The following is a 72,089-nucleotide window of genomic DNA, read 5'->3' as shown; positions in this document are numbered from 1 at the left end:
GGCCAGTCAACTCAACTTCACATTTGTCTGCTGTGGGGTGAATTGAGTCCCCCAAAAAGATATGCTGAGGTTCAAGCCCCCGTACCTGTGAATGTGACCTGATTCGGAAATAGGGTCTTTGCAGATATAATTCAGGTGGAAGTTAACATGAGGTCCTGCTGGCATAGGACAGGCTGTTAATCCGATATGACCGGTGTCCTTTTAAGAGGAGACACAGAGACCCACACAGAGGGGACAATGCCACGTGAGGAGAGGCACAGAGAGGGGGCCACGAGCGAGGACAGAGGCAGAGGTGGAGCGACGCAGCTGCCGGCTGAGGAACATCCGGGATGCTTCACCATCAGAAGCCCGGATGTGGCTCTGTGACACTCCGATTCCGACGGCTCACCTCCAGAACTGTGAGATGAGGCATTTCTGCTGTTTGAAGCCATCCCGTTTCTGGCAACAATCTGTTACAGCAGCCCTAGGAAATCAATACCACGTCCAGAACAACTCTGGTGCAAACGTACAGCTCACTGAGTGTCTGGCTTAGTTCAAGGAGAGAATTTATAGAGAACCTGTAAGGATGGACAGGCTTCCCTACCTCCAGGTAATTCAAATCCAGAATCACCTCGCCTTGCAAAAGGGCCAGAGTTTAATGCTCACCCTTTCCCGGCTCCAGTGGCCGTGGACTGGCTTTGCTTCCCCAGCTGTTCCCATCCAGAGTGGGATAAATGTCAGTGAAGCACTCTCCAAAAGGGTAAAATTGGGCCAGTCCCAGGCTCATATAATTTGTAAGAGCATTTGAAACCAGACAGAGAAATGCTTGACTCAAACATTTGAAAAGAGACTAAAAAGTTCACCCTCCTCTGCCCCTCTCCCTCCTCCAGTGAAACAGAGAATCAGTGATTTCAACTGCCTGCTGTTTACACATAAACTTTATCCCAGAAACACATTTTGGAGTTAGTAAAGCTATGAAGATGCCAGGACAGAAATTTAGAACGCAGAAAGTCAAAAAAAAAAAAAGAAGAAGAAGAAGAAGGCTGACTTTCTAAAAAATACAGAAACCAAAAACAAATAACAAGGTTTGTTCTAGAATTCAAAACAGCTTGGGAGAAAGCGTCTTTGCCAACAGTGGAAAACTCACTAAAGAGACGGAACAGAAGAAAACTCTAACCAGATGAAGAAAAGAAGGACAAACGGGAGAGAGGAAGCACACATGGATTAAGTATGTGCTACACCCAGCAACCCAAGACGCTCCCAATTGGTCACTTATTTCACTCTCAGGAGATCAATATTATAGACTTCACTTTACAGGTGAGAAAACAGAGACAGAGTTGGACTTCTCCATCCCAGTCACAGAGCTAATGAATGGAAGAGGTGCATTTCAAACTCCTGACTGAAAATCTAGTGTTTTCGTTTGTTTTCTGTTCTTCATTTTTAGGGTTTTTTTTTTTTTTTTCCCCTCAGAATTACCCAGGCAAGGCAAGAAGAGTGGAATTTGGCATCCTGGTTGAAACACATCAGTACATGAGATGAAAACTCAGAGGAATTAAACTGAAGACTGTATACATTGGTTTTGTTTTTCTTAAATATGGATGATGAGAAATGAGAGCTTCCAGTAAAAAACAGAAAACTTAGTTGTGTTCAGATATCATTGTTCTAAGGCAAGCATGCATAAGCCAGGCAGTAACGCAAAAGGGGAAAATCTGCTGAAGAAAACAAGTTTCTTGCCTGCCTTTGAATCTTAAACTATTTGGCACAAACCTTGAGAATAGTTCAAAGATATTTCCTACCAGCTGTAAGTTAAATATTAGAAGTGAATGTCCTCATTGTGAATACAAACATAAAGGAAGAACATAAAACTGTCAGTTTGAAGGAAGATTGTATTTCTCGTGCAGCTGGTACCTTATGAAAGAGGCATGAACCCCGTCCTTTTCTTCGTTCTCATATGTGACCCTTGTGTCGGGGTGCCCATGGCTAAAGCAAGATGATACTTTCTAGGTTTGAAACAGTTTGCCTAACTCAGAGCCTGGGGAGAGGGCAGGACATGAGCCGGCAGGTCATAAACACCGATATTGGAATCCTTGTGCTGCCACTCTCTGGGGTAAGGTAGCCACAACCTCTTTTTCTAAGCACCCTCATCCACGAAATGAACATACTGTAGTGCTGCTATAAAGACTAAACTGGATACTTTGTGTAAAATACTTGCTGTCCTCGCTTGGATGGTGCCCTCCCAAAAAGCTATGTTCACTTCTGACCCCCAGAACCTGTGAGTGTGACCTTATTTGAAAAAGGGGTCTTGACAGATGTAATTAAGTTAGGAATCTTGAGATGAGATGACCCTGTTTTACCTGGGCAGGCCTTAAATCCGATGACAAGTGTCCACCTAGAGGCAGAAGATGAGAAGTCACGGATGCGGGGGAGAAGCCCAAGGGAAGACGGGGGCAGAGACGAGTGATGCAGCCAAGGAATGCCTGGGGACCACCAGAAGCTGGAGAAAGCAAGGCACGATGGTCCCCTGGAGCCTCCAGAGGGAATGCTGCCCTGCTGCCGCCTTGATTTCAGACTTCTAGCCTCCAGAAGTAGGAGAGAATACATTTCTGTTATTTTAAGTCACCCAGTTTCTGTTGGTTTGTTAAGGCAGCCCTAGGAAACTAATACACCTGGAAACTTCTCAGGAAAATGTTTACTCTGTCCTCCCTTCCTTCCCTTCCAGCTTGAGTGGGGCCCACCCGTGCAACTAGGACACAGTCCCCTAGTGGACAGCCTGCCATGCTCCCCACTTGCATGAGAGAGGAGAAATCAATAGCGCCCGTTGTACCGGGCATCACCACGACGAGCAGAAGCCCCATCATGCCTTCAGGAGTACTTCCCACCGTGATGTGTGGTCCTGTGGGGCGGGGGGCGGGGGGGAGGGAGTGCGCAGCCCGTGACACACACTGCAGACAACCCGTAGGAGAGCGTTCTGCCCGGCATCCAGCACTATCTACACACAGGCAACACCTGCGTCAACACTTTTTAATCTTTCTAAGAAGTTTACGAGGCACATCCAGCCCCATCTTACAGAGGAGAAAACTGAGGCCCAGAGAAGGTGAGTAACTCGCTCGCAGAGACAAAGCCAGCGAATGCCAAAGCTAGGCAGTTTGTGGCCAGCCATTCTGATTCTGGAATTCATGCTTTTAACCACTATATTCGTTTCCCGTGGCTGCCCTAACACACTGGGTGGCTTACGCAACAGAGATTTACTGTCTCACAGCTCTGGAGGCCAGAAGTCCGAAATGAAGATGTCAGCAGAGCCGGTCCCTTCTGAGGGCCGTCTTTTCCCCATCTCTTCATGCTGTCTTCCTGCTGAGCATGTCTTTGGGTCCAGATTTCCCCTTTTAATAAGGACACCAGTCATCTTGGATTAGAGCCTGCTCTAATGACCTCACTCTACCCTGACTACCTCTGTAAATGTATAGGATCACGCTCTGACGTATTAGGGGTTAAGATTTCAACATAGGAATTTTGGGAGAACGTAATCCAGCGCATCACAGCCTTGACACCGTACTGGCTCTCATAACTGAAAAATGAATGAATGAGAAGGGGAACCGCCATCTTTCCTGGCAGAAGTCACCAGCTCTGAAGCACACCTCCCTGCTCATTCTGCGCTTACTGCACTGCAGTCCAAGCAGTTGCTAAACCAGCAGATGAGGCAAGAGCGTTCGGTGGATGTGAGTACAGACCGTTGGAATCAAATCCTCCTGGCTCTGACATTTCTTTAGTGTGGGACTTTGGGGGAAGTTTTCAATTTCTGAGTTGAGCCTCTGTTTCCTCGTCTGATGAGAAAAAAATATAGTCCCCACCTCATAGGGCAGCGAGAGGATGAAATAAGAGAGCCCAAGGAAAGCAGAGCGCCTGCGGGGCTCCGTGATGCTGGTCCTGTCCCTAGCCGCCACCACCTCCCACTTTCTTCTGTAGTACACTCTGCTCGTGTCCTTTGCTGTCCTCTTCCCTGGGTGGGTCTTAGAATTCGCCACGGGATGAGGATGCCCAGCCTGGATTTCGCACAACATGTCTTCCTCATCCTTTTCCTCCCTTTTTACATCAGTGGGAATTAAGACTTTCCCAGGAACCGGTCTTGATGGATCAGAGTAATGGCAGGTCTGGGCATGAGCAGGGCTGAGCAAACAAAGGCCAGCTGTCAAATTACAGGGTCGAGAAAAGCTGAGAGAACTCAGACTTGACTCGAGCCAGTGTCTCTATCCAAAGGGACACAATTCAGCTGTCCTTTCTGGGCTCCTCATTTGATATTTACAAATCCTGTGAGATTCACAAACCAGATACTGTGATCTTCAGCTTAGAGAGAGTTTTAAGTGACTCATCCAGGGCTGGTCCAAAGGCAGTGGCCAAAGTCAACAATAGGACGAATGCCACGGGAATGGGGAGACAGAGGGAAACACTCACCTTGGTTCAGTTGGTTTCACACACATTCACTGAGAATCAAGGAATCATTAGACCCGGTGCCAGAAAACAAAGGCCCGGAATAGCAACAGAGGGGTGTCTCTCCCTGCTCCCAGGAAGAGGGAGCAGATGTGCGGGAATTTCGGGAGGGAAGTGAGCACAGGGTTCAGTGGGTGACCTGGAGTGGGAGTGACCGACCCAATCCAGGGGGTCAAGGGAAACTGCACGGAACCACTGGCAACGTGGTAGAAATGTGAGGAATGCAAGAATTTCCAAGCAGAAAGTGGAAGAGGGAAATGGAGACAATAGTGTGGTCAGTCTTTGAAAAGAAAGGAAAGAGCCACAGACCCTGAAAAACCATTCGTTTCTGCTAACTGGGGAGCAAGGCAGTAGAACCCAAGCTGTCATGGGAGCGGGGGGCCAGACGACAGAGGTTGCCTGCCTAGCGCCTGCCCCAAGTGAGTGTTATCTGGGGGTCACAGGAGCCAAAGGTGAGTGATGGGCAAGGAGGTCCTGGGAGGCCAAACAGGGGAAACCAGGAGAGGCTTCAAACATCTTGCATCGGACAGCGTTTCCTAGAAATGGGCAGAGCTCTCTAATTTGGAGCTCAAGGAAGGATCCTGCACTGGAGAGTAGCTTGGTTTTATAGCCATCTTAGTGACTCATTTCTGTAGCCTTTATTTCATCAGTCAGGCAATCAATTAGAAAATTTCGATCTGTGTTATTTGCTTTAGAATAATATGGTAGATTATCAATACCTCTTAGCATGTGTTTTAAACATCAACTATCCGTAGTCCAGAAAAGTGCAAAATAAGTACTCTAAATTTTGCATTAATTTGCAAATCACCTTCTGAAAATATTATTTACCAATGATTTTGAAATACCTACAATGTGGTCTGTTTTATGCATGCGGGCTTTATCTTAGGGAATAATCTAGGTCATCTACTTTAAGCACCACAGTAGGAAATGTATAATTTGTATTTTATTGTTTTATTAATAAGTCTATTCTCCATAAATTGTTTTATTAGATCTTACAGTAAAGGGAAGTTGCGACAAGCATCATTTCTCACTGTTCTCTACCGACAACATTTTAAGTCTTATTTCTCTCTACTATGATTAAAAATATACAAATGATTTCATTTATTGAAAAACAACTAAACTATGAAATCTAAATAAGTAAAAAACTTTCAATTATTATGATGCTAAGTTTGGCAAATATCAATCCCAATGTGACATCTATTACTCAGATTAATACGTTGTGTCTATTTCTGAAATTGTCTGTTGTATCAGATTATAATCGAGCAAATCTTTGAGAGAAAGGTTTGTGTGTGCTGTGTCTTCTCGATGAGAAAGGCCATTTCCCATGCTCCAGAGACTCACTTTGGGATGTTTTAGCAACGCAGTTTTTGCCATCCCATAAAAGGCTCTGTTCAGATGACCCCAGAGGCGCCCCTTTCTCCTGGGTGGCCTGGTGGCGTGCGGCTCAGTGCTCCTCCAGGAAAGACTTCCGGGTGGACTGTGGAGAGTGTGGACAGCAGCCTGGAGACCTGCAGGACCCACTGCTGCTTCGACTGTGGCCCCGCTCCTGCAGTAGCCCTCAGCCAGTGGGCAAGCCCCCCATAGGGATACCAAGCCCCACTAGTAAGAAATCTTTGCTCCAGGGTTCCATACGTGTTAATATGTTTTCACTTCTTTCTTACCGTGAGTTTGTAAACTCCACGAAAACAGGAACCACACCAATTTTATTCACCCGTTTTCACAGCAGGAGCACAGCTCTGGGCACCTAGCGAGTGTTATGGACTGAATGTTTGTGTCCCCGCCAACACATAAAAATTCATATGTTGAAGCCCTAACCCCCGCTCCTGCCACAATGTGGTAGTATTTGGAGGTGAGGCCATTGGGAGGTGATTAGGTTCTGATGAGATCATGAGGGTGGGGCCTCCACAGTGGGATTAGTGCCCTTATAAAGCCTTTCCCTGTCCCTCTCCCTTTCTGCGCGCTTGCACCAGGGCAAGGCCTTGTGGGACATAAAGAGGAAGAGGGATGGCACCAGAACCAAACCTTGTCTGCACTCTGATCTCGGACCTCTAGGCTCCAGGACCGTGAGAAATAAATTTTTGCTGTTTAAGCCGCCCCATCTATGTCGTTCCAACAGCAGCCAGAGTGGACAGCTCCGCACTGGATCATCTGACGACTGTCACAGCTCCGTTGTGGTCTGCAGCTCTTCCTGCCCCACCCTGCTTGCCCCCTCTTACGTAAGTAACAGAGCTCACTGCAGTGCAGAGGCCTGCCTGTCCAACCCTGCACAAGTGGTGTCCCTCCCCCAATAAACCTAACGGCACTTCTCACACCACCCTTGAAAATATTTAAGCAGCTTTCGGTCAGGATGACGATCAAAGTCAAAGCACGGCGGGGTCTGGCATCCCTGCCCTCCAGCCTCACCCCTCTCACCCCGTCTCTGTCTCTCTGTGCTGCTGTATGCACCACCCGGTGTTGGCACACGTGACTCCTTCTCCTGCAGTCCTCTGCTTCTCGTCACTCCCTCTTTCTGCAGTTAAACTTTCACTCTCCCTTCAGAGCTCAGCTCAAATTATCCCCCCTCAAGAAAGCTCACCCTGACTTTGCTGATGAAGCAAATTCTCCTATTATTCATTCTCTTTCTTTAAAGTTTTTTTTTAACCTGTGTTAACTAATTTTGTTTAACTTTTTATTTTCTTTTGGAATATACCTGATTAACAGTGTTGTGATAGTTTCAGGTGTACAGCACAGTGATTCAGTTATACATTTTCCCACTTAGGTAGGTTGTTACAGAATACTGAGCAGAGTTCCCTGTGCTGTACACTAGGTCCTTGTTGGTTATGCATCTTAAATATAGCAGGGTGTACGTGTCGATCCCAGATGCCCTAACTACCCCTTCCCCCACACCCCCAACCATAAGTTTGTTCTCTAAGTCTGTGAGTCTGTTTCTGCTTTGTATCATTTCTTTTTAGATTCCGCATATAAAGGAACCAGTATCTCCTCTTAGAAACACTCCAGTTGTTACTCTGATGTTCATCATTACAATCGGTTCCCTTAGCGTTTGTTTCTCCCACTAAGTTGTAAGCTCCCAGAGGGCCAAGGGCAGGGCTCCTTGGTCCTGCCGTTGCTGGTTTGCTCACCATGTCGTCTCCAGTATGAGGAGCGATAGCTGACCCTAATTAAATGCTCAAACAGCATTTGCTGAATAAGTGAACGAATAAAATTGTATAATAATCATGAAAAGGCTGAGGTTCCTCCATGCCAAGTTCCATGATTAAAAGATGAGAAAATGTTGTTTGGTTTCCTTTCCGTGCTTTTGCAAGTCTTTTTCCCAGTTTCTCTTCCTGGAATCAGTTAATAAAATGAACAAGTATGAGAGCTGAACTCTGAGATCCAGCCCTAAACAAAGTGCAGTATTTGTAAACATTTAACCCAGGACACCATCCCAAAGAGCCAACGTTGGCGTGAATCGCAGCCATGTGGTATGGACCTGTGGGGAGCTTCTTTGTGGGTTTTAATTGAATTGGGAGTTGGCGGTCCCTCCCTACCACAAATAGAAATGTTTTTAAACCTCCAGAAAACTTCCACGTTTGAACCAACTCTGAACTTTCACCCCTTCCTACTGCCAAGTTCAGAAGTGAGAAAGTGCCTCATGCTTGACTCCCAAAACTCAATTCTGTCCTAAGCTGGGCTTTTCTATCCAGTATGGTGGCTAAATAGGTCAGCCATTGACTTAAATTTCCCATCCCCAGGTCAGCAGTATTGAACTCATAAATCTGCAAGGAAGTATTAGCAATTCAGAAAGAATGAACCATTTCAATAGGAACGCATTTCAATGAGGAATCAGAAATGCCTAACATCAGCAAGGCTAGTGAGGCCTACAAGCCCATAACCTGCACATCTTTTCAACATATGAGGAGCATGTGATGTGAAGAAAAGGATGAAACTGTAAAGATCTTTATGGCTTCATGTCCCTAATAATAAGCTCCATGCAGGCAAATATTTTCACCTGGGTTATCCATAGCCTAAAACAGTTCCTGGCACATAACTCAATAAATATTTCTGGAATGATGAATGAGTGAATGGGCAAATGAATCAAACACTTAGTAAGTTCCAGACATTTTTTCTAAGTACCTGACATGTAGCAACTCACTTCATCCCGACGACCACTTTATAAGGTGGCCACTATTGCTCTGTCCGTTTTCGGATGAAGAAACCAGAGAGAGGGGGAAATACCTTGTGCAAGGCCATCAAGCTTGAAGGTCGCTTTAAAGGGTGGGCCTGGTCCCCGCTATGGCCAGACCACAAAACCAATGCTCTCCCAGGCAATGGGCCCAATTCACACCATCAATGACACCCTATGGCTCCAAGTCTATGTTTCCACGCAGTTCTGACACCCAGTCCCATACGTCTTCCCGGATTTCTAGGCGTGGAGAACACTAGCCTGGCACATCCTACTACCACCCAGTGAAAGGAAAGGTTGTCTACTAATGTATTTTCTCTGCTGAGCTGAGTTACCCACCTGCGAAGAGTTCTATTATGCAGAGCAGGTAGGGGCGACAGGTCCTCGAGGCTGAAGGAGGAGCAGCTGCCTTTGCTGAGGTCTGTTTTACATGTTTGTTGGCTTCACTAGGTTGTGCCTGTGAAATGGGATCACGCTTCTTTTTAAGACCTGAGTAGTTATGGCAAAGCCCCGGGGCCTTCATCCTGATCTTGCATCCATGCCATTGTCTCCGCTCTTCGGGATAAAGCATCTCCCAAAGACAAATGCCCTGTGTTACCCCACCGCTTCCTGTAAAAGGACTTCTGCCCTCCTAATCTCCCCAGCACAGATGACAGCAATGGTGACCTTTAACAAGAACGTACAGAAGGTTCACGGTCAGCAGAGAGACGGAACCATGTGTCACAGTCACTCCTGGAACTGGGCACTCAGACCTGCAGGCCCCACCGGACCTCAGCATTCCTGCCCAACCCGGGGTGCCCAGCTGAGGGCAGTCACTTCTACCTCCATCAGTGGAAACTTTGGTGGCTCCAAACCTCCGAGTCCCAGAGAGGTTTCGCTCTCCCAGTCTCAGGCTCTCCTCAGTGAGAGCAGCCACAGCTATTTCCTCCATGGTGGACCCCGTGGCCCCCCCGCTAGTGTCTAACTCAGAAGGTCTGTACCAAACAATGACAATAATTCACAGAGCAATACCTAAAGTCTGTCTGATTCAGTTTTAAATAACACCACGTGTGGGAACCCTCCAGCCCAATTCCAGAAACTGTGCTGAGCCCAGTTCCATGGTTTCCATGCCATACAAGGGGAGAAAACACCAGGCCCGCTGGTCTCTCACACCAGGGTCCAGTTTTCCAACGTACCACCTAAGCGCTTAGGGAAGAACTCTCTCTCTCTCTCTCTCTCTCTCTCTCTCTCTCTCTCTCTCTCTCTCACACACACACACACACACACACACCCTCTAAGAACAAGCAAGGATTTTCAGATATAGAGCACTTTAAATCATGGTTCAAGAGGCAGGAAGAACATTATATATGACTCTGTAACAACACAGTCTTGGTAAAGCCTACAACTGACATTACGCAGCAGAACAGTGATCCACCCGCACAACACACCTGCCTTCACCTTGTGCCGGGCGCTCAGCGCTGTCCAGATATCGCACCCCCTCCCCCTCCCAGCTCACTGGGCTCTCTGCTCTCTGACCTGTTTGGGGTACAGTGGCCTCTGAATTCCAGTTTGGCTTGGCCAGTGAGGAGTCCAGAGGGAGACTGGGAAGAAAGTTAAGATTTTTATCCCTCCAGCCCCCTCCCCATGGGGTCCCCTGGAGCTGGCTGTATCCCTCCATCCTCCAAAGGCTATTCTCTCTTCATGATTCTCCCAGGTCCCCATAACTACCCCTCCCCTTGTCCCTCTGGGTCCAGGGGTGGTGACAGATCTGTTTTATCAGCACTCCCAAACAACCCACCCACACCTTTGTAAATGGTCCCTTTAGTCGACCCTTCCTGAATCACCCTAACTTGAGATGCCAGCCATCTCCTGGCAGGACCACTGACTGACACAAGGGCTTTTCCGGAATAGAGCTGTATGACTGAAAGAGCTGGACATATTCAAGCAAACGACGAGTCTTCTAGTAGTTTCTGAAACTACCAAATGCTTTAAGTTCCTGGAGGGTAGCATTCCTACACCCTATCCTTTCTCCCCTTCTATCTCCACCCAACACTCTCTTCCTTGTGCTATAGCTCGGCTTTTGTTCCCAAACACAAGAAAGAAAAGTGTCTGAAAGTGAACAAGTCTTGGCACCTATAGGCAAAATATAGTATTATACTTGTTTTCCTATGAGCTGGAAAAGAAACAACATGAAAAGAAGAGGAATGTTATTATGAGCCGGACAACCTCCATCCTGGCCTTTCTAGGCTGATGTTTAGGACTTATTGCTTTAGAGTTTCTGTTTCATAGAGAACATTGGCTACAGGCGTATTTCTTTCCTTTCTAACCACTTTCTTTTTATATATTATTAAACACTTACCCCTAGACCAAGGTTCTATTGCATTTTTAAATTTTAATATTTCTCAAGTGATTTGAAAATGTCCACTTAGAGCAATGTTAAAAGGGCCCATAGATATTATAATTATGGTACTCTTAACAAAGGAATGGTAATTGGCTGTCTTATGAAATACCCTTTTGGGATTAGGGAGCTACATGCTGTATTGAGGAAATAGTCAAGAGAATCAGGAGTAAACAGTCAGATGGATGCAAAGCAGAAGTTTGGGACAGGGTTCGGGAAGGAGGGTTCTAGGCTCTCTGTGGGTCTGGTGATCTGGAAGCAGACTTGGGCTCGGTGTCTGGGATAACTGTCTGCTCTGAATGAACGTGGTCTGCAAGTATACATCTCCCCGTTTGTCTCTCGGTGGGAAGGGCAAGCTGGTGGTGGACACAGCGGGGAGGAGCCTTCTGCTTCCCTCTGGGGGTCTTCCGTTCTCCGGAGAAGGTTTATGCAGGTGAGTGTCCAGAGCGCCCAGGGCATTGATTTCCCACTGCCTGGAAACCATGTCTACCCTACTGTTTTCTGTGCTGATTGATTGGGTTCAATCATCAGAATGGCCTCAGAAGTCACTAACATGATCTTTGCCTCCTTAGTTTTCAAGAGACTGATATCACCTCACTCAGTGATAGGGTCCCTCAAATCTCCCGGTTCTACTGGGCCCTGTATGGGGCGGAGGTGGCATCAAAGCCTTCACCACCACCACTGCCACTTTCCCTTCCCACTAAGTCAGAGGAGCAGGGTGGGAGGCAGCAAGGAGGAGATGGAAATACTAGGAGGGCAGGATGAAAAGAGATCTGGAGTGTTCATCCCACCGGATGGACTTGGAGAAGGGCCCTGGTTCCTAGTAAGAGGACCTAAGTTCAAGTCTGGAATACTTAAATTCTCCAGACTGTCTCTCAGTAGGAAAGTAAGAGACACTGTCGACATCCCCGGGCTGATGTGAAGAGTAAAAGCAAGAGGAGAAATATGCAGCAGCTGGCACAAGGACCAACAGGTAAGGAACATGCTGAAATTTAATAGAATAATATTAGGGAGTGTGAATTTGAGTCTCACAATTCTTTCTTTTTCTTATTCCATGAAATGCCTATCATTTCCTCAACAGGAATTTTCTGGACGTTTGGTCTCGGAAGGAAAGGACTAGAATAGAGCACCCTCTGTGGACACCAATGCAGTTTCAGTGGCCAGTGATGTGGCTCCCAGGAAATGCTCCAGCTCTGCTCTCTGGCAACCGCCATGCATAAAAAAGGACGGAAATGCACTGGGCAAGACGAGAACGACTGGGAAGACGGAGAGGTCCCAAACCACAAAATATGAAAAACTGATGAAACATAGAGGCTAATTAGCCTGAAGAAAAGGAAACTCTAGAGGCAATTACTAGGCACCTTCGATAGTAACAATAATGATAATCCGTTACTGAGTCACCTCTGTATGTCTTATACACATTTCCTCGAATATTCACAACCACCCTGTAAGTCAGGTTTTATAATCAGCATTTCACGAAGAGGAGACCGAGGGTCAGAGAGAATAGGACCCTGTCTGCCCACAAATCCTTCTCACTCTACCCACTGCCTCCCTCTGAGAGCTGACTGCTGTCATAGAATGGAAAATAGGCCTGTTTCTTTTCAGGTCTGAGGCATATAACTAGGAACAATGGGTGGAAATTACAGGAAGACAGATTTCAGTTCGATAGCAGGAAGAACTCTGTAACCCTGGGGTTGTTCACAGGAGGAAGGCGCTGCCTTTGGAGACTCAATTTCCCATCGCTGGAGAAATCTGAGCATTGTTTGGAAGGGGGTTTCTGGAGAGGAGAATGGAGTAGCAAAAGCACATCTGCATTAGATGACTTTTAAGGATCCTTTCCACTCTCCAAAATGTGGTCAGCCCATGAAACAATCAATTCCCAAGATCAGAGGAGAGAGGGCATCTTTGCTTTCCCCGTCATGTTCTCTCACAATGACTGAGCATTAGCTCTGATATTCCAGGGCTCTGGGGAAGAGCTCCCCCATGTCCGCCGCCTCCAGCTCATCCCAGACACTGAAGTACCCTCGATTCATGACATTTCAAGTCCTGAAACTGAGCCCACTATCTCAGCTCGTGTGTGATCTTAGCTGGGAGGTGTCCTGAGCCCTCAACCCCAAGAGCAGTTACCACCTTCCAGGCTCTTTAATCCTTACAATCATGCATTTGGGCCAAGTAATTTAATATTTCACAAAACTCTAGCAAAATAAGATGAAATATAACATGTAATATAGAACAACTTTCTTGCACACAAAGCTTTCTAAAGAAGGTCAGCAAATGTGTTCTAGACATCTCACAAAGTTCACATTGTATTGTGAAACTCTTTTGCGGTACGTGGGCCTCTCACTGTTGTGGCCTCTCCCCTTGCGGAGCACAGGCTCCGGACGCGCAGGCTCAGCGGCCATGGCTCACGGGCCCAGCCGCTCCACGGCATGTGGGATCCTCCCGGACCGGGGCACGAACCCGTGTTCCCTGCATCGGCAGGCGGACTCTTAACCATTGCACCACCAGGGAAGCCCTGAAACTCTTTTTAATGAAGCTGTTATTATGCTACAAGAATGCAATAAAACATCTGAAACCTGAAATTTCCTATTTTTATCACCGCCTGTAAAATTTTCGAAAGGGCCAAAACGATTTGTTTCAAAATGTGTACAGAAATAATTGGATTGAGAGTTTTCATGCCAATTTTCCATTTGGAATGAAATCTAGAGACTGGTACATCATAAACCACTGCAACTATGAGCACAAAATGAAAAGGGTAAAATATTATGGAACACACGTATAATCAAACATAACATATCCTGGAACGAACCACTGATTTACCATCTCCCAGTGTGGGGTTCAGCACAGGGACCTCTTTTATATCACAAAGTGTTCACAAATAATTGGTTTTAATGGAATCCCCTAATTACTTCTGGAAAGAGAAATGCTATATACATGAACCTCTGTACGTGAACACATAATACTAAGAAAGTGCTAATCCTACATCGGTTAATTTTTAACCACAATAGCATTCTGGATTGTTCAAAAGGATGAAATACCAGCACCCTTAATTTTCTCTTTGCAACACAAATCCTTATTCCCTTTTATAAAACTCTGGCAAAAATCTAATCCTTGGATGCCAAGCAAATACATTTTAGCGTACAAATTGAATATAAGAAGTTTATTTCAGATTGTGATTTGTTATAACAGTCCTGCCAAATGGCCAGAGATTAATCATGTGCCCAAACGTGTCAGTATTCAGGAAGATGTTACTTATCTCATGATTTCAGATTTAATTTTAATTTCAAACCTTTCTTAAAGCCATTCTTGAAGATCAGTCGCTTAGGAAACAGACAAACCCCCCCTCAATTGCAAATCAAGTCTCTGGTTTTGGTGGGAGTCCTTTCCAAAGCATTCATCTCTGTCAGTGTATCCAGTGCACTGTCTTTCATGAACCGCTTCCAGAATGAAGTAGAGCAATTCTGTTTACCATCTGGCTCTCTGAGCAGAAAAGTTTTTTTCTGTGTGAAAATATAAAACTGATCTGCCCCCTAGTCTAGACATATATCTTTCCCAGGGCATCATCCATCTTCTCATCCATTCCAAATGGATAGAATTTTAGATGGACCAGTAATCAGAGGTGAAAGGAAGAGAATCTTATTTCATGTGTTTACTTAAGTTGTTTTCAAAGAACATAGGAATTGGAATCACTTTTTTTTTTTTTTTTTTTTTTGCGGTACGCGGGCCTCCCACTGTCATGGCCTCTCCTGCTGTGGAGCACAGGCTCCGGATGCGCAGACTCAGCGGCCATGGCTCACGGGCCCAGCCGCTCCGCAGCATGTGGGATCTTCCCGGACCGGGGCACGAACCCGTGTCCCCTGCATCGGCAGGCGGACTCTCAACCACTGCGCCACCAGGGAAGCCCTGGAATCACTTTTTTAAGAGCACCACCATCCCTGGGAACCGGCCCAATATTTATTTTTTACTATGTGACAATTGAGCACATTTCCAGAAATACAGTAGAAAACACTGCATAGCGGAGGCGTCAAGGGTCTTATTTAGCTGTTGCAGATGTCGGTGGTTAAAACTACCCAGCTTTCACTGGCTGATCTGGAATTAGATCTCCTTCCCTTGGTAACAGTTCTAACCACACAGGTTTATGCTAACATGCTAGATAAAATCGCAGTTGGAAAAAAAAAAAAAAGCGCCTACAGCAAGAGTGAGTTTGATCTCTCTTTAATTGCTCTTTTAATTCAATGGATTGTTGGCATGTACAAAGTGAGTGTGGGTTTCAGTCGTGGACTGGGTTTTTTCCTCCATCTTTCTTTGGTCCCCCCAGAACAATACGCTGTGCAGTGACAAGCACAGTCAAGGTCACAGAGCATGAGTCTTCCAGCTCCTACTGCTGTGAAATTTTTACATTGGTCATTTTTAAACACTTAAACCACCAAGAAAAAGCGTTCTTAAAGAAATCTTGCCTTTGTTCTACAAATAGTAATTGACAAAATTGGTGTCCATTGGGGGGTAAAGAGTATTCTTATCTCTATCACGCAAACTCAAAAAAATTGAGGCCACCCAGATTCCACCTAACTCATCTGCTCAGAATCCTGAAGGATAAGGTAGAATTCTGTGTGCTAAATCAAGCTTCAGTGAGAGACTATCCTTTCAGGATTGACTGATAATCAGTCAACGGGCCCTAAAAGGTCACGGTCGACCCACTGCGAGGATCTGATCGGCTCACGCTTCCGAAGCCCAGACGTGCGCTCCTCCAGCTGGAAGGGCAGCTCCAGAACGTGTGCTAAGGTGCCTCCCAGGCTGGAATCTGTCCCCCTGCTTACTCTAGGAAAGTCACTTAACCTCTCTGAGCCTCCGTTTATCTGTGCAGTGAATATTATAACAGTGCCTACCACGTAACGCTGTTGGGAGGATTTAGCGCGTTAACACTTGGGTAAATTAAAGAATAAACGTTCTTTCCTGAAAGACTTGGACTGCTGACATTTTGGAGAGAGAAATTTTCATAGAGACTCGTGAAATAGAAACTTTTAAAAGTGGTGCCTGAGGACAGCTGAAGGGAAAGCTATGAGCTCCTATTCACCCCCTCTTTCCACCTCTTAAGAGGCTCCCCCAGCCTCTGTCCCCACTTCTCATTCTGTTCTCTAGTTTCCCCTAGGCATGAAAATAGACCCAGCTCCTTACAGAACCCTTTCCCCACCTCTTCCCAGTGGCTCAGAGTTAGGCTTTAATGGAAAGGAAAAAGAGCTGATAATTCATTGATTCTAATGACATCTGCCTATTGATATGAGCGTTTGACTTTAGCTCAAGGTAAGTGTATCATTTCAGACCTCGTGACACAAGGTAAAACTTTTAGCCACAGAAGGGTCTTCCTAGCCTTCTTCATACCATACGGCTCACCCCACTTCTTAAGACTGTCAGCCTCGGAAATACAGACATAACCCCAGTGTTAACAGTTCTCTTTCAGTAAACTACCTGATTGCACTCAAAAGGGCAGTCAGTGTGATCAATATCAGTCTTACAGAACCAAGTTCATTCACATCGCAATTCAGATATAAACGTTCAGATACAAATGTTTTTATTTTTCATCACTTGTGTTGAAAAAACACCTAAGAGGCTCCACTGTATAAGTTACAAAGTCTGATTTATACAGCTGTAATTTTTCGTGTATTATTTTTTTGTGTGTAATCAAACAATAAAGAACAAATATCTCACGATTTCCAACGGGACTGTCTGTCTGGTTCAAATAAAAGTTGGACCTCCTCTGAGTGGTAAATGTTTGTCTTTCTCTCGTTTCAGTATCTTTTCAGTCTGCCTTGGAGCAGGAGCTGTTGTAACCAGGGCTCGGTTACAAGCACGGGTGATTTACCGTGCTTGCCGCTAGGGGGAGCCGAAGGGAAGACAGTGACCAGGTCTGCGAAGGAGGGAGGTGAGCCGCAGGTGATGGAAGCTGTGCCCAAGCCAAGGGGAGAAGGGGCGGCGCCAGGAGGGGCAGGAGCCCCGGCCGGACATCAGGGGGGACTTAGGTAATCGGTAATCCGTGTCTTCGGGTTAATGATCAGGTGCCCCCATAAGTAAGAAAAGCAAGGTTGCCAGGGGCTTCCGTTTCTGAGCCGAGGGGGAAATCGCTCTTCCCACTTTCATCCGTGCTGACCAGCGAGGGACGCAGGGAAATGCGGTCACGGGCTCCTGATAAGAACGGGGATTTTCGAGCAATCATCAGCCGCGACGTGGAACCCGCCGAGAACATGCTTGGTTTCGTTTTGGTGGTGTTTAGTGTTCCTCCTTAGCACAGGTTCCTTCCATAGCCTCAGTGAGGTGGAATTGGGGACGGGGTGCCGGGCTGGGAGGGGACAAGGCTAAGTGCAGGGCTGCAAATCAGCCCCAGCAATGGGTTCAATAGGAACGAGACCTGCACCTGTAGCTTCAAACAAACGAACACAAAAATCTCTCCTCCCAAAGGTCATGTCCTAGTCAGCGTTTCCCCAAAATCACGGCAGAAGCTGCTGTTGAAAGGGATCGTTAACTGTCTGGGTTCAGTCATTGATATGAACAAACCCGCTGAGGCCAGCTGGGCTTTTGTCACTGTGGCTCACAAGGTACATTGTTCCAGCACAGGGGGTCCCAGGGGGATAAGGGAAGTCAGAGGAGACAGGGAAGGAGGAACCTAGGCAGCCGGCCGGGCCCTGCAGGAAAAGCCGACCCCAAACAACCAAGTCCAAGGGCAGGAAGACCGTCCTCCCCGCCGCACACCCCTCAGTCAGCCCTCACGGCGGGGGGGTGGGGGGTGGGGGTGGGAGGTGGCGGTGGGGGAGGGGGGGCAGAACTTGTCTCCACGGAGTCTTTCGTGCCAAATTAGAATCTGAATCGTACCCATAACACAATGGGAGACCTTTGCTAGCTCGGCCATCATTCTATCACATTATTCTAATTCTTGGCATTGCATTTACTATCATCTCATATTGACTTATCGGTTCGCTCATTCCTTTATTCATTTCTGTGCCGTAATTGCCTGTATCTCCCCACTGAAATGTAAGCTCCACGAGAGCAGAAACTTTATTTGCACCACTCAACCATGGCAGCCCCAGAATATAATGTAGGCAGGACACTGCAAGTGTTCAGTAACTATTCCTGCATGAATCAAAATGTGTATTTGAGGAACTGTCCCCCAGCAGCAGTGTGGGTGATGGATGGTGATTTGGGGGATGGAAGGATGGAGCAAAATTGGAAACTGAGACAGGAAACATGCATGTAACGTACCCCATGTCCACTCCCAGGTGGGCTGAGACATCATGCTGGGAGGCGGAGCCTGGGTCCACAGCGTGCAGGGCAGGGAGGCACTTAAGGCCGAGTGGGGGGAGAATCAGGCAATGCAAAAAGTGGGCAGTCCAGAGGGGCCAGGTGCAAACAGAAGTATAAACCAGGGGGCAGGGAACCCTGGGGACCCAGGCACGGGGCTAGCTAAAGCCAGGGTGCTGGATGTCATGCATCTCCCCTTCCCCCAAAGAAATGTAAGTCAAAGAAGAAAAAGCCTGAGTGGAGCCTGGGGAGAAGCAATGCTTAATAAGGGCTGGACGGGTCAACAGGCGTTTAAAAGGGGACAGTGGTGGCTACAGCGGTGCCGGGTCCCCCGCATCATCCCCCAGCTACTGGGAGTGTTGGTGGCTCTGGGCCCTCTGCTGAGTCCCTCCCTGGGAATTGGCCCCAGTGAACGGAGCCGCCCTGCCCAGGCTCACGGCATCCAGTGACTGGTCCATGGAAGGAGATAGCGGCCTGGAGCTCCCTCGTGGTAGGCCAGTTCTAAAAGGCCGTCCCAGGGCTTCCCTGGTTGTGCAGTAGTTGAGAATCTGCCTGCTAATGCAGGGGACACGGGTTCGAGCCCTGGTCTGGGAGGATCCCACATGCCGCGGAGCAACTAGGCCTGTGAGCCACAACTACTGAGCCTGCGCATCTGGAGCCTGTGCTCCACAACAAGAGAGGCCGCGATAGTGAGAGGCCCGCGCACCGCGATGAAGAGTGGCCCCCGCTTGCCACAAATAGAGAAAGCCCTCGCACAGAAACGAAGACGCAACACAGCAAAAATTAATTAATTAATTAATTCCATAAAGACAGGAACCCTATCTATGCACTGTTCACAGTGGTATCTTTGTTACCTAGAACTGTGCTAGGGATTATCTATGAATGAGTAAAAATGGAGCCAAATTAATTACAGTTTATATTATTACCATGCTTTCATTCCAACAAATAGGTCTTGTTTTGAATTCAAATAGTTAAATGAAAAAAAAAATAAAGAAAAAAAGAAAAGGCTGTCCCAGCTCAGGCTCCAGTGGGACCGCCACCGGAGGCCCTGTTACAGCCACAGCTATAGCCACAGCAACAGTTCAACTTCTGCTGCTCAGGGTTACTTCTGTTATTCCTCTCTAGGCAAAGACACCACGGTCACTCCCCAGGAAACTTGTTTCACACAAATCTTCATCTCCATATCTGTTTCCCAGAGAACCTAACCTCAGAGAGTTGGTGCCAGGAGTAATCCAAGGAAATAAACTCTAAAACGGAATTGCAGCACTGGATCATCCACCTGCCAGCTGGAAACAAAGCCCCATCCCTGGAGGTGGGTGAGGCCCTGACAGTCCTCGGCTTGCTGGAGAAGCACCGCTGTTACAACCTTCACTGGTGATGTTGGTGATGAACTGGGAGACAGGTGTACATGAAACTGAATTGGCCATGACAATGGTGAAGCTGGGTAATGGGGACGAGGAGATGCATCTATGTATTCTCTGTTTTGCATATATTTAAATTTTTTCCATAACAAAAAGTTAAAAAACAGAAAGGGAGTGGATATCAATGAATACTATTTAGGCAGCAAATATAGAAAACCAGGAAACCAACCTTTTCTGCTTTTCTCAGCAGCTCTGTCCGAGGCATTGGGGATGCAGCGTTGAACAAAACAGGTGAAAATTCTTGCCCTTATGAAGATTCCACTCTAGTGAGGGAAACAGACAATAAACAAAATAATTGGTACTGGGAAACTGTTTTTGTGCACCTGTGTGTTGACCCTGCTTTCTCTTCCCTCCCCTAAGGGCACAGGTTGTAGCCTTGAAAACAACATAACTGGTTCAGAGATCAAAGCAGTGCAGTGAAAATATTCTATGAAAGTACGAGGATCACAGATTACACAAATAAGTTCCTCTCTAGCCATGCTGTTATGTACCCCTTAACCCCTAAAGTAGAAATACAGTTTCCTTCTCCTCAAATCTAGCAGTACTTACAGCCTGGAAAGAATCACCTGCAGGGAACCCAGTGCCAATGATGCATTCCACTGGGTTGATTTCTACTATAGCTCTACAAGATGCAAAGTGACTACAGCAGCTCCACACCCTACAACCTCTGTCATTCAAGTTGGCTGCAAAGACCACAGTCTCTTTCCCCAGATGCTAAGCAAAAGCTCCATTCTGTGTCATCAGCTCTGACTGGGTCACGTACCCTAAACCAATGATTGGCATCTGATGAATAGAACGCACTGATTGACTTTAGCTGTCTTATGCTCCCTTCCCGAGCTGCGGGTGGAGCCTTGCTCTAGGACTAATCGCACTACGAATGGCAGGGTTTGTTTTGACAGTTGCGTTGACAGGACTTGATGATGAGTTTTAAAGAAATAATAGAGCAGTGATTTTTCAATGGGGGTGCCACCACTCAGAAGGGAGTTTTAAAAATTTGTGGGAGTATTTCTGATTGTCACAATTATTAAAGGGAACTACTGGCATTTACTAGGCAAGAGCCAGGGATGTCAGATATCCTGCCTTGCACAGGGTAGTTTGCAAAAATAAGATAGCTCTGAATCCTGCATAATTTCCACGTATCTCAACCAAAATTATGCCTGACTATATGCTCTACAGCAACATGGGTTGCAAAGAGATTTGTTTTCTGTAACACTATCGCCACCCTGATCCATATCACAACAAAGAAAATTATTTTGTCCCAACACTTACAAATAGCAAATAGCGCTGAGCTCACTTATAAGATTACCATACTTCCTCATTCTTTCACTTTAACAGTCTGAGTCTGTAACTTGTCTTGACATGTTATCAACTTTCCCAGTTCAGTTTAGGATATTTCCCTCATCCTCTTATTTTATACCCTTGTGAGAAAAAGACTACAGACTATGAAGCCCCTCCAAGGTTTTCCCCGCGGTCATCAGGGAAGAAGGAGCCTCATACAATCGAATAGGGAAGACAGGACATACTGATTCCCAGCAGAGAAGGAAAAAATGCAGCTATAGTCAAAGGTTGGCACATATTTAAGGGGAAAATAATTATTTCAAAGTATTGATAATGTGCATTTTTAAAAGATTTTAGCATTTGTCCAGGAAAACATTTAGGTTCTATAAACAAACCACTGTGCTTTTCCAGGGAAGTAAAACATCAAGGATCTCATTGTTCATTAAGTTTTTAAACTTAGAATATATGGCATGATGATCACTTGGCTATAAAAGGGATGATTTTTGTCAACATTGGAGTCTTTCTGGTTTTCCTAAAACTAGTTTGTAATCTAACATTGGTTTTAATCGGTGTGTCCACTCACATCTCTGCTCTTTTCCACTCCTCAACTTTCCGTTCAGAACAACTTCTGATCTTACTTCTCTTAAATCCAAATGATTCCCTAGAAACAGATGCAAGCATCTGACCACTTCATCATGGAGTGTTAGTTTCTACTAATGAGTAACTCATTACCCTGAAATTTAGTGGCTTAGAACACCATTTATTATTTCACATTTCTCTGGGTCAGGAGTACAGGTACAGCTCAGCCAGTTCCTCTGGCTCAGGGTCTCTGATAAGGCTGCAGTCAAGATATCTACTGGGGCTGCAGCCTCATGTGGAGGCTCAACTGGGGATGGATCCACTTCTAAGCTCACTCATGTAGTTGTTGCAGGATTCAGTTCCATGCAGGCTTTTGGACTGAGGGCCTCAGGTCCTCACTGGGAATGGGCCAGAGGTTGTATACATAATTTGTTTCAACACGGTCCGCTCTATATGGTTGCTTGCTTCATTAGAATAAGCAAAAACCAGAGAGAGAGAGAGAGAGAGAGGATGAAAGTCAAAGTTTTAGTAGTGCAATCTTGGAAGTAGCATCCCATCAGTTTGCTGTATTCCATTCATTAGAAGCAAGTCACTTGGTCCACCCCATGCTCAAGGGGAAGGGATGAAACAAAGGGATAATTTAACTGGAAGCCACTTAAGAAGCTACCTACCACACAGCCCAAGTATTGACATATAAAAATAAATGTCCCCATTATAATTGCATTCCTTTTATTTCTCTATTTTTTTATGGCTAACACATCTTATTAAGACTCTACTAGGTATAAGTTGTATTGTCAATGAATGCCATTGTTGAAGGGAAAGAGAGGACTGCAAAATATTTGCTATAAAAAGGGGGGATGTCGAGTCTGCCAGAGTTGGGAAACACTATCCCAGATTATGTATAGTTCTAACAGGAATGAAGCATTAGGCAGGGAGAGATTGACAGTGGAGCAGAGAGAGGGAGCAGAAACCCCTGAGAAGACAGACGAGATGGGAATCAGAGCATGTTAAATGGGTTGGATTTTGATAAGTACAGAAAGACATGTGTCAAAGAAACTCAGAGGAAATAGGATGGTTACTTTCAAATATCTGAATGGGCAACCTGTGGAAGAGGAGTTAGATGTTTAATATTGCCCTAATCGGTAGAATTTAGACCAGTGAATGGGAATGAGAAGGCACAACAATACATGAATAGAAAAGAAGTGATGTTTACCAATCAGAGCCATCCAGAGATCAACTAGGCTGCCAGAAAATGGCTTAACAAACCTTACTGCATGTTTGCATTGGATCCATGCCTATGCTGCCTCACCACATGATGGAAAGATTAGAACAGGAAGTGGCTGCAATAAATGTCCATTAAGATTTCTTCTAACCACAGGTTCTTGGACACTCTGAAGTGTCATTTGCTAAGAGACTGTTTTGTGAAGACATCTGTGCTAGGCCCTTTGTGCATTCTCAAGGAGCGTGTTGTTTAGAAGAAGAGAAGCTTCGTCTTTTTAGTTTATGTCCTGCTTCTATGGAAGAAGTCAGCATCTACTCAACGTTCCAGATGTTAGAGGGCAGAAGATACTGACTAGCACAGCAACGATACGAGACAAATGGACCGAGTCCATCGGAGGCCTAAAGTAAGTGATTCCTTCATTCGAAGGTGTGTACTGAATACCTTCCATATGCCAGATCTGTGTTAATTTTTGGCCACTGTGCTAGAGGCTAGTTTCAATTTTCATAGCAAGCTATCCTCATCTGAGTGAAACTAGGTCAGGGAGACAGGAGGACCTAAGCAGAACCTCTTAACTAGCTCCGAAAATATCAGACACACGACAGACTGGCATCTTGGCAAAGGTTAATTATGACAGTAGGGAAAGTCTCCTATTTGACACAGATGTGACAGCTTTCCTTTGAACATCCAGGGATGAGGCATGCTGGGCTGCTAGGAGCTGAGCCTGAGAAAGGATATCTGTTCAAGAAGTTTATTTAGAGCGTAACCTTGGGAGAAGGGTTAGGGTTAGTACAGGAAGCAGGACACAGCAGGAGGAAAAGCTAAGCAAGAATGTCCCTCCGCTGGAGATGAGCCCACACGGAGGCTTAGCGGGTGGAGACACACACAGTCTGTCCTACCTTGAGGCCATTAATGCCCCTGTGTCGCTAGGTCAGGGGCCACAGTCCATGTGGGTTTAGAAACAAGAATATCACTCATGACCTTAATCAAAGCAGGCTAGGTGGTGAGGTAGGAGCACAGACTTACTGAGTGTATTCAAGAAAGAGAACGGGAAGGGAGGAATTGCAGACAGTGGGGGTGGACAGCTCTTCCAAGAAGCACTACTGCAAATGGGAGCAGAGAAATGGAGTCGTAGCTGGACAGGTACACAGGGTCAAGGGGGTCTTTTTAATGGAAAAATTATGTCCTGTTCTATGCTGATAGGGATAGTCGAATAGAGTAGAACACATGAGGATGCCAAGAGAAAGGTGAGGTTGGAGGGAATCAAGGGAGGGGCAGCCAGAGCACAAGTGGAGGGTGTGGCCTTGGGGGTAATTCACCTCTGGGAACAGGGGAAAAGCTAGACCATAAGGGCATATATTCATATGAACAGGAGAGAAGGGATGGTGATGGGAGCCTCTGGAAGTTCTCTTCTGATTGCTTTTAGTTTTCCCTGAACTAGAAACCACGGTCATGAAGGAAAGCGAGGAGGACAGAAAAGGTGTTGGAGGTTTGAGGAGAGAGGAGAAGGGGTGAGGCAGTCACCTGGAGAGTGAGAAAGTAAATCGGGTGAGGGAATTCACGGTTACTAAGTAACTTTACTAATTCAAGTCGTTTTTAGTCGATGACTTGAGATTCCCTAGGTATACAGTCTGAAATCACGACTTATTGTATTCTTTCCATAACACAGTATGTCCTTTATGTCTGTTCCGTCCTTGTTGTACTCACCAGAACTTCCGAAACACAAAGTTCTCTTGGTTTTCATCTCCTAAGTGTCTCTCATTCTCCTCCCTTCTCTTCAACTCGACAACCGCCCCCTTAGGACAAGCTGACATGTCTCGCCTGGACACTACAGTAGCCTCTTAATTTACTCCTGACCTCTTCTCTGGCCCTCATTCAATGCATTCTCTGTCCCAAAGGCTGAGTGAGTTTTCCAGCACACAAATCTGACCCTGTCACCATCGCTGTCTCCCCACAATGGTTCCCACCGCTTTTTAGCTGAAGACCCTGAACCAGCTTCTCCTTCTCATGTCCCCAGCTTCATCCCACTCCTCTCCTCTCACTCTGCGAGCTTCAGCCACACCAGCCTTCTCTCGGCTTTCCTCAAGCAACCCCACGCCCTTCCTTCTGAAATACTCTTGCACCTTCCCAACTTTGCTCAGTTAATGCCGATGCATCTTTCATTTCTTGTAAAACAGGAACGGGAAGTAAAGAGAAATGGGAAGGACACTGAGAAGATTAATATATGATGCATTAGAGTTTTATAAGTAATCGAGAGAGCAAGAGAGAAGAACAAGCAATGTTTGGAGATGGGTTAACTGAGAACTTTCCACAAAGACATCAGTGCATATGTTCCAGTATGCAGTAAATACCAACCATGGTAAAAAACAAAAAAAAAGAAATCCAGACCTGGTCACACTATAGAAAAACTGAAGAACACCAATAACCAAAAGAAAAACAGATTTCAAAAGGGGGAGAAAAACCAGACAAATAAAGACAGATCACCCTTAATAGAGTGGCAATTAAACTTGTAGGTGATTTCTCAACAGCAACAATGGAGACCAGAAGACAAAAGAATGATACTGTCAAATAAGAACCATCAACCTAAAATCGCAATCCAGTGAAACTATCTTTTAAGAACAGGGGCAAAGTAAAAGCATTTTCAAAGACTGAGAATTTGCCACTGGCAGTCCCTCACGACAGGAAAGCCTAAAGGCAAAAGAAAGTGATTCAGATGAAACATCTGAGATAAAGAAGAAATGAAGAGCAAAGTGGTAATAAATAAGTGAATAGGAAAACTGGCAACGTAAAACAACACTAGTAGTGATGACAGATAGTTGGAAAAAGAGGTTAGAGAATGAATCTTCTAAGTCCTTATATTTTGCAGGTGTAGGATAAAGTTATTGATTAATTTTAGACTTTGACAATTTAAGCATGTAATTGACAATTTAAGCATTTAATTGGACTTCTAAAATTTCAATCTTTGTATTTTAACTGGAGCATTTGTCTCATTTGCATTTGAGTAATAAATTAAAGCTTTGGACTTCCCTGGTGGTGCAGTGGTTAAGAATCCGCCTGCCAATGCAGGGGACATGAGTTCGAGCCCTGGTCTGGGAAGATCCCACAGGCCGCGGAGCAACTAAGCCCATGCGCCACAACTACTGAGCCTGCATTCTAGAGCCCGCAAGCCACAACTACTGAGCCCATGCGCTGCAGCTACTGAAGCCTGTGCGCTCTAGGGCCCCGTGCTGAAACTACTGAGCCTGCACACCTAGAGCCCGTGCTCCACAAGAGAAGCCACCTCAATGAGAAGCCCTCGCACTGCAATGAAGAGTAGCCCCCGCTCGTCGCAACTAGAGAAAGCCCGCACGCAGCAACGAAGACCCAACGCAGCCAAAAATAAATAAATTAATTTAATTAAAGCTTAGCTGTGAAATGCAAAATTTTGAAACATTAAGGGAAATATGGAAGATGTTTATGACCTCGAGGTAAGCAAAGATTTTTTTTAAAACAGGTAACAAAGACCTATCATAAAAGACATGATTGGTAAATTTGGTTATATTAAAATTAAGGACATTTGTGCATCAACAGATGCCACAAGGAAGGTAAAAATACAAGACATAAAGTGGCTGAAGTTATTTACAATACATATAATACCATCAGCACCATAGGATGTAAAGAAAAAACTCCCATTACTCCGTAAGAAAAGACAAACAAAAAGATGTAAACAGGAATTTTACCAAAGAGGAAAGTCAAATGGTCAATAAACATTTTAAAAGGTGATTAACCTTATTAGCAATATGGTAAATGCAAATTACAACCACAGTGAACCAGCATTTCATATTCAACAGCTGGAAAAATTAAGAAGTCTGATAATGCTAAGATTGTGAAGGGTATGACCACTGTCCTGTGGGGTAGGTAAGGGAATGTGGCTTAGAAGCATCACACAGGGGACTGCTGAGGTGCTAGACACAGATTTCTAAATATATCTTATATTTATATAGATAAAATATATAAATATACATATAAACAAACATTTGTTTTACATACTCTTGAATGCATGATATATTTCACAATATAGCTCACATTTTAAGAAGTGAAAAGTAGATACAAACTATCAATACTATATATAATAACTTATAATGAAAAAATATGAAAAAGAATATATATGTATAACCGAATCACTTTGCTGTACACCAGAAACTAACACAACACTGTAAATCAACCATACTTCAATTAAAAAAAAGTTTTAAAAGTGAAAAGTAAATAGCAACTGAGAAAGGTACAGCAATACATGTGGACAACATATTTGTTTCAAAAAGTTTTGCTATGAAACCACAGAGAAATGGCGTTGCAGCTAGAAGAGCATGACAGGTCCATAAACAGTCCTTTTAAAGATGGGCAACAAAATAGCTAGTTGGAGTGCCCGTGGGAATGAGCCAGTAACACAGGAGAAACAGACGATGCAAAGCAGAGAGACAGAGTAACTGCAGAAATAAAAGCCTGGAACAGGCAGGAGTGGGTAGATGGTGCAGATCGTAAAGGAAAGAGCTTGCCTTTGAAAAACAGCAGCTGTGTCTCCCTCTTGTAACAGGATGCAGGGACAGATAGGCGTGTAGCTTTAGTGAAGGGAAGATGAGGGATTTCCCATCCATCCTGTAGCTTGGAAGTCAAGGTTGGAGGCTAAGAGAGAGGGAAGCAAAGAGGAGGGGGTGTAAGAATCTCAAGAAGAGTTGGAGAATGTAGCAGAACCATGAGGGAGTGTTGAGGGCTCAAGCTGTGGGGCTCGTGGTCATGAATTTTCATGGAAACCCTTCCACGTGATATGTAATTTTCCCAGGTAACTTGGAGAGTTGGGTCCATGGGTTAACCAGGGTTGAGGGTGGCTGTAATCAGAGTCAGAAGTTTGTCATAAATTACAATAGAGGCAAAAGGATAAGAGAATCGAGCATGTTAGCAAGGGAAGAAGGAACTGAAAATGGAGTGATATGGGCGTGGGAAGGTCAAAGAAGTGGAGTTCTCATGTGGTGCGAAAATTGTCGAAGATGCCAGAGCAAGTGAGCTTGAAGAAGGTGAGGTGGTACATATGATGACTTAATGAATGAACCCATTGCAAACTGTCCTCTAGCTTGTAAGTTGCTAGAGGGGGTTGGTGAAGAGGCCCCACGATCACCCCATGAGAGAGCATCCTTAGGGATTATGTGCTAAACGGCCTCTGGGAGGCCAGAGACTCATCAGGAGAACTGCCAGGTGGGCTAAGTCAAAGGTGGGCCTCAGAGCTGCAGACGGACGGACAGGGGAGGTGGCTAGAGCTCTGAGGAGCAGAGAGAGTCAAACAGTAGATGCAGAGTCCTGCTGAGGTTCACGCAGTAATGATGCCCCGGGACGGGACGGAAACAGGAGGTGGAGCCAAAGGGGCAGGAGCTGAGCACACAAAGAACGAAGCAGATGCGCGGAAGGAAGGAGGGAATGCGGTAGGAGTCTGACATTTTGCATGAAAGGTGTTGGATGCCTCTTACTGCAAGTGTCAGCCTAGGTGCAAGGCACAAGGTCAGCGTGAGCACTCATTCCCTCAAAGCAACTTCTACTGGAATCTCAAGACACTGAGAACTGCTCTGGAAAAGCAAGGTTTGGAAAAGGTAAATAGTAGCTCACCTAAAGTGGAAAAGGGGCATCTGTTCAGATGTGGGCAGAGGGGAGGATTCGCACGAGGGGCTTTGTGAAGGTCAGGGAGCATCTATGGCAAAAAAGAAAATAAGTCCTGATTTTTCTTCTTACTTTTGAGGTTCAAAAAGAGTGAAAGAAGTTAATATTTATGATTTAGTAAAGTTGTAAAGCAATGAGCGTTTTTGTGTGTGTGTGTGTGTTTTTGCCACTGAAATCGATCTACATCAGTTAAAATCAATGGAGTAAGTCAAACAAGAAGCCAAAGGAAGTGTCATTTATACTCTAGGGCTCACTGCTGAGCCTTGTTTACTCCTGATGCTTGAGATCTGAAGGCTTTCGCAGGCTCAGTGACTCCCTGCCTTATCATCTCCTGCTCTCACTGTTCGTCTCCCCAGCCCTGTGTGCCCCCTCCAGTCCACAGCTCCCCTGGGTGGTCTCCTCCAAAGCTATGATCTTTGCTAACACCTGCCTCTTCACGATTCTTACATCCTAACTCCAGCCCCAAACTCACCCCTGAGTCCCAACCTCCTGTGTATTAAACTATCCACTGAAAATCTCCATTCATGTGTCCACCAAGCATCTCAGACTCACTCTGGCCCAAAGGAGGACCTTCACTTCCAACATCTCCCAAAGACTGCTCATGCATTTTTCTATCATTGTTCCTCGAGATCCCAACCCCCAGAGCCCAGCTCCCCAAACCCCTGAAGGCTTTTCCCCGCTCAACATCCTGTCATTCATCAAGGCTCAAGAATTTCTCTTACTTAACAGCTGATATTAATTTATTGAACATTAAAAAGTATTCACCCTCACTACTAATCAAAAATGCAAATCAATGGAGAAGGAAAAACAGACCACATTCTCATCACCCAGTTTGAAAACATGAAAAAGATAGTCTCTGACGTGGTTAACAGGCAGTGAAATGAACGCTTTCAAGTGCCACTGATGGGAAGGCAAACCCCTCACAGGGCAAGTGCAGCACACATCTTTAAAAACACACCCCTTCACTCAGTCACTTCACTTCTTGAAATCTACACCAAGGAAAGAAACTGGCGGAAAAATGTAAGTATTTAACTACAATTAGCTTTACTACATTTTTGAAACAGTAAAAACTTATAAATAGCATAAATGCCTAAACAGCCTAAATGAGGGATTTGTTAAATAAACTGTGGTACATGTGTGATTCCTTCACAGCCATTAAGAATAACTATATAGGTGTGCTTTTTTTTTTTTTTTTTTTTTTTTTGGGGTACGCGGGCCTCTCACTGTTGTGGCCTCTCCCGTTGCGGAGCACAGGCTCCGGACGTGCAGGCTCAGCGACCATGGCTCACGGGCCCAGCCGCTCCGCGGCATGTGGGATCTCCCCAGACCGGTGCACGAACCCGTGTCCCCTGCATCAGCAGGCGGACTCTCAACCACTGTGCCACCAGGGAAGCCAGGTGTGCATTTCATTGACACAAATGATACCCACATATATTTTAGACATGAAGAAAGGTTGCAAAATAATATATAGTTTCCATCTTAGTTTAAAAATATATTAATGTATATATCTAAACAGAAAAAGATACTCTAGGTACTGTGTGCAGCTCTTATGTAAGTTATTTCAAAATAAAACTGCTAAAGAAAAAAAATCTGATCTGTTGACGACTTCTCTGCTAAAAAAGCATATGAACTCCCCAAAGTTAACTCTTATTATCAGCACATAAATATGTAAACTATGAGACCATAAAAGGACGAATGTAAAACTGTAATACCTATGATTCTGGGGTCAGCACCTGCCTCCTAAAAAAGAGGTAACTGCCTCCAACCCTTTTCTATAACCAAGTTGTTGTAACGTCAGGTAAAATAAATATGGCTCACCTACTTATGCAGAAATAAGTAAAATAAAACAAAAGTTAAGAAGTAGGGCTTCCCTGGTGGCGCAGTGGTTGAGGGTCCGCCTGCCGATGCAGGGGACACGGGTTCGTGCCCTGGTCTGGGAGGATCCCACATGAGGCGGAGCAACTAAGCCCGTGCACCACAACTATTGAGCCTGCGCTCTAGAGCCCGCGAGCCACAACTACCGAGCCTGCGCTCTAGAGCCCATGCTCCACAAGAGAAGCCACTGCAATGAGAAGCCCGCACCCTGCAACCAAGACCCAACGTAGCCAAAAATAAATAAAAAAATGAAATTGATTCTGTAAAAAAAAAAAAGAAGTAGGACACAAGTTCAAGTTGGACAGAATCTAAACAACAATCTGAGGCAACATATGCTAACTGCCAGAGCAGTACAGGCTAAAGGTGCAGAAGACAAGGACGGACATGGTCAAGGAGGATGTCATGGGAAGGGCAGGCTTGAGTCTGACTTAAGTGACAGGAAGAAAGAATGAAAAATATATTTCAATCAAGATACATATTAAGAAACTGAAATCGTGGATACTGCATTTAGGAAAAACTAGAAGACTGATTAAAATGAAAAGAATGACCCTGTGGAAGAGCTATGAGAGATAAGGGGGGCAGGGTTTAGAGGCCGTACACGTGCACAACACACATACAATATACACAATACACTCACACACACACCCCACACACACTCATACAACATACACATTCACACGCACAACATACAAATACACTCACTACTCATACACCCCATACACACTCACACACAACATACACCATATACACAACACACACAATACAAACACACCACACCACAAATATACACAAACACACTACAGCATACAAAACACACCACACACACAACACACATACAATACACCCAACATACCTCGCATGCAGAAAACAGGAGTAAACACCTAATTCCTTGATCCAAAAAAGTTGTATTATAGAGAAAATTACATTTGGTGTAATGCAACTTATTCATATTTCTGTCTTAAAAAATCTGTCTCTGCCTTTCATGTTTCACCCTCCCACCCCTCCACCCCACTGGCTTTGCCTCCTGCAAACATCTGGGTGCCAGTCTCCTGGGGGCAGATGTGACTATTCTTTATCAGACGTTTTCCACCCAGGCTGTCCCCTGTCTGCCACCACACTTGGCACTTCCATTGGTTTACTTCTTGATACCCCCTTCTCGACTCGTTTAGAAAGATTCCAGATTCTGTCCCTCTCCAAACACAGCTAGTGGCTTCCACGTTCCAACCTGTAATAGGGCTCTGAATTCCCCACTCATCTGACATTGTCTCTTCTGTTATTTGTGTGTGTGTGTTTATTGCTTATACCTTTGTATTAAGATGATTTTTCTATCATTCTGTTGGGGTTTGGGAAAGGTATGGAGATTGTTAATTACATGTGTTCATTCTGTGTTTAAAGGAAAGTCCCTATAATAAGTTCTAATTGTGGAAGTGAGAAAGGGGTCTGGCTAATAGTAATGATAAAAACTTATTCAGAGAATAAGTTTTTACCTTCGGAGACCAACCAAGGAACCCCACGTTTAAAAAATAAAATGATCTCAGACTCTTGGCGGTGGGAGTGCCCAGCATTATATACAGCCTGTTTAGGCAAAAATAATAATGACTTTCCCCACATATACAAATTGACTCTAAGCATGCATGACTTTGCATTTCAATCCTGTCACTACTGGGTGGAAGCAACTTTTTCTTTTTTTTTTTTGCGGTACGCGGGCCTCTCACTGTTGTGGCCTCTCCCGTTGCGGAGCACAGGCTCACTGGGCCATAGCTCATGGGCCCAGCTGCTCTGCGGCATGTGGGATCTTCCCAGACCGGGGCACGAACCCATGTCCCCTGCATTGGCAGGCTGACTCTCAACCACTGCGCCACCAGGGAAGCCCCGGAAGCAACTTTTATGAAACAAACTTAAGCAATGGAAAGAAAACTCAGTTATTTAAAAATGAGCTGGAGTCCATATTCATTCAAACAAATAAGAGAATCATAGACTTAAATTTCTGGATGGCCTCAGGTTTTCCTCGACCTTCAGACGTCATGCAGGTGAACCTCTAAAGCAGTGTTTCCTGCCACGCGCCAGGCTTTCAAAGGCCCCTGATGCTGCCATTTTTATTCGGACCCTTCCTGCCTTTCTCCCTGACCCCATCCCGCAGCCTTCACTCCCTCTGCAAACACACATCCCATTCAGCAATACCAGAAAGAAGGTGCTGATGAGCCAACGGCATTGCTTTTAGTTGTTTTAATGGTGATCGGAGACGTAAAGGCTGTTAAAACAAGGCAGGATTAGTATGAGAAGGGGTCTTGCAGAGAGTTTCCAGGGGGCTGGACAAAAAAAAAAACACTTTAATTTTTTTTGGAAAAGATGATGAACTTGAAGAAGGACTCTGGGATCCTCCAACCCTAGCCCCAAAATGGAACTCCCTAAGTAGAATGGCTTCTGAAGCCAGGCGCTTTGTCCTTCTTGTCATTGCTTTGTCTACAAGATCTAGTGCAGTGCAGGCACATACATTTTTGTTGGGTAAATAAATAGAATTATTAAAGGAAAATGGCTCAATAACAATCCTGTACATGTACTCTGGAATATTATGCAGCATTTAAACAAAATGTTAAATCTCTATATACTGAAAGACAAAAACTCTAAGACATATGGTTGAGTCATTTAAAAAAGTAAACAAAATAATGTATTTGATAAGTATAGGAAAAAATCTAGAGGTATATGCAATAAATATTACAGATGTTATCTCTGGGAAAGAGAATACTAAGGGAGACTGTTTTATCCATATTATTTGAATATCTTCAACAAGAGCATATTTATGTATTACTTGCATAGATAAAAAATAAAGCAAATGTACCAATTAACCAACTGATATGTTTTCTGAATTTTTATTCATTCATTTTTTATGTCTTGGGCACTTGTGGTAAATTTTCATATTTTTGTTTATCTTTTAAATGTCCTGTTTACATTTCACTTTTTTATTTTAAAAACTGTAAATTACTGCTTAGTAATTCCTATTTTTCCTATTGATAATACAATTTTTTATTGTAACAAGTTTATTTTTTAAGTTATGATCTCACATAATAAACATGTAAACGAACACACACTTATTAACAATTAACAAAAATTAAGCCATACTACTTTTCAACTGACATATTTTTTTACTATGCATTAGATATTTCCATATGACTATTATACAACTATATCAGTAATCATAGTGCTTTCATTCTATTCCTTTGTATGGATATATATCATAATCTTATAACCTCCTTCTTTTTGGATATTTATGCTATATTCCAATTTTTTTACTATTATAAACAACAATTCCAAGAAGTATAAAGTTGAGTTTGATTGGTTTGCATTTGTAATAAAGCTTTAGTAGTGCCAGTTACTATCCAGAAAGGTTGCACTATTTTAAACTTGTAGTGTGCAGGAATTCATTTCTCCCTACCAATACAAAAATTGACTTTAGTGTTTAAAAAAATCTTCATTATATGATAAGAGGAAAAATAGAATCATATTGTTTAAATGTACGAGTCTTTAATTATTAGTGAAAATGTTAATATTTGTCTTTAATTCTTTAGTGACGTATCTGTTCATGCCCTTTGTCTTTGCTTACTGGGATATTCACTTTTCTTATTGACTTATAAGCTCTCTTTATATATTAAGGCTATTTGGTCTTTACAACATGTGTTGAAATCTTTTTTACCAGGTCATTTGATTTTAAATATTGTTTCTAAAACTTTTTATCATGATCCTTTAAGTTCTTACTTATTAAAATTTAGTAATATTTTCTCTTACCACTTTTTCCTCAGGGTCATGTTTAAACAATCACCCAAAATATATATGTAAGAAAATAAAAATCCTTAAAGCACTAGTATAGTTTCATTTTTTTACCATTAAAATATTTAAAATATAAGTAAAAAAGAAAACATGTGCCGAGGTGCACAAAACATAAAAACATTAAATTTAAAACTTTAATTCACATTTTATTGATTGATTTATTTATATGCAAACAGGTAGGACATGCAATTTATTTTTTCCAAAATGGTTAGTTAGCTAATTATCCCAATACCAATAAATAAATATCAACTATTTATCCACTGTTATATAATACCACCTTCATTATATAATATAATAAAGTTGGAAATAAACATGGGTTTGCTTCTGAATTTTTATTCATTCATTCATTTATTCATTCAACCAACCTTGATTAAGTGAATACTATGCTCTGGGAACTGTTTAGCACTGAATGAGAGGGACATGGTTCCTGCTTTTTGCAGCTTTTGATGAAGTAGTAGGCACAGACACTGACCCAACTGTGATCAGCACAAACAACACAAAGCAGAGCAGCAGAGTGACAGCATGGAAAGAAGGAGGACAGGAGAGCTATTGTAGCAAAAGCGATCAGTGGAGGCGTCTGGAAGGACTTGATAATTGAGCCAACACCTGAGAGAAGCAAAAGGAACATGAATACCACAAAGGAGCCCCAAATGGGGCTTTTCTGGTGGCACAGTGGCTGAGAATCTGCCTGCTAATGCAGGGGACATGGGTTCGAGCCTTGGTCTGGGAGGATCCCACATGCCGCGGAGCAACTAGGCCCGTGCGCCATGACTACTGAGCCTGCACGTCTGGAGCCTGTGCTCCGCAACAAGAGAGGCCACGATAGTGAGAGGCCCGCGCACCGCGATGAAGAGTGGCCCCCACTTGCCACAACTAGAGAAAGCCCTCGCACAGAAATGAAGACCTAACACAGCAAAAATAAATAAATATCCTTCTTTAAAAAAAAAAAAAAAAAGGAGCCCCAAATGTAGTAAGGAAATAAACTTGTGAAAGTTTGGGGGTAGAGAAACAGCAAGTGCAAAGACCCCGGGGCAGGAACAGATTTACTGTTTGCGGGGGAAGAGCAAAAAGGCCAAAGCAGCTGGACCAAAATAAACGAGCAGAAGTTCAGAGATTTAGACGGGGCTCTTTGCAGGCCATGGATGAAGATTCTTTACTTAGGGAGTGTGGTCTGATTTACATCACTTAAATGAGCACCTTTGTAGCTGTGTGGAAAACTGACCAAGTCAGCCTGTGACAGGACTAGGAGTCCAGGTAAGAAGCACCTGGAGCCACATCCAAGAGAGACTAGGGTGGGAGGTACCAAGACAGCGAGAAGGGATCAGATTCAAGCTATGACACTAAGTTAGAGCTCACAGGACTTGGTGATTTGCTGGACGTAAGGGAAAGGAAGGAATTTGGGGACGGCCCGAACAACTGAGATGGGAAAAACTGGAGGTGCAGAAATTTCCATAAGGAACATCAAGAGTTTTATTTTGAACATGTTCAGGTTCAAATTCTTATGACCTATCCAAGTGGTGATATTAAGTGGGTGGCTGGATATACAAGTCTGGACCTCAGGGGGAAAGTTCAGGCTGAAGATACAAGTTTGGGAGAGTCACTGGTATCCAGGCGGTGTGCAGGGCCTGCAGATCTCCTGGGGAGAGAGCGTTAGGGCAGATAATCAGAGGGCCCAGGGGAAGAGAAGGAGAATGCGGAGGAATGACCAGTGAGGGAGGAGAGCACGTGGTGCCCTGAGATGGAGCCAGGACAGGGTTTTAAGAAGGATGGCGGGATCTGCTCCCTCAGGCTGCTGAGGGGTGACCAAGGTCAAGACTGCAAATGGACGGCTGCGTTGGGTGAGCTCAAGGTCATTGGCAACACAGACAAGAGCTGCTGCAGTGGAAGAGTACAGCTCCCAGCTGAAGAGAGTTCGGGGCAAAAAGAATAAGGGTGAAGTGCAGAAACAGAAATAGATGTTTGGAGGCTGCCTGGAGAAGTGTGTACAATCAGGGACTCACATTTTTTTTAATGGAAGCTAATTCAGCATGTTTTGCACACTGATGGAGTAACCCAGGAGAAAGAAAAAATTAACCATGAAGGTGAGGGGGATAAAGGCAGGAACAAGAGGAAATAGAATCCAGACCCAGTTTGGGGGTCGAACTTTGTTTGGGCCAAGGATGGTTCTTCCATTCGTCTGTCTCACTAACCTTGGCCTAAACCCACTTAAGTCTAGAAATCTATGGAGCATTTTAATGTCTGATAAAGCAAGGGACCTCTTGCTAACAGTTTTTATCCTTATTTTCAAAATTTATCATGGGCTTCCCTGGTGGCGCAGTAGTTGAGAGTCCACCTGCCGATGCAGGGGACATGGGTTCGTGTCCCGGTCTGGGAGGATCCCACATGCCGTGGAGCGGCTGGGCCCGTGAGCCATGGCCGCTAAGCCTGCGCATCCGGAGCCTGTGCTCCGCGACGGGTGAGGCCACAACAGTGAGAGGCCCGCGTACCGCAAAAAAAAAAAAAAATTTATCATGAGTAGTTGAGCATATATGTATTTCCAGCTAACCTAAGTTTTTCACATCAAGTTGTTTTCATTTGAAGTGATAATACTTTTATATGGTTCGAAATTCAAAAGTTACAAAAGGCATACAATGAAAAAAATCTTCCTTTTACTAGTATTTCCCAAACAGGCATTTCCCCCACCTGAAGGCCAGTAATGTCACCATTTCCTGGATATTCTATCTGAGAATATTTTATGCACAAACACATTTATAATTCTTTCTTTCCCCCTTTTTATACGATTAGTGACACAGCTCTGTTTTTTTTTTCACTTACAATATATCAGAGATTATTTGATATCTCTAAGTAACTAAGAAATATTCTCATTCTTAAAAAAAAAAAAGAAATCTAATAAGGAAAAAGCCTCTATGAAGAAAGACACCACAAGAGAAACACAAGGACGCAAGTTAGAAATAGCAAGATGAGACAAAAATAAAAGAAAAAATCAGATAAAGAAAATAAATTGGAAGGCAAACAAGGGATAAGAGATACTGTTGAAACATAGTGAGGGAAGTAGAAGACAGAAATGAGAAAAAACGAACAATGGAAATCAAAAATTTAAAAGGATTAGAGGGAAGACAAAAGCTACCAGAGACTGCAAAGGCAAACAAGGTATGCATGGTTAAAATCTCCCATGAACAATGACAATAATAATATTATTAGCAATGGGATAGAACATATATTTAAATACATAATTAAAAGCAAACTTTCCTGACATAAAAGAAGACATGATTCTAAGTGAGAAAAGCACACACTATGTCTGAGAAACTGATCAGTATCATCAATGCAGATGCATATTCTAGTAAGGTTATCGGAACTTAAAGATAAAGAAAGACTCCTTTGGGCAGGTAGGCAAAAAGATCAGCCTGGCTTCTGATTCCCTCCCAGCAACAGTCAACCCCAGAAGACAATGGAGCAATAACTCTAAGATTAGAAACAAAGCAACAACCCCATGACCTAAGGATTTTATATCCAACCAAACTGTCCGTTAAACACAAAGGTGACAGAGAGTTTTGAAGTTGCACAAACTCAGGGGCCACAACTCCTGAGAGACGGTCTTGAGGAAGTCCCAGGGGGTGAACTTGAGTCAAGCAAAACCACCACAGAAGGACTAAAGGTGCTGTGGTGACAAATGGGAAGGAGAAGAGCGTAAAGGCCACCTACGCTGAGGATGCAGAGACGACACAAGTAACAAATGGGGGCAGTGGGAGAAAATGGCAGATAGGGTCCCTCTGTCCATTGTCATAGTGAGAGGATGTGATTTAAAGTTGACACATCAAGTACGGGAAGTGTGAGCAGATTACCCTGCGCAAATAAAAATACCGGGCTGGGGAGGTACAAACTATTGGGTGTAAGATTGGCTCAAGGACGTATTGTGCAACATGGGGAATATAACCAATAGTAATGACTGTAAATGGAAAGTAACCTTTAAAAATTGTGTAAAAATTTTTAAAAATGTAAATACTGAGAAATATATTATTACTGATTAAAATCAGGTTATAGAAGAAAAAGAGGCCAGGGGAAGGATCTAATACCATCACTGCCATCTAAAAAAGTAAAGAGTAAAAGTAAGTGTAATATTATATTTATAAAAGTAGCCAATAAAACAAGAATATGTACATTAAATATAAAGACTCTATACAAAGAGCAAAGAAAACAGATCGTGTAAGTGAAAGACTTTTCAAAAATATTCTAGAAGTGGAAATCCAGCATAAAGTAATGTGACAGATAAACATCAGCTGTAAAATTCAAACTAGAACCTCTAACACTTCAATTGGTACAATTACTGGAAGAACTGTAAGACCACAGCTCTGCAAAGGAGCTGGGGACCCACCTAGTACAGCCCTTCATCCTGCAGTTGAGGAAAGTGAGGACTAAAGAGATGCAACATCTTACTCAAAATCAAACAGAAACTCAAGAGTCTCTTACACCTAGAATGCAGCACCATTTTCGTTACCTGTTCTCAGAAACATTTGTTCATAAAGGATATTGTGATGATTTTTAAACCCGCCTGCACATTCTGTGAATCCTCAGGAAGTGGTGGGGTCTGTCTCCTCCCCTAAAATGTGGGCCGACCTTAGTGACTCACTGGTAACTAATAGAATGTAGCAGAAGTTCATCACACAGCTTCTGGAGGCACATGAGAAAAGGCTGGGTAGTTTCTGTCTCACTTGTTTTCTTGCATCACTCACATTTGGAGCACTGAGCTGCCACGAGGCCACCATGTTGCGAGGAAGCCCAGGCCATGTGTAGATGATACAGCCGAGGTTCCAGACAATGGTCCCCTGGCCATTGAGTCATAGTTCCCCTTCTGCTTTCTGCCACTGAGTCTTCCTAGCTGCTTCCAGACACCGTGGAGCAGAGACAAGCCATTCCCACTGTACAGTGCCTGAATTCCTGACCCACAGAATCTCTGCACATAACAAAATGGTTGTTTTATGCCACTAAATTTTGGGGTGGTCTGTTACAGCAGCATGAAAATGAACACTATTTTTTCCCTACTACTAAGGACTTTTAAAAGGGAGCCAAGAGGAAGGCCAACTAAAGCCAAAAGACCATACTTGATTTGAGAAGAGAAAAGAAATAAAACTTGTTTCTGAATTTTAACTTTCTGCAACACAGATTTTTTTTTTTTTGAGGAACCAATATATGGCAATACCAAGAGGTTTTTCATTTTTAAATGTCATGAGATTTTTCAGATGATAAACACTTGCTTAGCAGTACAGCTCTGAAGCAAATATCTAGGCAATTAATCACATGTATACAGGATTTTTTTTTCCTGTGGAGAAATTTTTTGTTGTTGAAAAATAGAGCTTTATTTTAAAACTATTTGAAAACAAAAGCAAACCAGAGGCTTCTCTGCTGTAAAGTACAATATGGCTGATTTACTTTCAAAATGTAAACATTATTCTTTTTTTCTAATTTTCTTAAGCCAAGTAAACAAAGGGTGTTGAGAGCTTGTGTTGGTATCAAGTGTGTGCCTGATGACAAGCCAGCCTGGCAGTTAGACACATTCAGAGACCTGGAAAACCAAAGTGTTGTATTAAGTGCTTCTATTAGTTTCCTATGGCTGCTGTAAACAAATTACCTCAAAATTGGAGGCTTAAAACAACAAAATTGTTTTGTTTCAGTTTTGGAGGTTAGAAGCCCTAAGTCAAGGGGTTAGCATAGCCACATCCTCTCTGAAGCCTCTAGGGAGAATCCTTCCCTGCCTTTGAGACAGGCTGGGACTTGGGACCTGGCACCCTTTGCTGCAATGCTTGCACCTGGACAAACGTAGCCTGGAGCTACAAAATACAAAGAAACTATAAGGGCCTAAAAATAACTGTGTGCATGCACAGTTGGGGCAAATTCTGCACAAAGAGACCAAAAAGCCCAACTGCCACTTCTGAAGAGCCCAGAGCAAAAGCAGGGAAGGGGGTCGGGAACAAAAGCAGGGTACTGCGCATGCCCCCTGCACACACCACCACTGACGGGGTGGGCAAATCACCTAAGCCACCCCTCCCGCCTGACCCCTGTACACACCCCTACCCTCAGCCCATATGAGGAATCAGCTAATAGGGGAGCAAGGCTGCAAGGGAATCTGTTACTTATCCTCTCTCCCTCCTGCGCAGCAGGGGGCCCAGCAAAACCTTGCCTGAGTTTATTGTCTGGCCTCTGATCAATTTCCATTGATTAAGGAGGCCAAGAACCCTGACGGGTAACACCGTTTCCAGCTTCCAGGGGTGGCTACCAACCCTTGGGGTGCCTCGGCTTGTGGCTGCATCTCTGCCTCAGTCTTCACAAGGCCTTGTCCTCTCTGTGTCTGTCACCCTCCTCTTCTTATAAGGACACCCGTCATACTGAATATGTAGGAGTAGGGCCCCTACTCCAGTTTCATCCCATCTTAACCAGATTATATCTGTAAAGACCCTCTTTCCAAATAAGGTCACACTCACCGGTACAGGGGTCAGGGTTAGGACTTGAATATATGTTTTGGGGGGACACAGTTCAACTAACAACAGTGTCCAAAACAGAGATCTAAATAAAGGGCTGTGATTGTGGGTAAGACGGGATACTTAACTGCAGGGATCCCTTTACCACTTCGTTTGAAGCCAAGAACCTGGATTTAAATGCTGACTAGCTGTGAAGCTGTGCAAAAGCCCTTTCACCTCTCCAGTCTCAGAACACTTATCTGTGAGCGGGGATTAACTGAGGCAAGTGTGGTCATAGACCAGCGACCTGAGCATCACCCTGTGAGAAATGCTGACACTCAGGCCCGACCCTGGACCAACTGAGCCATAATTTGCATTTAAGTTGGAGCTCGAGCTGCTTCTGAGGCACATTAAAGCTTGAGGAGCACTTAGCACAGTCCTTGGGGCGTGATAATTTGCCAATAAATGCTAATCCCCCCGCTCATAAACCCCACGAAGGCACTTCAATAAAAGAGCTGAGTTTACATTTAACTTAATAACTGTGGACTAAAATGAAAGAAGGGAGGAGGGTAGGCCGTTCTCAAAATCTCTCATTCAGAAAAACTTGGCTAACCAGCAACAGGCTGTTAGTGAAACACTTAACTTTTGGGACTCTTTGGAATATATCAACTTTTTTTTTTTAATTTAAGAAAAGATTGCTCACACTACATGGGGAAAAGAAATCCAGAGATGGGACACAGCTCACCCACAGTTTTTAAGGTTGTGTTATCTGAGATGGGTGAATTCACGGGTTACTGGTGTGTAATTCTTATGGAAATGAAAACAATTATTTAAGTGTAAAAACATAACAAAAAGTTTGGAAGTCATGCCTCCATCTCTCAGAACGAGAAAAGAGCTGCACAAACTGAAAGTCAATGACTTTTCTTAGCTCCATGAGAGAACTGAGGTCCCAGGATAAACCACCACCCTGAAAACCGGAGAGACAGGTGAGGACAGAGAACATACGACCACACGGCGGAAGCCTCTGCAGCCAGAAGCAGGTAGGGACACACCCATGGTACCTGCAGCAAGGTGCTGGCGGAAGCTGACGTTGGGCTAACAGTCTAAGCAAGGACACCCATGTTTTCATGCAGTTTACCTCTGGCACTCCCACCAGGTTCTCATGGTGAAGATGGGAGAAAAAGCCCCTTGTTTGGCTGGGGTGAGGGGAGTAGCCGTTTTGAAATACGTCACAACAAATGCCAACCAACCCAGCAAGAGGAAAGACCTCAGTAAATGAGAAACAAATCCTGACTTAGGAAGGGGGGGTTTTGTTCAAAGGGATGATTGCAAGGGGGAGCGAGAGAGGGGGGAGAGGGGGTGATGGAAACCATAAGATCTGCAAGCATCAAAAAGGGGGTTTCTTTTATAAAAAGGCTAGGAGGACCCAGGTGTGGGGGGAGTTGGGGGAAAGGGGAACATGATCGGATAGGAGATCAGAGGATGTTCCACTCAGAGGCCAGCCTGTTCTCAGCAGGGGCTGTCTGTGGGCTCAGGCAGAGGATGGGCAAAGTTCAGGCCCCTGGGGCAGGATGGACGTTTAACCAAAGTTTGACTAACACACATTTTGTTCCCATTGATCAGTGGGGACATAATAGTTCAGCTCATTTCAGAGGTAAAGAATGGGAATTTAGAGGGACTATGTCTGGCCTTTTCATAAGTAATCAAGGGGCTCCTGTGAGTCTCGCCTAGTCATACGGGGCTGGGGCGGGGATGGGGAACGATGAGCCTTTTCTCTGAACACAAAGTGTGGGAGATCTCTTAACCTTCACTGTTTTCCAGGAGCATAGAGTTCGGGTAACAGTCAGCACTGTCAACAGTAAGGGCTTCCAGGACAATCTAAGACTCTTCACTTAGGGACTTCCCTGTTGGTCCAGTGGTTAAGACTGCGCCTTCTAATGCAAGGGGTGCAGGTTCGATATCTGGTTGGGGAGCTAAGATCCCACATGCCTTGCAGTCAAAAAACCAAAACAGAAAATAGAAGCAATACTGTAACAAATTCAATAGAGACTTTAAAAATGGTCCATGTCAAAAAAAAAAAAAAAGAGAGAAGAAAAAATAAGACTCTTCACTTATTTCTCCTTTGACTCTTCCTTTCTTTACTTTGATTTGAGCTTCTGACCCTTACCCTTGTCCTTCTCTCTGAAGAACTTTTAAATATTTCTTGCAAGGCAGGTCTACTGGTGACAAATTTTCTCAGTTTTTCTTTATCTGAGGAAGTCTGTATTTCTCCTTTACTTTCAAAGGATAATTGTGCTGGGTACAAAATTCTAGGTCAGTGTATTTTTTTCTTTCAAAACCCTGAACATTTCACCCCACTGTCTTCTACCTTGCATGGCTTCTAGTGAGAAGTCTGATGTGATGCTGATCTTTGTTTCTCCACCGGTAAGTTCAGGCAGTGTGCAATGCCGAGACTTTTATAATTATAAAGTAGAGAAGTGAAATGTGTGTGTCCCTCATTGTTTCAGTGCATCCTCAGAAATAATCCCCAGTAATTTGAGTGGCTTTGATGCACTTTTTTTTCCAGGTTTTTTTTCCCCCCGGGGGCAGCAAAAATATATGGCTTGAGTGGGATAAATGCCATCCTCCTTTAAAAGTTCCATAATTATCTTAAAACCAACCCCAATATACATACAATCTAAATAAAACAGATTACTTGCTTTGTGAGCAACTTCAGACTAAATTCCCCAGCTTGCTCCTTCAATTCTAGACCCTTCTATGTAATATGTAGCTATTGTTCAGAGATAAATATAAACACACAAATATGCTTTTAGAAACAAAAACTAGATTGCAACCCGCACACTCTTCTACAACTTTCTTTTCTCACGTAATGGCCATAATTATACTAAGGGCATATTTGCGAATCAGTCCATATAGATCTGTATTGTGCTACATTTGTGGATGCATCACAAACTTTTTGTTCTTTAACATTTAGATTGTTTTCAATTGCCTGCCATCCAAACAATACACAATGAATATTCTTGTACACTGTTATATCACATAGATTGTGCTGTTACATCTGTGGGACAAATTCTGGGAAGTAAGATTGCTGGGTCATGGGATATAAAAGTTAAAATGCGGGTAGACATGGCCAAATTACACTCTAAAAAGGTTGTAATAAACTATTACTGACAGTATATACGGGTGTTTGTCTTAACTCCTCTCCCCTTCATCTTAACACTTTATTAGTAATTGTTTAAATAATTGTCAGTCTTACAAGAAAACACACACACACTTGTTATTACATTTAAATTTGCATTTCTCAAGTAATTAGAGAGATTTAGATTCTTTTACCAGTGTTTTTTTTTTGGATCAGTTGTATTTGTTCTGTATATTGCTTGTTTATATCTTTTGCTTATTTTTCTATTGAGTTGTCTTTCTCTTACTGATTATTAGAAACTCTTTCTATACTAGAGATATTAAAGCCCTGCTTGCTAAATATTGCAAACATTTTCTCCCAAAGTTTTGTCTTTTATTTACGTACACATATATATTAACCTATTCATTTACACCACTGTTTCTCAAACTGTCGTTGATGGAGTGCCTGTAAGATAATCATGTGGGGTGCTCACTAAAAATGGAGATTCTGGGGCCCAAGCACTCTATGAGAATCTCTTGGAAAAGGACACAGGATTTTGTATTTAAAACAAATATCTAGATGGTAGAACTATTGTTTCATAGTCACTTATTTTTATGACTTAGATAATTATTAAATACATGACATTTTATGTTTTTGCATATATTTAGTCTTCAATCCATCTTAATTTGCTTCCTGTTATGATGCAAAAATCTAAATTAACTGTATTTTTTAATGTCTTTAATTATGCCAGCATTTATTAATAAACCATTCTTTTCCCACTAAATTAAAGCATCACCCTTATATTAGATTGTAGACTTTCTCACATTTCCATACTTTTAAAAAGACACATCCTTTTATTCTTTTTGTAAAATATTATGTATTTATAATAGAGAATTCGTGACATGCAGAATAATAAGAAATTTTAAAAATCCAGCTGTAGTAGATTGAATAGTCTCTCTCCAAATTCATGTCTACCTGCACATGTAACATTTGGAAATTGGGTCTTTGCAGATGTAATTAAGATGAGATCATACAGGATTAGGGTGGGTCCTAATTAAAGAATTAGTATCTATACAAGAAGAGGACAGATGGACAGTGAATGCCACGTGAAGACAGAGGCTGAGACTGGAAGCCACAGAACATCAAGGAAAGCCAAGGCTTACCCGCAACCACCAGAAGGTACGACAGGGGCATGGAACAGATCCTCCCTCAAAGCCTCCAAAAGAACCAACCTTGTCGCATCTTGATTTTGGACTGCTGGACCCCAGAGCTGCAAGTGAATAAGTTTCTGTTGTTTTATGCCATCAGTTTGTGGTGCTTTAGGAAAACAATATACCAACTAATCAGAAACAACTAGCTTTAACATTAGATGGTCCTCATTACAGATGTTGTGTACGTATGTGTATATACATGTGTACATGTAATAGATTGACAGAAATACTTCCAGTATAATGAGGTAATTCTGTACATTCTGCATTATTAAACATTATTTTACTTGAATTTATCTGAAGAAAAAGAATAGATTTGTCCTATTAGTCCAGTGATGGTTTTTCCTATTTCTGTGCTAATATCTTGGTGTTTAATTTTTTATAGGACAAACGCTTATCACTCTTCTTTTTCAAGGTCTTTTTTTTTTTTTTGGCCTCACCGCACAGCTTGTGGGATCTTAGTTCCCCGATCAGGGATCAAACCCAGGGCCCTGGGCAGTGAAAGCGTGGAGTCCTAACCACTGGACCGCCAAGGAGTTCCCTTCAAGGTTTTCTTCATCATTTACAACCATGTGATCTTCCCTTCAAAATTTAAAATTAGTCAGTTCTAACTTATCCTCAAGAGAATCTGGAATTCTGATGGGAATTGTGCTAATTTGGCTTGGGGAGAATTGGCATATTTTTGGTACTGATTTCTCATCCACAGATATGGCAGGTTTTTCTTTTTTTCTGGTCTTGTTTCCGCCTTTCAGCAAAGGGCAAGGGATTTCATCATCAGGATCTTGTAACTCGTTAAACTTTATTCCCAATTATTTTATAGTTTTTGACGCTGTTGCAGATAAAATATTTTTATTTTTAATAGGTTATTGCTTTTTCAAAAGGAAAATTGCTAGTTTTTCCTCTGCTTCAGACTCTCTTGAGTTTTAAGCCTTTTACTGAACTCAGATTTAAAACGGAGGCATGAGTTTTCGCACTTGGCCGCTGAAGCCCTACATAAGCACTGGCTTCCATGTATCTCAGTCCCCTTTGTACCCTGTGAGCTTCACAACCACGTCATAAAGCGTGGTGTCTGGTGTCTCCACTGCGCAAATGAGGGAGCTCAGCTCAGAGAGGCAAGTGATCTGCCCAGGGTCTCTCTCACACCATTTTGGCCTACCTGACAAAACCAGTTCCTAGGATACAATGCAGTCAGGAAGTTGGTACCGAGGCACGATTTCATTCGCACCAAAACGGGAAAGTTCCATGCTTACGGTGTCAGCATCTTACCAGAAAGCAAAACTGCTCTGGCGAGGAGGCGAAGGACTCCCGCGCCCGCGCGGCAAGCCGGCTTGAAGCTGGCGGAAAAAGCCGAGCGCGTTCGGAAGCGCTCGCCACGCCTTCCGCAGGGAGCGTCAGGGGGCGGGGCTCGCGTGACGGCGCGTTGCGCGCGGGGCCTTGTGGGAGGGGCGGCCGGTGCAGCCGCGGCTGCCATCTTAGCAATTCCTGGCGTTGCGGCCTTGTCGTTGGCGGCGGCCTTCGTGGCGGCCGTCGGCCTCAGGGGGAGGCAGAAAGTCAGCTCGCTGATAGCTCTCCTTCCCCCAGCCTCGACAAGATTGCCAGCCCGCTTCCGGAAGCGGAGGCGAGGACAGCCGGGCACGTGCGGGGCCCGAAGCCAGCGGTTAGTCCCAGCGTCGCCCGGAAGGATGGGCCGGTCTCGGAGCCGGAGCTCGTCCCGCTCCAAACACACCAAGAGCAGCAAACACAACAAGAAGCGGAGCCGGTCCCGGTCGCGGTCTCGGGACAAGGAGCGCGTGCGAAAGCGCTCCAAGTCCCGGGAAAGTAAACGGAACCGGCGGCGGGAGTCGCGGTCCCGCTCGCGCTCCACCAACACGGCCGTGTCCCGGCGCGAGCGGGACCGGGAGCGCGCCTCGTCCCCGCCCGATCGCATCGACATCTTCGGGCGCACGGTGAGCAAGCGCAGCAGCCTGGACGAGAAGCAGAAGCGAGAGGAGGAGGAGAAGAAAGCAGAGTTCGAGCGGCAACGAAAAATGTGAGTGCCCGCGGGGGGAGGGGCCGGGAGCCGGGGAGGCGGCGGGTGCGGGGTGGCGGGGAGGGGGAGCTGATTGGCCCTGGGGCGAGTGAAGGAGGTTAGCGGGGTCGCAGGGACCGGCCCCGAGCGGCTGCAACCCTGGCCTATGGAAAGCCTGGGGCAGGACAGACCCACGAGTTGGCTGGGAAGGGCAGTAGTGGAGATGGAGCTGGAAGGGCTTGGAGCAGGGCAAGCATTTTGGCGCGAGAGGAGGAGGAGCGTCCCGGAAGTAGAGGGTGGAGTTCCGTGTGGGGTTGGAGCAGGCTGGCCCCGGAAAGTGGACGGAGGACGTTGGGGGGCCCCTCCAGAAGAGCGTTCTTGCCTTGCACCCTAAACGCGGGACAGGGATTCTCGGAGGTGAACCGCTTCAGGTGGTTGAAACGTACACGCACCCAATATAAGTCCTTATACTTTAGTGTACTCCTGCTGGTAGAGACGTCCCGGTCGCTTTTCCTGTCTTGGGCCTGCTCTTTTTGTTTTCTGAGGTGTAAAAACAGAATGCACGCAGCTTAGGTGTGCAGTGAGGTAAATGAATCTTGACGCTTGAGTTCACCTGTGTAACCAGTCGAAGCCTGCTCCGTCTTTTCACTCTTTACTAGTTATGGGCTGTAGGTCTCCGTAGCACACTTCGGTGCAAGACTGTAACTCGTTTTCCTTTTTGGTGTATACGTGCTGTTCAGAAGATAGAATATTCGCTTTTACTTTTGCATTGATCATATGCAAAAGAGTCACCTCTCAAGTACCTTTTGGTCTAAGAGTAGGTGCAAATGATTCCAAACGAATGAAATTTTGGTTTTAAAGTGTAGAGTTGTGTTTTGGTTCAAGACCCTGGTACTCTGATGCGCTGGGTATTCTTTCCCAAAGCCAAGTTGAAAGGTAGAGAGATTTACTAACTCTCCCTGTTTAACCAGCCATCTTCCTCATTTCTTCAGTGCATGTTTAGAAAGTGCTCATAAGGCAGGAGAGTTACTGAATATAGAATTTTCCTGAGACAGATTTATGAGTGCTGAACCGTGTAGGCGTTTTCAGTCTCTGCAGTGTAGTTTGTGTTATGTTCCAGCAAAGCTTGTTTCTGAAAGGAAATCATTAAGAGGTAGGGGACTGGAAAACTAACTGTTATTACTGGAGGAAGCAGTACCTGGAGATCTCTTTCACTGCGTTTCTTTAAAACATGCACAACGCTTGCATTTTTCCTTTACTTAGAACTATCGGTGGGAAGTATGAACACCGAGTACGAATAATTGTGTCACAAGAAACCGTGATTATATAGAATCCCGTTTTTTTGGTCTGGAACAAGATCCTTAACTGTGAAGATGTAGCTCTCAAATAACTGTCAACAGATGAACATTTTAAAAAATTAGCTAAGATAATTCTGAGATAGTATTTCCATGTGAAAACAAAGGATACCTCCAAACAGTAATGATTTGCCATTCATTAGAGAGCCGAAACTTACGGGGAAGAGTGAAAGGAAACTTGGTATCCAAGGAATAGATAGAAGCATTTAGCAAGCTACACATGAATAGCAGAGAAGAAATCCAGGGATGAAATGAGAAAATAGAGCAGTTACATTGTCCCAAGTTGATAGAGGAAGCACATGGCCGTTAGCATTTATGAAGGGAGGAGGGGGCAGAGCTAGCAGCCACCTGTTCACTGAATCCCTGCGTGTCGTGCAGTAGGCACTACTTAGTACGCTCTAATGCCTAATAATACAGAGGAGACGATTGAAAGATCTAGGTTTTGCAGTCATGGGAATGGGCAGAAGTAGTTGTTTATTTACAAATCCTGTTGGTTAGTTCATTCACCTGATACTTATGGAGCATCTTAATAAGTGCCAGACACTATGCTAGGAGCTGTTACTCTGAAGATGATTGACCCCTCCAAGGTCTCCATCTAGCTTGAAGACAGGTAGGTAGATAATAATACAGTGTGGTAAATTCAGTGATAGTGATGTGACTGTAAAAAGGAAGCATCCTGGATGGGTAAACACCTTAGTGCTCCTCAGGAGTGAGTGGCAGGTAAAAATAGGATTCTGTCAGGCTAAGCATAGGAGGATACTTGTGGACCAAGGGAGGGAGCCCCCTCCACCCCTGCCAGAATAAAGGGAGGGGTGCAGTATGGTCTTAGGTGGAGTAAAGAGGTGAATATTGACTGGCACATGCATTTCTGTAAGTATTCAAGTCATGGAGTGGCTGGAGAGGTACATAGAGGCAGGGAATCATGAGAAGGGTCTTGCCATATTAAGGAGCTTGGATTTCATCATAGAAACCAGAAGGGTTTTAAGCAGGCAAATGGCGTGGGATTGTAGGTTTGGTTTTCAATGGAGCGTGTACTGCTGTGTAGGATAGAAAGTTACAGTAAGTCCACATAGGAGTAGTGAGGGAGCAGTTGTTGGAATGGAAGAGAGGGGCAAATTTAAGAAGCATTTAGGGCAAACAAAATTGGATGTGAAACATAGGGGAAATAAAGCATTGTTTTGGCTCTCATGTTTATATTGTGGCTATTGCATCTCAGCCACCAGATGTTTAAGTGACTGCTGTGGGTCAATCACTAGTTAAAATGTCAGAAACCTGCACTTGGCACTTCCAATGTAGGCACTCGATTTTGGACATAGTGAGTTCATCCAAGGTTGACACGGGAGACTGAAGCCTGGGGGAAACCTTGAGAGTAGATAGAATGGCCCAGGCAGAGAGTGGAGGGAGAAGAGCAGTTGATTCATGGGACTGAAAGAACCTTAGGGAATGTCTGGATGTACAGTTGGACAAAGGGAGACAAGTGTGTGGTGTAGTAGACAGCAGAGAACGTAACAGAAGAACACGCACTGTCAAGTGTACCTTCTAGAGGTCCAGTGTGAGATGGAGAGAGACAGCAAAATTAAAATCTCTTGGGCTTAACCGATTAGAAAGTCTCCTTAAGGTTGGAAACCAGATGTTTTGCCGTTTACAATTCTGAGGCCTTGAATAAACTACCTGCCTGTGAGCTTGATTTCTTATCTGTAAAATGGAGATACCTGTCTCGCTTATTGTGAAGATTAAAAGTACTTAGGTGACACTTGGCATGTATGTAATGAGACTCAGTAAATAATGTTATTTAATGTAATTTTTTTACATGTAGGCAGATTGAACCTGGTGATTTTAAGAAGTGATCTTACAAGTTACGATCTTGATGCAGTAAAAGGCAGACCTTAAAATTAAAAAAAATTTTTTTTCCTCACTGTTGAAAAGTTCATTCCTGTGGTTGAAAATTCAGTTCAAAAGATTTCCTTCTCCTTATGTCCCAGTCATTCAGTGTTGCTCTCTCTTTCCTCCTCTGCACCCTTATCATTTTTCCTATGTATTATTTTGAGACGCTTTATGCCTGTTGTGATAACTGTTGGAAAAAATGAGTGGCTGAAAATGACTTGCAGCAGATCAGGATAATATTAATGGCATAGTAACTTACTGTAGCCTGTGGTATCTAGGTTCGCATATACTTGATGTTCAATTGCATGGCATATCGAGAGCCTCCTAAATCCGAGTGTCTAAAGTGAACTGGGATCTGTATGAGTGATTCTTAGAAGAATGCTCATTGTGAGAGCAAATTCGCTATATTGGAACTACGTACCTCAGGGAGGTTAGGGCTTTGAGACAAAACATTAGGGCATAAGATCAAGCTGATGGTAAGAATTTTATCAATTTTTTAGGTAATTATTTTGGTAGCTAAATTTTTGTGCATACCTTTGCCTTTAATGTTTGTCGTGGAGAAACAGTGCAGGGTAGTAGCATGCTTAAGATCGTTATCTTTGGAGTTGCCTAGGTTGAGGGTCACCTCTCAGTCACCTGTTTAGCCTCAGGAGCCATCAGAGATGCACATTATGCTGTGGAGTATAAAGCTTTTGGCAGTGTAGTTAGTTGGTGTCTATTCAGTACTGAGTAAATGCTGTTTGCTAATATTATGAAGCAGTTCCTAGAAGGACACTACTAGGGTTGAGTTTGTACATTTTAAAGACTTAAAAATAATATTAACCAATGCTCTGTACAAAGTCACACTCGCATTTAACGATGGGCCCTTGCTGTTTGTTTTAATAGTTGCCATTTTAAAGTTGATTGTGATTAGTGTTATGAGAGCATGGAGAAAATGAGGACCTACCCTTATCTATTGAAAAACTTCAAGGTTTTCATTCAACCCTTTCATCAGCGTCAGATTGTTTGTTTGGTTGCGTTGGGTCTTCGCTGCTGCACGTGGGCTTTCTCTAGTTGCGACGAGCAGGGGCCACTCTTCCTTGTGGCACGCAGGCTTCTCATTGCAGTGGACTCTCCCGTTGCGGAGCGCGGGCTCCAGGCATGCGGGCTTCAGTAGTTGTGGCACGTGGGCTCAGTAGTTGTGGCACACGGGCTGAGTTGCTCCGCGGCATGTGGGATCTTCCCGGAACAGGGCTCAAACCCGTGTTCCCTGCATTGGCAGGCGGACTCCCAACCACTGCACCATCAGAGAAGCCCTCACAGATTCTTAGCAAGGGGATGGATTCAGCAGAGGAGCCTGAGGAAAAGATTAGAGAGAGAAAAGAATATCAAGAGAGTGACAACTCCTATGGCAACAGTTTTAAGGAATGGCTAGGCAGTCATTTTAGGTGAAGGATCTTTCCTAAGATACTAATGGCAAAAATGGGTTGTTGGGTTTTTTTTCTTAGAAAGTTTCAGGGCTTCTTAGGAAAGTTAGCCCAGTTGCTGCCTTATCATTGATTATGATAATAAGTTTGTCATCAATAAGAATGAACTTTTTAAAATTTTAAGAGCCACCTATCCCTCCCACCCTCCTTCGGCTAACTGGTAGAGGAAGGCTATGTTGGACTAAGTTTCATTCAATTCTGTACCTTATATGTTTGTGCTTTTGTGGGAAAAGACAAGACAAATGAAGAAAAACACAGGAATACAGAGATTGCTGAGACATGTGGAGAATTTTTACTTATCATGTATGTTAATACTTATATTTAGCTGTAGAACAGAGTCGCAGAAGTATAGGCTCTATTAGTAGGTATTAGTGGGGTTCAGGTTTCTAGCACAGCGTCTAGTGCATAGTAGGTTGTTCAATACAGACTTGTCGTATCTCTCAAGTGCTTAATTCTCTTGTTCGTGTGCCCTTGGTTTTCTGGATCCAAGTGTGTGGGGGGAAAGGGATTAAAGCAATATCCGGCTCTTAACTTTTTCAGCACTGGATCCAAAAATTGATTTAAATTTTTTTCTGAGTGCTGAAGTAGCAATTTTAACCTTACTGAAAATAACAGCGACAGCAAAAATTATATCCTTGATCATGCTTGTAGGGGAACAGCTCTGCTCTGGTGCCCTGACCTTGCCTGTCTCCTTGTGTAGGGCGCAGCAGCAAGGCTTAATTACAGTCCTGGGGGTGTGCCGTGGTGCCTTCAGGAACAAAGGGGGATGAGCAGCCTTGTAAGAAACTCCACTAGGCCATTTCTCATCCTCTGGGTTTCAGTTGAGCTTGGGAGTTTCCGCTTGCCCTCCCCTTTAGGCTGGAAAACTGCTGAGCTGTACTTAGAACGGACTCCTTAGCAGCAGCCACTCCTTGCCTACATTGCTTGTCACCCTGTACGGCCTGTCACCTGGCCTCTCTGGTTTGGTGTCCATCCGTGGGAGCAGAGACACAGGGAGCTGACAGCATGCTGATCTGGCTCCTGCTGTAAGGAACTGGATTGGTTTGAGCTCTTTTCTCCTTGCTGACCAGATCTGTGGAGGTGTGGTGCCACTGGCCATTGTGCCATATTGCTGTCCTCTAGGGACTGTTTGCCTGACAGAAACCCTGAGCATGTGTCAGGTCTCTTCCACCTTTACCAAATTCCTGAGTTAATTAGGCAGCTTTTCTACTGATAAACAAACCCAAAGCCTTATCCAATTCTTTTCCCTCATCTTTTACTTTGTGTGGAAAGTTTTAACTGGAACTTGGTTTACAGTGTTCTGCTTTAAGAGTTGTACCATTTTTGAAATTTTAAAATGAGGTTTCTTTGTAGACGTCGCTACATTTACTAATTTTATAAGAACCAACTAACAGAAGAAAGCGTGGGGCGGGGTGTGTACGCTTCTGAAACTTCGTGTCATGAAAGCTTTCCAATTCAGCAAAATAGGGTATTAATCCTCATACAGCTGTCATCCAGGTTCAGCAGTTGTTAGCTTGCTTGTTTCATTTCATATTTCTGTCTTTCTCTTTGGATGAAGTAGAGAAACAATATTTTTATGTTTGGAATGTAGTTTAATTTCCATTGAAATAGCTGCCTGATGGCTTTTAGGTATTCCTGGCCATTCTAGCGTTGGGGTGGATATCTCTTCTCTTTTACTAAGCTGCTATAGCTAAAGGCTTATTGAAACTACCCTAATACTATATTTCATTCAAAGTTAAAAAAGGAAAAGGAGTATAGATAGAGAGTACATGTTAGGCTTTTGTGGGGGGGGGGTTTTCCCCCAGTGAAAGTCACCAATAATTTAGTGTTGGGGAGGAGATATTTAAGAAACAAGAATGGTTATTGCAGATATCTAGAACCTAACAGAAATTATGACTTCTCAAGTAGTTGCTATCTCCCTGACAGAAGTATGTAGGGATTATAAATGCAGAAACAGATATGAATCAGAATATTAGATACATTGGTGTCAGTATGGTAACACTGTGAATAAATAACAGGAGTTGAGAATGAAAGCACTTCAGTGGGAATTGAATCACCCCCCAAAGTAGAGTTGGGTTGAAGTGGATTGGGTATTTAAAGGTCACTTAGAAACTGTAAAGCCTTTACTAAACAGATAAATTGAATGACTCGTACATATGTATGAGTCATCAAAAGATGGAAGGGTTACAGATTTTGTTTAATTTTGTGGATTGTGAGAAATATGCAGCATTAATAGATTGACCTCTTAGGATTTAGGTATACTTTCAGAGTCTCTGCATTCATTCCAGCACAAATTATTGTCTCAAGTAATGCCGTTCAAGAGAAATACAGTGTGAGCCACATTAAAAAGGAACTAGTGAAATTAATTTTAATATATTCCCAGTCTGCCTCAAAATACTGTCATTTTAACATGTAATCAAATAAAAATACATGAGATCTTATATATCTTTTCTTCTTACTAATCTTCAATTCAAACCAGACACATCTGCCTAGTGGCTATCATATTGGAGATCATTGGTATAAAATGTGCAAGGTTTCCACCATAGTGCCATGATAAATGTCAATATCTTCAGCACAGAATTTCATTTTGAGTGAATAAGTTCATTTATAATACCTAAATGGGGTTAAAATAATTAAACGATATCATGCTTCATTGAACTTTTTAGAAGTGATACTAATATATTTCATCCACTTTCCCATATCTAGAAGAGCTTTGAATTGAAAGTCAGTTAACAAAAGAAAAGGTGCAGTAAAGGGCAAAAGTTTAGAACCTGAATAAGTTTGCCTGTATTTTTGCTAAAAACCACAGTATGTTGCTTTAGCAGTCTGAATCTCTTTGCGGCTGCCTTTATTCTGATCTTGCTTGGGGTGGGGGAGGGGAGAATGAATTTAGCTGGTCTGAACTGCTTGCTACATAATAGTTTCTCCTGACTTGTCTGTAGCTCAACCCTTAGACTGAATGGATTGACAGAGGAGCAAATCATATATTTAATAGCTTGTCTTTTCCTTATGAAGCTGGTAACGAAAGTAGATTTCCTGTTTCAGATTCACTCTACAGTTCCTAAAACTACTGCATTAATAAGCTGTTTGTGTACACTAGTCTTTTTGTATTTACTTTAGAAAGTGACAAAAAAACCATGATTTTATATTTATTTGAATTTCTGTATCACTTAATCTTTTGGTATCTGTCATTTCCTTGAATGTTACATGAAAATGAGTTGTAAAATCTTAGAAATATGTAAGCAGACTCAGTGTTTTACAGACTCACAACTAGTTCTATTTCAGTTCTTCGGTTTATTTCTTACATTATCTAAGTCCTTTCCCCACTTTGTTTGCTAGTCGGCAGCAGGAAATAGAAGAAAAACTCATCGAGGAAGAAACGGCACGAAGAGTGGAAGAATTGGTGGCAAAAAGGGTGGAGGAAGAATTGGAGAAACGGAAGGACGAGATTGAGCGAGAAGTGCTCCGAAGGGTCGAGGAGGCCAAGCGCATCATGGAAAAGCAGTTGCTCGAAGAACTCGAGCGACAGAGACAAGCTGAGCTTGCAGCGCAAAAAGCCAGAGAGGTAACGCTCGGTCGTTTGGAAAGTAGAGACAGTCCATGGCAAAACTTTCAGTGTCGGGTGTGCCTCCTGCGCAGTTCAGAAAGAGATGGAATGCAGACCAATTCCTTTCTCATCTAAACTTAACATTGCTGCGAAAGTTAATTTTTTAGCCTATTCACATGTGCTGACTGATATTTAAAAGCTATTTTCATAAAACTATCCAAGGATACTTTTTGATTTAATGGAGCTGGCTTACATATTTGAGAAGTGTTTGAAACTTTTGCCATGGCTGCAGGACTTACATTCTCTTTTTGGGAGGGTGGGGGGAGACAGGGAGTGGTAAAGGGAAAAGGATAAAAATCCACCTGTGGTTACGTGTTCTTCTTTTCTGTTTATCTCTCTTATTGCCTAGACTGTGAGAGGCTTTTTGCCTTCAGTCAGATTAAAAAGAGCAGGGCCTAACATTGAGTGATAGCACCTGCTTTTGATAAGTAGGTTTTCTTGCTCTTCTTTTTTTCCTTCTTTTATCCCTCACCCCCTACCCCAAATCCTGCCTCAACACAACGGACTAATTCTAGCATTCTGATCATAAGGCCCTCCATTTTCCTAATGTGTTTCAAAGATCTTTTTAGGAAAAATGTCCAGATTATTCGTCCACTTTTTTAGTATCTACTAACAACTCCTTTTTTTCTCTAGAGAGTTATGAAGGAACAGGTTGTCCTTGTCTGGAGTCAAGCTAAACACATGATTTGTTTTATCAGCAGCTGGAGCAGAAGTTGAAAATGTCTTTCTGTGAGACAGTAATTTGCTACTGAAGCTTTATGGCTTATTTGCACTGATTACTCCAGGATCCTAAAACTTGTTGAAAGTCACTGGAACGCTCAAGGCAAATTACCTTACAGCACTGAGTGTCCCTCAACATAGTTTGCATAGTGACTGTGAATTCCATTGGTGTGTGCCATAGGAAATCCCGTGGTTATATTTTCTTGAACTTCAATGTTTGACTCAAAATATGTGACTCATTGTCATTTTTAATCTTGGCATTATTGTGGACAAGTTGACATCTTATTAAATCTCTTGTTTCCCAGTAAGCTTAGTTTTTCAAATGCATTTTCCCTTGTGCTGTCTAGATATACATGTCTATATTTGGTGGATATCCCAAACTCTGTGCCATTGAGTATATGAAATTTTTGTTAGTGCCTTTAATAATGAAGATACTTTTGGAGTAATGGTGCTGTCTTGTAGCGAGTTATTAATCATAGGAAGATTTTTTTCTCTTCATTTGCTTTTTGTTTCATATTAACAATTTTTTTTTTACACGGACACAACCCTCTGACAGTCTTTCCAAATATTAAAATCATTTGAATATGTATGCTGTGATCTCAACACTGCCCAAACCATCAAGCAATCTTCATATAGCTTGCATTATAAAATCTCATGAAGTTCTCCAAGAAAAAATAAATTACAGAATTTTATTTCCTGACCATGCACCCCCTGGATTCCTGAATTTCAGTTCAGATTGTAGATGACAAGATAAGCTGCCTTTAGAAATTGTCAACATCTGAATGTTAAGTCCATTCTCCCCATGGAAGAAGCCCTTAGTTCCATGAAGTATGGATTACCATTTGTATTTTTCACTAACAGTAAATGTATTTTTCTTATTAATTGTTTGCCTTAGGAATGATGAATTACATTTTTTGTTCCTTCTTACCATAAACATCTGCATTCCTCAGCTCAGCCTTCCTTGTATGTTGTTTCTTTATAAATGGTTGAGCTGCTGATGCAGGTATTGCCAAGCTAACAGTACAAATCATTTTAAAGAGGAAGCTGGCGCGTATGGCAGCCGAGGAGCACACTCTGCAGGACACTGGACAAGACAGTAAATATTCAACTTTTAATGCTGATTAAAGGAGTATAGGTAAAGAATACGTAGGTATACATAATTGGTGAGACAAATATTCACTTTATTTATATTTTATATATTATTTTTTTAATTTGGTAAATACTATCCAGTTTTGTAGTTGTCCTTGTTGATTTGTGTGATATTAAAGTATTAGTAATAATTGCCAGGAAACTGTCATTAGGGAGGGTTTAGTTGGTTGCTGTTTGGACTGGGAGGGATGATTTAAATTTAGTACTAGAAACAAATTTTAGTGGCTGCACAGTTTATCATTTGTCAGACAGAAGGTAGCTATAAAGCTACCCTGTTTAGTCAGATCGAAATAATTCAGAGGAAGATTAGTGAATATTTTATCAATAAAAAAAATTTATTTTTCTAACATCTTAACATGTCCTCCCCTTTAGGAGGAAGAACGTGCAAAACGTGAGGAGCTAGAGCGAATACTAGAAGAGAATAACCGAAAAATTGCAGAAGCACAAGCCAAACTGGTATGTATGAAGCATTCATGAAAAACATTTTAGAGTTCTCAGGACTATTTTAAGGGATTTGAGGGAACAGTAGGAATAGTTGAGTAGATTTTAGCTACTGTCTTCTAGAGGAATCTGTTTGGGGCAAGCCAGAAATTCTGATTAATCTGGAGAAAGTTCCAAAATTCACAGTGGTTTAAAACAGCTTTCCTAGGGGAAATTGTACTGTCCCCATCCCTAATTTCTTCTTCCTAAAAAGACAAAAACAAAAACTTGAAGGTTAAGTTCTTAATTAAGTCTACTAATACGCAGCATTTCACTTGGCATTAGTTGCTTTGTTACCAATTACTAGACAGAATAAGTAGAGAGTATATATTTGATACTAAGTGTACCAGATTAATAAATTTTTTTCGTATTTCATGTTTATAATCTAACAAGGAATACAGAGACTTAAAGAATTACAATATGAGATACAGGTGTAAAAGGAGATACAATTTTTACATTTTAATAAAGAAGTCAGTATAAGAATATTGAAGTAAATTTTTTAAATAGAAAAATGAATACATATCACTTCTATTTTTCTTTCCCATTCTGTATTTTAGTACTTCTATTTGTTTGTTTGTAGCATATGCTAACATTTAAAATAGAATGTAAAAATAGGTACAATTTTTGGTGTAGCAGGGTTTTCCCAATTAAGAGTATGAATATATTTTGAAGCATTCTCGGTATGATGTAAAAGAAAGCTAGAATTAAAGGACTATGGATATAAATAAATCAAAAAATGAAGAAGGATAGTCAGACATTATAAGGGAAAATTTTCTTTTCCTTATGAAGATGGCATATAGGAATTCTACTTCAAAGTAAGAATATAAATCAGAGATAGAGGGAAATTTACTTAGAATGAATGAGGATTAGTGGTATTTACTGCCCAGGAATGAAGACATGACCCTAGAGGGACTCTTGGTTTTAGACAAGTTTTGTCTAGTTAGAAATGTGTTGAGAATAATGCAGCCATAGGAAGACATTTGCTGCTAAGTCATACTCTTGACTGGGGGAGGAAGGCAAGATGGAAGCTCCAGTTAAGCGATTCAGAAAAAACAAATTCTGTGACTGTGTTTATAAAGGCACAGAAAAAGATCTGGGAGGATCTAAGTAATTAACAGTGAATCCCACTGGGGGGTTGGTGAAGGAGGACTGTAAATAATTGTTTTATAGTGAATAAGAATGTGAAAGTTAAAACCACCAGCAGATGGTTCTAGAGTATGATCTTTTAAAAGATAATCTGCCCCAGATAAGAGCCAAACTAGAAATACCCTAAACAACTTACTGAACATGACACAAGGGATTCTTAATATCACTGTCCTGGTTACTGTGAAAGCCACAAGGAAAGGGGAAGACCTACTTGTGCTTTACCAATGAAAAGACCTTAAAATCTGCTTAGGTGGAAGAAGCACCATGAATATGAGGTGGGTGAGAAGTCATAATAAGATGTATCAATACATTGCTGATTAATACATATGTGATAACGCTTTTTTCTTTTAGTGATTCCACATAAGGAGAAAATCTCAGTGCAAGTGCGAGAGAAAGTAAGAGGGGAAGTGTGCATCTTAATTTTAGTTTTGAAGGTTGAGCTTTGAAAGGTAGATATAGTCTTGTTTGTAAGGCCATGGGTATTTGCAGGAGAGATGAACAGTATAGTTGGTGCTAGAAACATTGAAGCAAAATTACCCAGTACGTGGGATAGAATTCCTCTTAGAACGTGGTGTAAGAGACTGTATAGGGAGTTCAGTTTGCAGATGTCCTGAAAGGCCAGATTGTGACTTCTAGAGCAAAGGTTCTAAGCTTGGTATACCCTGCCAAGGTCTTGATCCCTTCTGACCCTGGGGTAGCTGTCTGAATGCCTGGGGACAGCTTGGCCTCCTTACGTTCCTCTAATAGCCTTCTTTGTTTACCCAAATGAACCATAAAAATAGGAGATTAGCAAAGCATATTCTAAAGCAGTGCTTTTCAAGTGGTGGTAAAGTTGCCCGGGTTTTGTTTTTGTCTTTTAATCCCAGTTTGTCTCAGACCTCTACTTTTGCAAAATACAGTTAAGATGAATTATTAGAAAAATGAGGTCAAATTGCTATAGAAGTTTCTAAAATGCTTATTCTTGGCTTCTGCATATCTTACTGTGGGTCAGTTACAGTTTGCACTGTCGTTGGTCCATGGGCCATCCTTAGAGTAGCACTGCTCTAGAACCCTTGAGTTTGACTTCGTATTATTAGACTGCAGTGACGCTGCTCTGACTGCATGTTATCAATAAAACTTCAGTGAAAGGGTATCTTAGGGAAGAAGCAGCTTGAATTTGAGGAAAATTGGTAAAAATCTGGACATAACTAATTTGCTTCTTGTTTTCAGTAATGTTGGAAGCATAAAAAATTATTGTTCCTGTTGGAGAGAATTAATTTTTATTTGGTTCTGTTGGTGGCCATGTCCTTGCAGGGAAAGTAGAGTACCCTTTGTGTAGGAAGAGACAAGAAAATGTTACTGTACAAACATGCAAGGCACACTATTGCAGTTTCTCTCATTTTTATCGTCCTTTCCCTTTCCTCTCAATTTTGAGCACAGTTCTTTAATCTTTATACACGTTTCTTAGTATTTACACTAGGAAATACTACATAGAATGTATTGAAAGTCTTGTTAAAATAATAGACATATGAATAAAAAGCAATTTGGAGATAAAAGTAGTCAGGATGTTAAGTTCTCTTAAAGGCATTAGTGTATTAATTGTGGAGACAAGGACAACTCCAAGAAAAGTCAGCTAATGATATGGAACTATTTGGTACGTGGTATGAGTTACATGAGGTAACTGACATAATTGCCCTGGGAACCTTCCTGGAAGAGATACCACTGCTCTGGGCCTTGATGGACAGTTAGAAATTGAATTTAGGGTGAGGACAAGAGGGTGAGGAAATGAAGTAGGGCAAAGACCTTTAGGGAAGTACAATTAGAAAAAAAGCAAGAATGTGTGGGATCTCTTGGGATAAGCAGTAGTAGTTGTAGTAAACCCACTTTATGTGTAGTCAGAAGTTCAGGTTTTGAAAGCAGATTAGACAGGTTGGAAAAGAGTGTACCCTGGGGGAGATTTCTTGTCTATAACCATGAAAGAATAACACAGTGATCTCTTGTAAATCAATAAAGGAGACCAACTTCCTGAAAGGGGTGGGGGGGACTACTTCGAGAGGTAAAAGAGGTAACTTCACACGAGTAAAATGAAAAGTAGCTGTAGTAAATTCCTGAAAATAAATCCCAGCCTTAATGGGAAAACAAAGAAATGCCCCCTCTCTTTTCCTTTTTCTCTAATACTATATACCAAATTTGAAAAGACTTTTTTTTCCCCGTTAGTAGCAAGTGTTGGCAAGAATATGGTATAAAGAGACCCTTTATATAGTGCACTATTCTGGGAGTTTAAATGGATGTGACCGTTTTAGAAAATAACAATAAATCAGTATATACCAGGAACCTTAAATTTTAATTCTGCGCCTAAGAACTTACCTAATGGAAACTGAATCCAGTACAAATCAATTCACACACAAAAATGTTTTCCCCTTATTTGAATAGTGAAAATTGCCCAGGTTTTTAGATAAATTATAACACATACATACAGGGGATTTTTCTGTAGTCAAAAAGCATCTGATAATACAGGGGAAGTATGATTTTCCTAATTTGAAATGTATATTTGTACATTTAATAGAAAAATATGCCAAAGTACTGAGAATAGTTATCTCTAATTGGTAAGCCTATAAGTAATTTTATACTTTTCTCCAGTTTCTACTTTTTTTTTACAAGTAATGTGTATCACCATTATGATCAGGTAAGAATAACTAGTAAAGAAAGTAAATTTAAGCCACACTTAGACTAAGTTTTAAGTAAGCCCTCGTGACAAAACTTCAAAGATTGCTCCCAGTAATGTCTGTAGTAAGGAACCAGATTAGCTAAGCCATACGGACTCTCATATATGATACATGTTAAGTGGTCTAGACCAAGAGTAGTTTTTGCTCATTTTAGTTCCAAGTTGTTTATCAAGTTACTTGATTTTATCTGTCCATAAGGAGGCAAGAAAATATTAACGAACATACGTATTTGATTTATAAAATCAAACAAAAACTAATCCAAAAGTGGATTAGCTTGACTTGGCTTTTTGGCAGATTGGTTCCTAGTTCTTGGGTTAGTATTGGCATTGCACAGCTATCATCAAACATTTGAAAGGCTGTTGTTAGTACGATGGAGAATTTTAAGTTTCTTTAAAATGTTAAAAGTAGTACTTAAAATTTTTCAAAGTCCTCTTTTTCACACAGTTTTTAGTGATGCGTCTGGGATAAGCCCAGATACTATTCTGAAATGTGTATGAATCTTATTTATTCAGAACAGGAAACAGACTAAGTGAAGGTGGTAGGTGTTGCCATGGAATGAAATGTTCTAGGAGGTTATGTCAGTAGGAAAAACGACCCCTCAAACTGTCTCCTGAAATTCTGGGTCTATAGTATATTTCCTCTCTTTAATATTGAAATAATTTTCCTCTTTTCCCTTGCCAGTTAGGGAGATTTAGCGTGCTCATTGTGCTATGTAACACGTGGTATCTCACCAGTTTGAGAGATGAAAAGATAGTACCATGTTTACAAGCTGACTATATATGAAATGTATTCCACATACTTAAGTTTCAAGTAAACCAGATCTCACTTTGCAATTAAGAGAGAGCTCTGAAAAGAGTTCTTAGGGAGATGTAAGAAAGAATTTTTTAATGTTCGTGTAGTAGACAGAAAAATGTCTCCTGCCCCCCAAAAAAGATATCCATGTTCTAATCCCTAGAACCTGCGAGTGTTACCTTATATGACAGTTAAAGAGTCTACACAGATGTGAATAAGTTAAGGATCTTGAGGTGGGGAGTTTATCCTGGATTATTACTGTGCCCTAAATGCCTTTACATATATCCTTATAAGAGGGAGATGGAAGGAGATTCTACCACAAAACACAGACAGGAGAAGCCAAAGACAGAACAGAGAGAGATTTGAAGATACTGGCCTTGAAGACTGTAGTGATGTGGTCAGAAGGCAAGGAATCCTCTTAGCAGCCACCAGGAATTGGAAGAAGCAAGGAACAGACTCCCTTTAGATCCTTGAGAGGGAGCACACCCTGCTGACACCTTGATTTGGGCCCAGTAATCCTGATGTCGGACTTCCGGCTCTCAGACTAATCATGTGCTGTTTTGAGCCTACCTAGTTTGTGATAACTTGTTACCTAAAAATGTGCAAGTGTTTTTTGGTATTGGACAGTGGGTAGAGGCTGGAAGAATTTTCAGGTACATGATAGAAAATGCCTAGACTGTTAGTAGGAATATGGGCTTTAAGTGCACTTCTGGGGACTTCTCTGGTGGTCCAGTGGTTAAGAATCCGCCTTGCAATGCAGGGGACGCGTGTTTGATCCCTGGTCGGGTAACTAACTAAGATCCACATGTCGCAGGGCAGCTAAGCCCACTCGCAGCAACTAGAGAGCCTGCGTGCCGCAACTACAGAGCCCTTGCAGTCTGGAGCCCATGTGCCACAACTAGAGAGGAGCCCGGGTGCTGCTACTAAGACCCAACACAGCCAAAAATAAAGAAAGAAATCCCTTTTTTAAAAAGGCACTTCTGGTTAGGGTTAGAAAGAAAATGAAAGCATGTTATGCAAACTGGAGGGAAGGAATTCCTTGTTATATAGTGGAAGAAAACCCAACTGAACTGTGACCTACAGTTGTGTGAAAGGGAGAACTTATCTAAGCGATGAAGCTCATGTACAGCTGAAGATATTTCTAAGTAAAGTGCAATCTGGTTTCTTCTGAATATTTATGTAAAATGCAAGAGGAGAGTAATTGAGGAAAGAATCAAGAAGTAAAATAAATGAGAACTTGATGTTTGGGGAAATATTTAGCCTATTTAGATTGCAAAAGATGCTAAAATTAGATTCACTATTAGAAAAACTTGTTCTGGAAAGAAGGCTAAGGGTATGATTGGACATCCTTTTGCTAATGCTGAAGAGTTTATGCCTGTGACTCATAGGTTACCTCAGCCATTTTAGCAAAAGCCAGGATTAGATGAGATTATCCAGAAAAGACCTGTGGAAGAGCCTGTTGTCTAGTGGCCTGATATACATGGGAGACTTACAGTGTTTTTGAGATGTTATATCAGCAGAAACACTGCCAACATGGACTGAAAGGGAGAGAAGACCTAATGATGAAAGGCTTTCAGACTTCACTAACATAGGAAAAGGTGATATGAAGTCAGAACAGAGATATATGAAGGTACTGGCCGAAGGAATGTGGCCCTGGAATATCAGCACCTTGATTTTGTTGCAGTGATACTGATTTTGGACTTCTTGCCTTCAGAATAAACTTCTGCTGTTTTAAGCTATCCAGTTTGTGGTAATTTGTTACAGTGGCTACAGGAAACTAACATAGTTGGAAAGAGAATGGGGCATTTATGCTAGAGTGAGTGTATTATGTAAGTTGAAACAGCACAGTACTTAGGATGGCTCATAATGACATATTTATACATTTTAAGAGATAGGAAAATATGGTATGCCATCAAATGTAAATGTCAATTAAATATTTTAATTTGAAAGAGTGGGCAAATTAGGTAAGGATTTTAAATCACTGAGAGGCTTGTTCCCAGTTGATAAGGCAGAAGGTTGATTTAATGATGTTCATGTATTCTTGGCAACGATTTTTTAAAAACTTTCTGGACATTAATGTATTGCCGTGGTGTGGGGTGGTGTGAAGGATGGAGACTAGAAACGAGAAAGCCACTGAGGTCAGTGAAAAAGATGGGCACTTGATCAGGTGGGAGTAGAAACAGTAACGAGAATAGTTGAACTTGGTGAGTGATAAGGGTGTACAGAGGGAGGGAGAAGAGGAAAAAGGAAGGAAAGTAAAAGTCTGTTGTGGGAACCAGGGAAGACCTGATGTAATCGTGCTAAGAGCCAAGTATCACCAGGCATTGAAGGAGAGCTTTCACAAAAAGGAATGAATACTGAATAAGACAAACAAAAGAACTGAGTAAAAGAACAGAGAATTTAGGCTACAGAATATTAAAAGAACCACATCTAGAAGAGTGCAGTTTTTTTGTTATGTTTATAGGACATGAATGGTAAAATCCTGAAGGTATCAGATTTCTCTTTTGGCAGTAACACAGAGCACTCTCTCCAGAGGTCTGGAAGGCAGTGAGTTTTGTACCCAATGTTGCTTTTCAAACCAAGCTCAACTATCAGTCAGTTCCTTCTTGAAGCAATTATTTGTACTTTAAGTAAAAGGGGGTTAGAAGGAGTGTGGTGGTATGATTTCTCTTTAGATGAGTAGCTAATGATATCCCGTAATGATAGTTAGTGTATATCCTAAGGAGGTAACTCTCAGAATAACTAAATTGCCACGGCCCCTGGAGGAAAAGAGGGAATTGCTTTTTTCAGTCCTTCTTTGTTATTTTCTTTTTTAAACCTTGTACATGAATAACATCATAATAGTTTGCTAAGGGTCAAAACTAATTACATTAAATTTCTTTTTATAATTTTTTTTTACTCATTGTTTATCTAAAAGGGGACATACATTATAGTTTTTATGGAGGGGAGGGTGCATTAAAGAAACAAAATTGCAGAATGGCAGAGTGAAACAGGAGGTATGTTTTGGGAGGTTAAAATGCAGAAATTCACATTTCCCAGTAGGGGCATGATTCCTAATTGTAAGATTTTTTTAGTTCTTCCCATCATCCCAGTAATCACTCCTGATAAATATTTCTATCTTTAGATTTTTGCAGTAGGACCTCTAGGTAAAGTGGGAGGGGAAGACAAAAGATACTGGGAAGGGGGTTACGTAGACCCTTCTACTATAATGGTATGTTTTGCTCTTGTGTATTTCATCTCAGCAGTCATTCTTTTTGCATGGGGTGCAGGGTTGAAAGCCTTTTTGAGACCAAACAGGGTCCTGGCTGTAGTGGCTGGGAAGGACTTCCCCACTGTAATGGCTCTAGTATGGTGGGTGTGTTACCTTTCTCTTTGGCCTCCCTGATGTCCACCACGTTAATCTTGTAGGAGAATTTAGTGTTGTTCACCTGTATCAATACGAATGTGCATACCCTCCCCCCACTTGGAATAATGTTTTCTTTTGCATACATTTGAAGCGAGGGGAGAGGAACAGTGTATATGTGCCAGCAGATGGGACCATCAGGAACAAAGCAGCCTTTCAGTCAGTTAACTGCAGAGGGAGGTGGGAGGCAAGGCTTTAGAAGAATACCTAGCAAGTAAGGTGTAGAGTCATATCACACTTACAGATGGATAGGCAGTTTTTCATCACTTGAAAGCCACTGTATTAAAATGAGAGACAGGTTTGGTTTTTCTCAACTAGCCTGTTTTTTCTTTTCTTTTTTTTTGCGGTACGCGGGCCTCTCACTGCTGCGGCCTCCCCCGCCGCAGAGCACAGGCTCAGTGGCCACAGCTCACGGGCCCAGCCGCTCTGCGGCACGCGGGATCCTCCCGGACCAGGGCACGAACCCGCGTCCCCTGCATGGCAGGCGGACTCCCAACCACTGCGCCACCAGGGAAGCCCATAGCCTGCTTTTTTTTAATATATAAAATTTACTTTTATTGTCAAGATTTATCAGTTTATCAAGATATTCATTAACTTCCAGTTGAAAAAGTTTTGTAACTTTCAGTTCAACATAGTTTTCTTATTTTATTTTTTATTTATTTATTTATTTTTGGCTGCATTGGGTCTTTGTTGCTGCGCGTGGGCTTTCTCTAGTTGCGGCGAGCGGGGGCTACTCTTTGTTGCGGTCCATGGGCTTCTCATTGCTGTGGCTTCTCTTGTTGCGGAGCATGGGCCCTAGGCGTGCGGGCTTCGGTAGTTGTGGCGCACGGGCTTAGTTGCTCCGCGGCATGTAGGATCTTCCCGGACCAGGGCTCAAACCCATGTCCCCTTCATTGGCAGGTGGATTCTTAACCATTGCACCACCATGGAAGCCCCAGTTTTCTTACTTTAGAGCTAAAATAATTGTTTTCCTTCTCTGGTCACTGTACTTAGGCCCTCAAATATTTTTTGTTTGGTTTAAAAGATAATTTCCAGCATTTTAAAGTATTGCACTTTACAGTGTGTTCTCTCATAATTATCTTATTTCATCTCATAATTACCCTGTCATTATTTCATGGTTATTGTCATTGCTGTTAGAGCCATTCTTTATATATATAGTAAGGGTCAAAAAAATAAGATTTTCCCAGGATTATTGAAGTACCGAAACTTAAAGACCAACTATGCATGTCATAAAATTCTTCTTTGTTTTACAAAAACCTTATGAGTGTTAGTTTTACAAATAGGGAGTCCTCCCCTGATGTATTAGAATTGTTGAAAACTTATTACAGGCCACATTTTAGGATACATGTTTTTTTTACGTAAAGTAAAAATTTTACATAAAGTAAAGTATTTTTACATAATTTTACATAAAATTTTACATAAAGTATTTTTTTACATAAAGTAAAAAAAAATTTTTTTACATACACTTGTATCTGTATCATTCTTTTTATTTGAAAATGTCTTTTTGTTATTTCTGCAGTTTTATTGAGATATAATTGACATAACAGCACTGTATGGCATAAAGATTTAACATATGATTACCATGATAAGTTTAGTGAAAATCCATCATCTTTTTTTTTTTTCTTTGCCAAGGTGTAATTGAATATGCTTAGTTTAAAGCTGTAATAGAACAAAATACAAATATTTATACATAAAGACGGGAAGGACCTGCTTGGTTTCATTTTTTAAAACCATTCCATTGTCAGGTACTTGTAATAGGCATTATGTGCTTAAGCACTAGGCATAACACTGTTAGCTATCACTCCTGGTTAATTACAGCTCTCCCTCTGTACACACACACACACACACACACACACACACACACACACACACACACACACACACACACACACACACACACACACACACACACACACACACACACACACGCTTTTGTCTCCTGTATTTGTAGACTTCAATGAAACTGAACCTTTTCTTTCTCTTCACTCAAATCTAAAGATAATTTCAGTGCAGTAGAAATAGTATTTCCTGTCTGTGAAGGAAGTTACTTTTTAAATCTTGTTTAATTTTTTGATTAGGTAATATGATCACATGATTCAAGATTTAACAGCCACACAGTATTTTTTAAAATATATTTTCCATAATATATTTAATAGTCCATATTGATGAATATTGGGGTTTTTCCAGTCTTTTACAAACCACGTTGCAATAAACTTGTTCAATTTTGCATGTATGCAAGTATGTTTATAGTATAAAATCTAGAAAATTAAATTGCTGGATATAAAAGTACTGCGAAATGTAGTTTGGGGTGGATAGTGCCAAAGTAGTTTTCATAAATTTCTCAAATGGGTTGAAGTTGTGATGTTCAAACCGGTTAGTCCCCAAGCTTCTTTCTAATCTGCTTTCCTAGGGGCTGAGTTAGAACCTTACGGAAAAGCGAGTCTGTGGTGTTTATCCTGGAAAGAGTTTCCAAAGCACAAGCGTGCCCCCTAAGAGTCTTTATTAAGTCTTGATTCAGTTGCATGTGCCATGCTCTGACCCCAATGTGGGATGGTTTATTAAAACTGGATGAATTTGCATATGAATTTACTAATGGTGATCAGAAGCAGATGATTATTTCTCTTGTAATTATCATTGAAAGTCTAAACAAGAGAATGGTGATTTGCAATGGACTTTGACACACAGGTAGGATTGTCGTAGGAAAGAATGGCATGAGCTGAGCTGGTGGAGGGCAGATAGAAAGGATATGGAAAGTCACAAATAGTATGCTAATCTAGGAAGTTAGGCCATGTCTGTGCACAGTGGAAATCATTGGAAGGCTGAGGGCAGGAGAGCACAGTGCTCAGGAAAGGTGAAGCCAGCAGCATTGTGTAGGGTGGATTGAAGGGCAGAGACTGGAAACAAGACCATTTTAGGTCTGCGAGAGATCTGGGGCCCTGAACTGGCACGGTGGCAGAGGGAAGGGACAGAGCTCTAGGGGAGAGAATATAAAGGAAGAGAGGGATATAAGGGGGGAATTGACAAACCTGAGGGCTGTTTGGTTGTGTCGAGGGAAGAGGGAGGAGGGGAAGGAAATAAGCCATACTAGATGCATGGCAGGAGGGAGGCCAGAAAGGGCTGGTTCATTTTAGGGTTAGGCTTGAAGAATTTAAATCTTGAACATGTGGAGTTTTGAAGGTATTGAAGAGGTTTCCCAGTTGGATGTTCCTCAGCCAGCTGGAAATGTAGCTTAGGAGAAAGGTATGGGAGAGGTACTTCAGCTCTCTGTTGGGTTTCCACCTTATGAGAATATAAAGATACCGAAGTTTGTGAAAATCCACTTGCCCATCTTGCCTGCCCACCTAATTCCCACTCCTTCAGTTTTGGGTCTTCCTCACCTCTGACCGTACTTGGTAACAGTGGATTTGGCCCACTGTCTTCCACCTTTTAGGGTCATGATCCTTCTCCTTACTTGCTCCCCACCCCACCGGCCTCCATCTTAAAGTAAAACAAACCTCTTTCTGGTGTGACTTATGTATTTAAAAGTTGGTTTGTTTTTTTTTACCTACAAGATAAAATTTAAACGTTTTATTAAGTTGAATACTAGAACTTGTTACCTTTTCCATCTTCTGCCATAAAGCCTATAATTCAGTCACATTGACTTTTAGTATTCCTGAAAAGAAAAACCTATCCATGGAGGACCTTAGCCTTTTGAACCTTAGTGTTTCATTTATGGGAGGAGAGAAAATTTTTAAAAGACAAGTTCAAGTGAACAGAAGAATGAGTAAAGGGAAAGGCCACTAAACTTATTGTTAGTTTTTGACCATCTAAAAAACAATTTCAGTAGAATAATGGAGATGTAAGCAGTGAATTTTTAAAATTTGACTTTGAATGGAAATAAGGCATTCGAAGGATGCAGTGTGTATTTTAAGATCAGGGTCAGATGGGGGGAAAAAAAGGACAACTCAGTGATGATAGCTGAGATTTAAAAGTCAAGAGTTAGAGCAGGTTTCCTAAACCTTGGCATTGTTCATCTTTGGAGTTAGATAATTCTTTGTTGTTGGGGAGGGGGGCTGTCCTGTGCCTTGTAGGATGTCTGGTGGCCTGTTCTCTGCCCACTGGGTGCAAGGAGGGCCACCCACACACACGGCACACACACGCCACACGCCACACACACGGCACACACATGAGACACACACGCCACACACGTGCACATGCCACACACACGAGACACATGACACGCACATGCACACACGACACACTACATGCACTCACACACGACACATATGCACACACAACGCATGCACACGACACACATGACACACACATGACACACACATGACACACAGCATGTGCGTGCACACGGCACACATGCACGCACACGGCGTGCACACACACACACACACATTGTGACAACCAACCACACACTTCCTAATGTCCCCTGGGAGAGGAATGAAACTACAGCTGGTTGAGAATTACAGGAGTGGGCATGAAATCTTTGGGGAGAGGGAGCAACTTGACAGAGCTCGTGAGAATGACCTGATTTTCTTGGTGCAGGGGGGAGTCTTCTGTAGAGAGCACAGGAAGGAAGTCGGTTGCTTGAGACTGAAGGAGTTGTGAAGGAGTCAGAGGCATTGCAGGAATTTGATTGATATCTATTTGAAATTAGATGGCGTTTTATAGTTAGCCAGGTCAAAAGGTCTCATTTTTCTCTCCAGAAAAAAACTTACTATTTCATGGTTGTATATTGACAATATAATGTAGTTCTGTTGGGGATTTTTGTCTATAATTTTTGTATGCCTTTCTAATTATAAATTTAGTTATAGTAATTGGTAATAACATACTCTGAAAAATTCATGCCTTGATTCGTATTTGACAGTTTGTTTATCTGGTGCATCGAGGGTGTAGATAAAATAAAAATAGGTAATAGGACAAAAATGTATACTGATCTCGACATGATTTGTAGAAACTTCTTTTCATTTTCAAAATGTTCAAGTGCTTTCCTACAATTTGTTCATATATTTTTCATTAAAAAAAATCAGAAAATGTTGGAATAATTAATAAGGAGTTCTTTTCTAATTCCTAGGTATGTTTTCCTGATACTTTCTATGCGATCTTAGGCAAGATTTTTTAAACATACACTTTTGTGTGCCCCTGTTGATGAATTTGTCACCCAATTTCTGGAATATTACTAATAGAAGACATGAAATTCTAGTTTTTTACTTTTACCTTTCAGGCTGAAGAACAGTTGAGAATTGTTGAAGAACAAAGAAAGATTCATGAGGAAAGGATGAAACTAGAACAAGAGCGACAGCGTCAACAAAAAGAAGAACAAAAAATTATCCTGGGCAAGGGGAAGTCCAGGCCAAAACTGTCCTTCTCATTAAAAACCCAGGATTAAATTGCAAACTCTGAACTTTTTACAAAGAAAAATGGAAAAACTTTGTATGGTAGCTTCATGTTGAAGTGGTTTTTTTTTTTTTGTTTGTTTTGTTTTTTTTTAATTTGGAAAATCTGGAAAGTTAGCTTGTTCTAATAGGGGCTATGCTCTGCAATTCCTTTTTTTCCCCTCCACTCCTTTAATGTCCATTAAGTCAAATCCTTATCAGATCATTGTTATCTTCCACAAAGCGATATTTTTTCACCTGTTGGATTCTGTATTAGTGATCTGAAGAAGAGCAGATCACTTTGTAAACTATGGATGGTCTGATAAGGTTTTTACTGACCCACTGACTTCACCGTTATACTCTGTTTACTACATCATAATGCTGGTTTTGCTGACTTTTTGTTTTTTTATATATTTATAAAAAAAGAAAAAGTTGGTAATTGCATCGGAAGCGCCCAGGGTGTTGCCGGACCTTTGTGGTATATTGTTAACCAGTGTCCTCGTGGTACTGTTACTCTTGATGTTCCTGACACAGGTAAGGATACAGTTGGTCAGCTCTGATACAACATATACATACAGTTCAGTATTGTCTCTGTTCAACTTGTTTTTATTTCATTGATGAAATCAAACCAGCATTCCCCATGTGTAAATAAATGATTTTGCTGAATAAAGTAAAGTCTTAAATTCATATGTTGAAGCAATTTTTTTTAAAGTTCTGTTAAGTCTTAAAAGAGGGTGGTTTACTTTTTGATGGTCAACAATCTAGAAATCCTAGGACTATGCTGTATATTTCTTTTCACTTTTAACATAGGATTTATATGTACATTAAATATACTTGAGAATTAGTATTTAATGGCTATTTTACAGATACCTAATTTATGCTGATACAACAAATTATGACAACAGTATTACCGTTAAGAAAGACTAAGCACCCAGAAAAAGATTTAAATTCTCAATCCTGTGCCTCTATTTTAGGATATAAGTATTATTACCACAAATTATACTTAATAAAGACTAGAAGAATGATTCTAAAAAGTTATACTGTTTTAGATTATT

At 42.4% G+C, this 72,089-nt stretch overlaps 1 protein-coding gene and 1 long non-coding RNA gene across 3 annotated transcripts; both read left to right on the top strand.

Moving 5' to 3' along the window:
- Positions 1 to 16,918: 16,918 nt before the first annotated feature.
- LOC141277073 (uncharacterized) lies at positions 16,919 to 19,986 on the top strand. Its single transcript, XR_012327775.1, has 3 exons — positions 16,919 to 17,020; positions 19,490 to 19,605; positions 19,905 to 19,986. It is a non-coding gene; the product is annotated as an uncharacterized lncRNA (long non-coding RNA).
- Positions 19,987 to 46,427: 26,441 nt separating this feature from the next.
- On the top strand, positions 46,428 to 71,721 carry ARGLU1 (arginine and glutamate rich 1). 2 transcript variants are annotated; one of them, XM_019921065.3, is made up of 4 exons: positions 46,433 to 46,982; positions 55,006 to 55,231; positions 57,515 to 57,598; positions 70,884 to 71,721. In XM_019921065.3, exons 1-4 carry the CDS (start codon positions 46,636 to 46,638, stop codon positions 71,046 to 71,048), a joined length of 822 nt encoding a protein of 273 aa, XP_019776624.1. In that variant the 5' UTR covers positions 46,433 to 46,635; the 3' UTR covers positions 71,049 to 71,721. The 2 variants fall into 2 exon arrangements, with proteins under 2 accessions (XP_019776625.1, XP_019776624.1); XM_019921066.3 differs by lacking the exons at positions 57,515 to 57,598; positions 70,884 to 71,721 and adding an exon at positions 57,032 to 57,485 and having other exon boundaries at positions 46,428 to 46,982.
- The last annotated feature ends 368 nt before the right edge of the window (positions 71,722 to 72,089 follow it).

Source organism: Tursiops truncatus, chromosome 18 (assembly GCF_011762595.2).
Source record: "Tursiops truncatus isolate mTurTru1 chromosome 18, mTurTru1.mat.Y, whole genome shotgun sequence".
NCBI classification, from domain to species: domain Eukaryota; kingdom Metazoa; phylum Chordata; class Mammalia; order Artiodactyla; family Delphinidae; genus Tursiops; species Tursiops truncatus.
The sequence above is the reverse complement of the archived record's forward strand: the minus strand, read 5'-3'. Positions and strand labels throughout refer to the sequence as shown.

Bases quoted from the DNA above. Each gene is read 5' to 3' on its own strand.
- ARGLU1 (XM_019921065.3), top strand. From the start codon at position 46,636: ATGGGCCGGTCTCGGAGCCGGAGCTCGTCCCGCTCCAAACACACCAAG. The intron at 55,232-57,514 runs GTAACGCTCGGT...CCTCCCCTTTAG, and splicing joins CAGCGCAAAAAGCCAGAGAG to GAGGAAGAACGTGCAAAACG. The intron at 57,599-70,883 runs GTATGTATGAAG...TTTACCTTTCAG, and splicing joins CAGAAGCACAAGCCAAACTG to GCTGAAGAACAGTTGAGAAT.